The 72,089-nt window shown below is 35.8% G+C and overlaps 2 protein-coding genes across 2 annotated transcripts; both read right to left on the bottom strand.

Moving 5' to 3' along the window:
* Nucleotides 1-26,982: 26,982 nt before the first annotated feature.
* On the bottom strand, nucleotides 26,983-32,090 carry LOC136205696 (uncharacterized). Its single transcript, XM_065996413.1, has 7 exons — nucleotides 31,621-32,090; nucleotides 30,411-30,465; nucleotides 29,912-29,986; nucleotides 29,650-29,741; nucleotides 28,100-28,181; nucleotides 27,547-27,630; nucleotides 26,983-27,376 (listed from the first exon to the last, which is right to left on the bottom strand). Exons 1-7 carry the CDS (start codon nucleotides 31,923-31,925, stop codon nucleotides 27,251-27,253), a joined length of 819 nt encoding a protein of 272 aa, XP_065852485.1. The 5' UTR covers nucleotides 31,926-32,090; the 3' UTR covers nucleotides 26,983-27,250.
* A 1,352-nt stretch (nucleotides 32,091-33,442) lies between these two features.
* LOC136205697 (TATA-box-binding protein 2) lies at nucleotides 33,443-40,436 on the bottom strand. The gene is made up of 9 exons (XM_065996414.1): nucleotides 39,901-40,436; nucleotides 38,130-38,217; nucleotides 37,957-38,028; nucleotides 34,714-34,764; nucleotides 34,593-34,637; nucleotides 34,337-34,429; nucleotides 34,158-34,259; nucleotides 33,998-34,071; nucleotides 33,443-33,916 (listed from the first exon to the last, which is right to left on the bottom strand). Coding segments are annotated over exons 1-9 (606 nt in total). The 5' UTR covers nucleotides 39,981-40,436; the 3' UTR covers nucleotides 33,443-33,915.
* Between the last annotated feature and the right edge of the window lie 31,653 nt (nucleotides 40,437-72,089).

Genomic DNA, 72,089 nt, shown 5'->3' with positions numbered 1-72,089 from the left:
AAAAACGATAGATAAAGGGTGTTGTTAAACATAGCCTTCATTTCCCACCTCTAGCCCCGTGAAATGACGAAAATACCCTTAGAATTTTTGGGGTGGGAAATTGAGGCTTTTTTCCTTTCCTGACACGCGGACGTGAGGTAATCACGCCTCACCGTGTGGTGAGGCGTGAGGCTATCACGCCTCACCATAGGTGTGGACGTGATAGCCTCACGCCCGCGTGGCTGGGTGGGGAAATTTTTTTTTACGGAACGGATGGTTTATTACGGATTACTCGAATTAACCTTTTACAAATAAGCTTTTACTCGGATTAACCTTTTAGAAATAAAAATTAACAACATAAACATTAAAAGAAATTAATAAACATAAAATAGTACATATAATCTCAAAAGTGTTAAAATGTGAGGCTATATAATAAGTTCTAGTAGATAAAAACAGATATCAGTTCGTCTGGCGCCACGCGTCCATAAACTCATCCATCTCGCTCCTAATAAGTGGAGCCTCCTCATCATTTCGACCGGCAGCCGGTCGCTGAGTGATACGCCACAACCAGCTAACCCACTGTAGAAAAATAAATATTAAAAAACAAACACATGTAAATTAAACAAAATTAAATTTACAACAACTAAAATTAACTATAATTAAACAAAATAAATTTTACATACATACAAATTAAATTAACAATTATAACATACAAATTATAATCAAATTAATGTAAACAAATAACAAACAATTAAATTATATTAAATTTATTTTAAAAAATAAAAAAAGCCCCCAAATAGCCTCAGACGTATGAACATCACAGATTCAAAAACGAAGCACAAATCGATAAAATAAAACCGTAAATCGTACCATTTGTGCTTTCCTCTTACCGCCCCTCTCACGATCCATGCTTTGGTTGAGAAATTAGTCCGGATTTGATCGAAATTTGATTGAATCTTTATTTGTAATTGTTTAGTTAATTTTCTATGTCTAATAGTTTATGATTTTATATGTTACTGGAATAGTAGTTTATGACTTTTAAAAAAATTATATACTACAAATTAATAGTTTACAAGAAAAAAGTAAAAAAACTTAAAACTTAACGGGGATAGGGATTTCCGTAGGAATGGAGATTCCCTACAGGGTGGAGATGGTAGCCAAAAAATTTCCATTTTTAATTCGGGGACGGAGAATTCCCAATAAACCAATGGTCGGAAATGGTTAATACAATCTCCGTCCCACCCCGTTTACCGTCATAGTAATAAGAGAATAATACTAATTGAACTAATTATTACACAGGTGTAGTTTCCGGAAATAATATATAATTATGACATCTACTGCCCAATGTGTGAACTCTAATATTAATTTCTATACTTTATATTAGAATAAGAATACAAAATTTAAGAATATATTTCAAGGGATTCTAACTTCAAACCCTCCATTTATCTATCTTGCATTGGTCATTTAATTTGATAGTTGATTAATTATTTAATTTAAATTATAACACAAAATCCAACTCAAGTCGAAGTTTTTAAAAATATGTTTTTTCTTTCTTCAATTCCTAATATATTCTAACTTCAAACCCTCCATTTCCCTCCATTTATCTATCTTGAAAAATGGGAAAACGTGAAGAAAAAGACATAAAAACGTGAAAAACTGAAAAAATAGAAAAATGTAAAGAAAAAGACATGAAAACGTGAGAAGAGGAAATTGAAAAAAAAAGGAAAACAGGAAAATTGTGAAACCAAAAAATGTAAAAAACAAAAAAAACATGAAAACATTAAAAAAAATAGAGAAAACATAAAAATGAAACAATGTGAAAAAATGGAGATAGAAATGTGGAAAAAAAGTGAAAAGGAAACAATGAAAAATAAAAAGAAATGAGAAAAACATGAAAAAAATAGAAAACTTGAAAAATACAAAAAAAAAGGAAAGAATGATAACGAAAAGCAAAAAAAATATGAAAAAAAAATCGTGAAAAAAATGAAAATAGAAAAAATAGAAAAATATAAAAAATGGTAAAAGACATGAAAACGAAAAACATCCAAAAATAAATCATTTGTTCGTTTTCTTTGTATTTCATATTTTTCTGTTTCTCTTGTCTTTGCTTTTATTTTCATTTTCCATGATTTTTTCTGTTTTGCACTATTTTTTTCTCTCGCTTTTCACGGTTTTCTCATTTTACGTTTATTACAATATCACTTAAGTCGAAAATTAAAATAAATAAATATAACATTGTATATATTAAGGTAGTAATGGGAAAATATTTTTCTACCATATAAATCGGTTTTGATATAAGCATTAAATACAATAAGATATTCTTTTGTATTTTCAAGATGTATATTTAGAATGCATTGAACTTCTAAATATACCAAAAATCATTTAATGTAATCATAAATTCTTTTATATTTTCTATAACTGCATTAATTTTTTATTTTTTCAAAAAGATATCTGTGTTAGTAACAGAATAAAAGTTACAAATAACCTGTCGAAATAACACAATTACAAATAACCTGTCGAAATAACACAATTACAAATAACCTGTCGAAATAACACAATTACAAATAAACTGTCGAAATAATAAATGCAGATATCTTTTGAAAAAATAAAAAATTAATGCAGATATATCAAAATATAAAAGAATTTATGATTGCATTAAATGGTTTTTGGTGTATTTAGAAGTTCAATACATAATAAATATACATCTTAAAAATACAAAAGAATATTCCATTGTATTTAATGCTTATATGCAGCCCTAAGGGCTGCATATATCAAAACCGATATTTATATTTATACTTATATATATTTTTTTTTGATAGAAATTGGGACGAGACAGAACTTGGACGGGGTGAGCACCCATGGCCTAAGAACTGACAAACTCACAATATATTAATAAAAGAAAAAAGTGAGTGTTTGAACAAAAGAAGAGGAATGAGAACAAACAAAAAGAAAGGGGAGGAGAAAAGATAGGAAAAGTCAAGAAAAACGCAAGTGTGAAATACTACAAATATCATCATTGATAAACCTGTGGCAAAAAGTAGGAGCTGAAGGCCACCAATTGATCACTGAGGAAGAGACTCCAAACTTTGCCAATGCATCAGCAACTCTATTTCTTTCCCTGAAGATGTGTGAAAAGAGAATGTTCATCCTAGAACAAATGTTAAAACAATGCAACCACTCTTATCGAATACTCCAAGGAACATCCATGGAACGATGTCTAAGCAGATTAACTACGTACATTGAGTCTGACTCAACCCAAAACTGATGCTAATTTTTCTCAATTGCGAAAATAGCGGCTCTCAATTCAGCCATATAAGCAAAAGAAGGAGGGATAGAAAAAGCAAAACAACATTTGGGAAAGTCTCGATAGTTGCGAAAAATACCTCTCGCTTCTGTCTCGCCAGGAGTGCCAAAAGCAGAGCCGTCCACATTGACTTTAACCCAGTCCGGAGGAGGATATTTATACTTATATATAATTATATATTATCCAACTATAGTAATTAGTAGAATGGACTTAAAATCATATTTCTTTTGAAGGCGATGACCTAGTGCGATTCCGATCTCCATCATGTCGGCCGCCGGAGTTGAATCGGCGTTTGCTATCGCGCACTTATTTGACAGAAAGTCCTACGCTATGTCTGCTAAATCTGATATTGGGAAATCTGCCGCTGTTTCCTTTGCGGATGTGGTCAAGAACTCCATCTCCTCAACGGCAATTCCATCGCCGATGTTGGCTGCTCCCAATTCTTCTCCGACTATGGTTACAGAAGAGGGAGGCTTCAAATCGATCAAAATTTCGCAGAAAATATATGAAGAACGCATCAAAGAAGTTCAGCACTCCGTCATTGGACGGGTTTCGCTAAACAAGGGGGAGAAACCCTGGAAGCACGTTGACCTTAAGCAGAGGCTGAATCAAGTTTGGAAGCGAAGTATGGACTGGAAATTAATATCTCTGGGCAAGGGATTTTATCAAATTGTTATGCCAGATGAAAGGGCTCTTCAGGATATTTGGAGTCAAGGGGCGATCTCTCTGAAACCTGGAATCATCAGATTCTCACCCTGGAATCCAGGCTTCAATCCGGATCTTCACAAATCCACGTCTGCACAAGTTTGGGTAAGATTTTATAATTTGCCGTGGGAATTCTGGGATACCAGAATCATTGCTAGCATTGCTAGAGCCGTTGGCGTGCCTATTAGATTCGATAAAAACACTGTCAATGGGGAATTTGGGCACTATGCTAGAGTCCTAATTGATGTTGAGCTATCTTTGGAGATTCAGGATAGGCTGAGAATTGATACTGATAATCAGAAGCAATGGGTTTTCCTCGAATATGAAAATTTACCATCACTGTGTGGAACTTGCTCCTCTGTAGGACATTCGTCTTCGGTTTGCCGAAGGAACACCAACTCGCAGGCTAAAAAGGATACGCAGGCCAAAACTAATAAAAATGGTCTGGCAAAAATCTCAAACGGAAGCTGCTGCTATGCAACCTGAGCCGTCTAATACTTTGCATAAGGAGGAAGAAGAAGCAGGTTCAGACAGAAATGACAAATTGCTGCAGATGGTGCTGCATAATTCTATGATAGATGAGCAAAACACAGAACAGGGCGGGAAAGATGCGTGGGGAGATTACAGCGAAGGTGAAAGAGGACCTGCGGTTGGTTCAAATGTTGAGATTCACTTGCCTGAGGGAATTCCTAAACAGGTAAACTTCTTATCCGAATCTCATGAATGGACTCAACACATGCTTAGAACAAAAAACAGAGAAATTTGCACAACCAATGAATTTGCTACCGAAGGAAGCGATTGGATAACATCCCGCAGGAAACTAAAGAGAACTACCAAGGACTCTCGTACTCGTCCCTATACAAAATCCATATGAATCTTTTATTCTGGAACTGCAGGGGAATCTTGAATGACGGAACGTAGAGGGCTCTTAAATTGCTTTGTAGAACCAATCATCCTGATTTTTTGTGCTTGGCTGAGCCCATGGTTGAATTTGACAGAATTCATTCTAGTTTCTAGACCTCAATTGGAATGCAACGCATTGATCACAATGGCAATAACTCTATCTGGGTGTTCTGCAAGATTGGTATCAGTACTCGATGCTCCACTGTGATCAGACATGATCAACAGATCACTATCAGGTACAGTCTGAATCTTAATGACTACCAAATTACTTTTGTTTATGGAGATAATACTGCTAGCAGGAGAAGGTTGCTCTGGAATTCGATCCTTGAAAATTCAGATTGTGAAAAACGGATAGTCCTAGGAGATTTTAATGCCATTACCGGAGCTCACGAGAAAACAGGAAGGAGCCCGTCTAAGAGCAGCTGTCGAGAATTTAGAAATTTCATCAATATTGGGGGTCTGCATGAGGTTGAAAGTTCTGGTCTCTATTATACTTGGTCGAATGGAAGACGGGGCAACGACCATGTTGAATGCAAGCTTGACAGAGTACTGGTTAATGATAATTTTATGGACTGCTGGGATAAGATATCTTGCTCGGTTCTCCCTCGAAACAAGTCTGATCACTGTCTGATTGTCCTCTCTTGTGCTAGTGGGAGTGCCAAGAGAAATAGGTTTCGTTTTCTTTCCATGTGGACTACACATGATTCCCTGCGCAATCTTGTGGCTGATCACTGGTCCTCTTGCAACGTTTCTCTCCCTCCAGCTCAGCTGTTATGTCACAAACTTAAAACTCTCAGGCACAAGATCCGAACTTGGAATAAAGAAGTTTTTGGATGTGTCGAAAGCAACATTGCCGCGGTCCTGACAAGGCTAGAGGAAATTTAAGGAACTATTTCCAGAGAGGGTCTCAATGATGAACGGTTTGATGAAGAGATTGTGGCACAGCGTGATCTTGATCTGCAGCTATACAGACAAGAACTCTTATACAGGGACAAGAGCAGGGAAAAATGGCTTGCCGCCGGGGACAGGAACTCATCATTCTTCCATCGATCAGCCAAAATCCATAAGGTTCAGTCCTCCCTTGACAACATTCTTATTGATAACACTATTGTTAGTGATGAAAATGTGGTTGCCCAGCACGTTGTCGACTATTATGCTTCTCTTTTCACTGGCAGAGTGAGACACATTAATTATGAATCAGTGAGAGAGGCCATCCCTCAATACGTCACTGAAACTGATGATGTTAGCTTAACACAGAGACCCTCATGTGAAGAAATCCGCAACAGTGTGTTTAGCATGAACAAAGACAGCTCACCTGGGCCTGACGGGTTTGGAGGTACCTTCTATCAGCATTATTGGGATATTGTTTGCTATGATGTCTGTCAAATGGTTTTAAGTTTCTTTGATTCGGGATACATGTTGCCTGGTTTGAATTCAAGCATTATTGCTCTGATTCCCAAAGTTGAAGGCGCCAATGAAATTCATCAATTTCGCCCGATAGCTATGGGAAACTTCAGCTACAAGATCATATCGAAAATTTTAGCGGACAAACTTGCTCAAATTGCCTCCAGGATCATTTCTGACAACCAATTTGGTTTCATAGCAGGAAGAAGCATTCATCATTGTATTGTTGCTGCTTCTGAAGGTATCAACATGCTCAAAAAAAAGTGCTTTGGGGGCAACATGGCTCTCAAGATTGATATTAAAAAGGCTTTTGACACTCTTGACTGGAATTTCCTTTTAGCCGTCCTTGAATCGTTTGGATTTTCCCTGCAATTTAGGAACTGGATTTTGGAAATTCTGAGATCGGCCAAAATTTCAATTGCTCTTGGAGGAGGAATAAAGGGTTTCTTTGGATGTTCCTGTGGAGTCAGACAGGGTGATCCTCTCTCTTCTATTCTGTTTGGATTTGCCGAAGACTTTCTGGGCAGGTGGATCTCAAAATTAGTGGCAGAGGGCAGATTTGACCCAATGAATTACACTTGCACTGAAGCTTTCCCTTCTCACCTGCTATACGCTGATGATATGATGATTTTTGCAAGAGCTTCGACAAAAAACATGAAGTGTATTAAAGACCTTTTTAGCATGTATGAAGCCTTCTCTGGGCAGGCTGTCAACTGGAGCAAATCACAAGCTTTATTTGGCAATTACATTACTGCTGTGCGTAAAAGCAGACTCTCTAACATCCTGGGAATCTCGCAGACCAGCCTCCCGATAATCTATCTAGGTGTTCTGCTATTTCAAGGAGCTCCTAGATCTCGATTTTTGCGCCCTATGATTGACAAATTTCTCAGTAAGTTCAGCCTTTGGAAAGGGAACTCACTATCCTTTACAGGTAGGCTCACCCTGGTCAAATCTGCTTTAACTGGTGCACTAGTTCACTCTTTTCTGTTGTACAGATGGCCGGCTTCTCTTATTGCGCGTATTAACAGAGCAGTCCGTAATTTTCTTTGGACGGGGGACAAAGACCGAAGAAAGCTTATTACGGTTCCCTGGAAAATGTGTTGTCAGCAGATTGCAAACGGCGGCTTGGGTATCAAAGATTTCAGAATTTTTAACACTGCCTTGCTTGCTAAATTCAACTGGGATCTGTTACAGGGAAACAGCTTTATCATCAATTTGATCAGATGCCGATTTCTTGAGAGTTCTGGCATACCTAAACGATACATTGCAAATTCCTCGATCTGGTCTTCGATAAGAGCTAATTTTGATTTAATTAGAGAGGAATCGGTCTGGTGGTTTAGAGAAGGCTCAACCTTAAACTTTTGGACTGACAAATGGATTGTTCCAACAGTTGCGGATCAGATCGGTATACCAAGAAAATCTCAAGCAAAGCTTCTTGAACCAATTCGGAGCTTCAGGCTTAATGGAGATTGGAATGAATTGCTTGACGTTCCTGCGCAGGTGCAGGCCAACATCAGACAAATTGCAGCTTTTGATGGCAATGACCTTTGTATCTGGATGCCTTCTGATTCGGGAAAGCTAACAGCTTGAGTAGCCTACTCGCACTGTCTTCAAGGTGAGCCGGTCGCGTGGAGCAAGTTCATCTGGAACTCTTTTGTTCCTCCTTACCGCGCTGCCACCTGCTGGAAGCTAATCCACGGTAAGCTCCCTCTCCAATCTCTGCTGCAAAAACATGGTTTCCATATGGCTCAACGCTGTGAGTTATGCAAAAGTAATGATGAAAATGCTGCTCACTTATTTGTTATGTGTGATGTTGCAAAAGCACTGTGGAATTTGGTTTTTGATGTTTTTAATGTCCGCTGCAATCTCAATACCTCTTTTGCTGATTTCTTCTCCATGATTCGAGAACTACGTGTCAGACGAAGTCGGAGAAAGAATTGGATATTTGCTGTCATAACCTGCACCTGGTTCATATGGTTTACTCGAAACCGTGCTATATTCGACGGCGAGCTTCCTTCAATCCAAATGCTAAAGTACAGGCTTCTTCTTTTGATTAATGAGAGTTGCGCGGCCTCTGTTGCTGGTACCTGTCCGCCACCTGATCCAGATTTTGTGGTGGTTAGATGGACTGCTCCGCCGATAAACTGGCTAAAGGTCAATACAGATGGAGCGTCTGGAATTTCTGGCAATGCCGGGGCAGGAGGTATTTTTCAGAATTGCAGGGGTTTTGCTCTAGGATGCTTCGCCTTTCCTATTCGAAACTCTCCAGCACACATTGCCGAGCTTAAGGCAATCATCTTTGCAGTCAAAGCTGCGTGGGAAAGGAAGTGGCGCAATTTATGGATTGAATCAGATTCCGTTTATGCTGTTCAATTACTGAATAATAAGCAAGATGAAGTCCCTTGGAGGATAAGAAGAGATTGGAAAGCTTGTCTTCACCGTCTGTCGGTAATGAACCGGAAAGCTAGTCACATTTTCAGAGAAGGGAATCAAGTTGCAGACAAGCTTGCGAGCCATGGGCAGTCCGCCACTTCGAGCTACTGGTGGCATTCGGCTCCTCACTTCTGTCAGGACTTGGTGTTTAATGACATTTGCAATGTACCGCATATTCGTGTGATGTAACTTTTTGCTCTTTTCTTTTTCCTTTCTCCTCTCCTCCTTTTGCTGTACTATTTTCATTTTTTTTAATAATAGGGTTGTTGGCTGTGCTGGAGGTGCCAACCTAGTTGGGATGTCCAGCCTTCCTTCGCGTCCCAACCTTCATTCAAAAAAAACTATAGTAATTAGTAATTTATTTAGTTACATTTATCCAATTAAGTAGTTATCTAAATAAAAACAAGATTTAATTTGTGCTAAAATTTATTTATACGAATTAAAATATAGGTTGAGTATTCAATATTTTACTGATAAATAAAAATAAATATTTTTTATTCATATAATCCATCAACGAATTATTTTTTCATGTTTTGAATCCTAATTTAATTCATCATTTTTAGTTTTTCTCCTCCCTCCTTTTCTCTCCTTAATTCTCCAGTCCATAGTCCATACAAAATCTCCACTTCCGTCATCAATCTCTTTAACCCGTTATTGATCCGTCGTCTCACTCACAATAAAAAATAAAAATTAGAATTCGTTTATTATTTTTATTTTTATTTACTAATGTTTAAAAACCGAAAAAAAAGGTTAACCGAATTTAATGGACTAATATATAATTGGAGTTTTTAAAAAACCAATTAAATGGTTAAATGACCGAATTAACCTTAATGAATTGGTTCACCGAGTATGTACACCTGTATAAAAACTAGTGAATATGATAAATGAAAATTTGATAGCAGCAATAATAGAGAATACCGACAGAAGATAATTAGTAAACATACATAAGCATCAAGGGTGTGGCAACCGATAGATGAGCATTTATTTCCAATATGGAAAGAAAATAATTAGAGGGCGAGCCTTGGCGCAACGGTAAAACGTTGTTGCCGTGTGACCAGAGGTGACGGGTTCGAGTCTTAGGAGCGGCCTCTTGCCAATTAAATTAGCAAGAGAAGGCTTGCCCCCAATACACCCTTGTGGTGGGACCCCTTCTCGGACCCTCGCTCAGCGGGACGCGTAATGCGACTGGGCCGTTTTTTTTTTTTTATGGAAAGAAAATAATTCTACTCCAATAATTCAACATCATTTCAATAAAAATAAATAAAAAGTTATAGTTTTTGATCCATAATAAGGAGGGGAGCCATTACTTATTTTTTACTAAAAACTAATCACAACCGTACATAGAGTAGACCCCACATCTGCATGGATGATCAATTTTTCCATGGCTTCCAAATGTACCAAAATAAGTTCATTCCCTCTTTATTTATGGATTGAGTTTTTACATGTATCCAAATCCACTCAAACCTAGGAAGAGAAGAGTAATGGGTTGAAAAAAACGGATATCTGAACTCACGGAGATATGAAATTGATAACCGAGTATCTGATCTTGTCTACATATAGTAACCTGTCAAACAAAAACGTAGATTAGACGGGGTCGAAGTTCATAGAATCCGCTTTGATGTCTAAGTCAGTTTGTGATTTAGATCGGATTGAAGGGTATGGCCGAGTTATGAGATAGTAGTTAACGTATTGTATCTTGTGTCTATACCTGTTTATATAGGTTTTTTAGGTTAAACCTTTCACTGATTAGAACTCCTTATGAGTTGAGGATATTCATGTCCCTCAAGGAATCTAGGTCCTGGGAGGAATCCTTTATCATGTAAGATTCTTGAAAGTTCATCCGTGTGAGGAGGCTGGAGCCTTCATCGCGGCCCTTGAGCAGGCTCCTTTGCACATGCCTTAAAGGGGGTGGAGCTAACGTTATCCATGTGATGTCATTTTCCATGGTATCAGATATCCTCCTCCTTGATTTTTAGACATTCTTTTAGGATTTATATTTGCAAAGGATATTTAAAGAGGACCTTTTTATAATTGTCCTTCTTGAATTGTATGCGAAACTATGTCATAATGATTTCACCTGGTTTTGGCCCGCGTGTTGTTGATGTGTTTGCTCTCCCTATTTGATCGAGAATTTTGTGCTTTTGCGGCTCATTTATGGGGAAAGGTTTTAATGATGAGAAACTTTTAACTTACTCAGGTCTCTTCATTTTTCTCTTACGATTTCCTCTTTTACATAAAATTTACTTGTCTTTTCTTCTTCATTTCTCTTTGTCGATTTCATTCTTTCTTTTCGTCCGTTTTGGAGATTGATTTTGGCTTTTTGATTCCTCGGTATCCTTTTATTTCCAGAAGTTGTTGAGATCTTGCCTAAGTAAGTTGTTACTTTTTTTTATGTCCATTTCCTTCTTTTTTCCCGTGATGGTCTGTGCGAGCTCATTGGGTGGGTAAGGTAAGAAATCCCAAACTGGTAAAAAAAAAAGGTCTCGAACGAAGAAGGATGATGATGTCTTCTACTCTTAAATCCCAGAATCCCACATCTTCGAAATCATGAGCAACTTTTTACTCTTTATGATCTCTCCCTAACCAAGCTGGTGTCTAGATATCCTGAGTTCACCCATTTAGGGGTTAGGGTTCCAACCCCTAACCAGGTGTAACAAAGGCACCTAAGGGATACTTTGGTTTTTTTTATGAGATTTTCCTGAAAAATGGGGTTCATCTCCCCTTCTCTGATAGCATCCTGAACGTTCTAGAGGAACTCAAAATTTGCCCTACGCAACTATCGTCGAACGGCTAGCTGTATCTTCTAAGTTTGATTAAAGTATGCGAAGACTTGAGTTTTATGTTGACTAGCCCTTCGTTTCAACACATATGGACTCTTACCATGAGGGATAGTGATGATTCCTTGTAGATTTCTAAACCTCCCACCAATCTGCCAACTTTTGTTTCGGATAAACCCTCTAGCAACAAAAACTTCAAGCTGCGTTGGTTCTGGATATGCTTACCACATGATGAAAGAGGCAAAATTTTGGAGACCTCTCTCTACCCCATTGTTTTCTGTTGAAACACCTTTCCACAGGATTTTGATTTGACAAAATTAATTAAGTGAAAGTAAATATTCTATAACACACTAAGTTTAAATGCTTTGATTTAGTGTTACTAATGTGTTTGTTCAATGTTGAGTTTATAATTTATCATAAGACATAAAGATCATAAGGCTCAAGCCCTATATGGAAATCAAGGCCCAAGTCAAACAAGCCAAAGATCACTCAGCCCGCGTATCTTCAAAACGTCGCCGTTAAAGTGATGAAACGCATGCTGAGTAAAGAAGGATCGAGAAGATCCACGTAGACAACTTCGGTATGAAGCTGCTGAGCTGTCTCGACAAAACGTGCAGGACAGCTACTGACCATAAGACAGCTTCCAGACAAAGTATTTCCTCATTAGGTAAAGGTCAGAAGACACAACAAGCTGTCTGGTTGACATTACCCAAAATGGTGGAACATACTGACTCACTGACCGAAGAACAGAAGACGCTGGAATCTGATTGGCTAACGAGAACTGCTGGCAGACTCAGTGAAAGCGACCTGTAGCCGTTTGTCTCCAACGGTTATTTCGAAATTCGAAATAACCAGAAGCTCTCACAGCTCTCTATAAATAGTCCATTCAGAATCCACATTCTGTAGAGAACTTTGAGCAAGAGCCGCTACGCTGACCAAACGTATACAAAAGTTCTCCATCAAAAGAAAAGCAAAGTTCTTACACTACAAAGTCTATTCATTTGTGTAAAAGTCTAGAGTGATTGTTTTTCAATCATCTAAGGTGTTCTAGCAATTGTTGTTTAGGACAAAATCTTTATCATTTCTAGAAGTAGAAATGAGAGGCTGGGTACTCGGTTTTAAGTACTCAACGGAGAGATTAGGATTGAGTAGAAGTATAGAGGAAGGTACTCTTGTCATACTCAATTGCTGATATTGTAAAAGGTTTGAGGCTCTACCTTTAAAGAGCTCAGTAGAGGATTTGAAATCTCGGAGGTGTTCCGGGGACAGGACGTAGGCTTAGAAGAAGCCGAACCTGGATAAATCTGCTGAGTGAAGTATTTCTAAACCTTAACTCCTTATTCATATTGCTTGCTTAAAACAAACTAAAACTGACCAAGTAAAAGAGGTCAAGCTGAGTTGTGCGCTACAAACGAGCAGGTTCAGGAATAGACTCTAAGTGCTATTTCCTGACCTAAGCAACGAAGCTGTCCTAGTCACTAGTTGACTAAGCCAGTGTCTTGCTGAGTGTTAAGTGCCGCTGTTTTATAAACTTTTCTTAAAGAAAAGAAATCTGCCCAAATTATTTTAAAAAGGTAAAATAGTTCCTAACCCCCCCTTGGAACTATATTTGCAACCTCACAAGGGACCAACAAGTGGTATCAGAGCCTAAAAGCTCATTAATAAAGGTCTAACAACCTTGAGTTGATCCATACCATGGGCGAAAACAGCACTCGGTTTCTCCCTGGAAACCAGACAACTCAGATATTACCTGAGGGGCTGTCCATTACCAGGCCTCCCCTATTCTTCGGGTTAAACTATACCTTTTGGAAGAATAGGATGAAAAACTTCATTCAAGCTACAAACATGAGTGCCTGGCTATCTATAGTCCAAGGCCCGTTTGTACCTGTGAAAGTTGTTGATGACCAGTCAGTTGTTAAAGCTGAGGTTGAATGGACAGAGGATGATCTTAAGAAGCTTCAAAACCATGCTTCGGCTATCAATATGCTTCATTGTGCGCTCGATGCTGCAGAATATAACAAAATCTCAGGTTGTGAGTCGGCACAAGAGATCTGGAAAAAGCTGGAAGTCACCTACGAGGGAACAAACAAAGTAAAAGAATCCAAGGTGAATCAGCAGATGAGACTGTACGAGCTGTTCGAGATAAATAATGATGAGGGCATTTCAGACATGAACGCAAGGTTCACCAACATCATTAATGAGCTCAAGAGACTTGGGAAAATCTTCACTGAGGAAGAACAAGTCAAAAAGATACTCAGGAGTCTTCCAAAAGACTGGCAAGCAAAAAAGACAGCAGTTGAGGAAGCTCAGGATTTAACCACCTACAAATATGACGAACTCATCGGTTCATTGCTGACCCATGAGATATCAATGAAGAACTTTGAGGTGAAGGAAAAATCTGATGACAAGAAGCAGAAGTCACTTGTCATGAAGGCTGACTCCACTGACGGGAGTTCAACTGATGATGAGGAGATGGCTATGTTCACAAGAAAGATGAAGAGGCTGTTCAGGAAGAACGACAAATATTCCAAAAAGCCTTACAAAAAGTTTGATAAGTATAAGGCTGACTCAAGCGACAGCAAATACAGAAAGGACAGCTTAAAGCCCATTACATGCTTTGAGTGCCACCAAGATGGCCATATTAAGTCAAACTGCCCCACGCTGAGGAAAGACAAGAAAATTGGGAAGAAGGCAATGGTGGCCACTTGGAGTAACAGTGATGAATCTTCATCAACAGAAACTGAGGCCACCGAGTCAGCGAAGATATGCTTCATGGCTGACGAACTTGCTGAGCCATGCATTTCTGAGCATGCTGACCAATCTGATAAGTCAGACAATGAAGAGCAATCCAATAAGGTAATCTCACTCTCTCAACTCAGAAATGAAATGGGTAATGCCCTGAGTGATCTTTACACACTTGTCAAAAAGTGTAACAAAAAGATTAAAACACTCAGCCGGCGATGTGATGAGGTGGAAGAGGTCAAACTGAGTGACCTCAGATACCTTCTTCAAGACAACTCAGTTTTGCATGAAAATATGAAAACCATTCATGAGTCTGTAGTTGAAGTCCAGTCAGTCTCCAAGAAACTGAGGAAGGATGTCACAACCATTCAGAACCAACTAAAGGTTCCAAACAAAAATAATTTTCCTCTGAGAACTAAGTATCAAGGTACTCAGTACCAAGGTACTCAGCAGAGACGAAATCCCCAGCGAAGAGTTCAGTGTGACTTTTGTGGGAAGTTAGGACACACCACTAAGGTGTGCTGACACGCTCAGCACTGGGGTGCTGACAAGTCAGTAAAGAGTCCTAAACAGAAAGTCAGTTGTGACTTCTGTGGAAAAAGTGGCCACACTATTAATGTATGTCGCCACAAAATAAAATATGATGCTTTACCTGTTGAACCTAACAAGTCAGGACCCAAAAAGAATTGGGTACCTAAAGGAAACTGATTACAATGCAGGTAAGCCTGAGATGTGCCGAGAAGTCAAAAATGTGGTATATTGACAGCGCATGCTCAAGGCATATGACGGGTGATGAAACTCAATTCATCACGTTCGAACGTAAACGAGGAGGAAGCGTAAGTTTTGGAGACAACAAAAAGGGTAAAATAGTAGGATCAGGCACCGTTGGAGGTAATCCCACTATTGAATCTGTCTCCCTAGTCAGCGGACTCAAATATAACTTACTCAGCGTAGCTCAGCTATGTGATAATGGAAGAAAAGTTATATTTGACGAAACTGGATGTAAAATATATGAGGGAAAATCAAATGAGTTAATTTTAACTGCCCCTCGGATAGACAATGTCTTTATGCTAAACCTCGAAAAGAAGTTTTCAAAAACTGTATGCTTAGTCACAAAGGAAGAAAATTCCTGGCTATGGCACAGGAGACTTGGTCATGTAAGCATGGACCTCCTGGCCAAATTAGCAAGAAAGCAATTGGTTGAGGGACTGCCTGAACTTAAATTTCAAAAAGATCAATTATGCCATGCCTGCCAAGCTGGAAAACAAACCAAGCAATCTTTTCAAAGTAAAAATATTGTCTCAACTAAGCGTCCGTTAGAAATGCTACACTTGGATCTCTTTGGTCCAGTCCAGCCGCTGAGTCTGGGTGGAAGAAGGTTTTCCTTGGTTATTGTAGATGATTTCTCTCGGTACACATGGGTTATCCTGCTGACCAGTAAGGATGAGACTTTTGAGACATTTTCAAACTTGGTTAGAAAAATTGAAAATGAGAAAGACCTAAAATTAGCTCATATCCGTAGTGATAATGGTGGAGAATTCAAGAACCAAAAGTTTGTTGAATTCTGTGAAGCCAGCGGCATTGACCATAATTTCTCTGCTCCTAGAACGCCTCAGCAAAATGGGGTTGTTGAAAGGAAGAACAGAACTCTGGTTGAGATTGCCAGGACAATGCTGGATGAGCATAGGCTTCCAAAGTATTTTTGGGGAGAAGCTGTCAACACAGCATGCTATATTCTGAATAGGGCTTTAGTTAGACCTATACTTAAGAAAACCCCATATGAACTTTGGAAAGGACGAAAGCCCAACATTGGATACTTTCGTGCCTTTGGCTGTAGGTGTTTTATTTTAAATACCAAAGATAGCTTAGCCAAATTTGATTCAAAAGCTGATGAGGCTATCTTTCTGGGCTACTCAACAAACAGTAAAGCATACAGAGTTTTTAATAAGAGAACTCAAGTATTAGAAGAATCTATACATGTGCAATTCGATGAAACTAACCCTGCAGGAAGATACCAGCCGCTGACAGAAGATGAACCAAACTCAGCACCTGCTGATCAAGAACCAGCTACTGAGTCCTTCATAAAACGGCTGACCAAGAGTAAGAGTGAACCTAAAATTACTTTCACTGACCTATCTACTTCTGCAGAGAATGTTGAAACACAGATAGAACAAGACACAAGTCTACCAAAGGAGATAAGAGTCCCAAGAGGGCATTCAGAAAATGCAATTCTTGACTCAGCTGGAAATACGCTGATGACAAGAAATCAACTAAGGAAGTATCTCGGCAATGTAGCTTTTGTCTCAGTACCTGAGCCGAAGAACTTTGCCGAAGCTGAGGATGACGAATTCTGGATGAATGCCATGCAAAAGGAACTCAATCAATTCAGGAGAAATAATGTATGGGAGCTAGTGCCACATCCTAGGAGCCAAAAGACCGTTGGAACGAGATGGGTCTTCAGGAACAAGCTAGATGAGCAAGGAAACGTAGTCAGAAACAAGGCAAGACTTGTAGCTCAAGGCTACAGTCAGCAAGAAGGTATTGACTACGGTGAGACCTTTGCCCTAGTGGCAAGGCTAGAAGCTATTAGGATTTTATGTGCATATGCATCTTACATGAACTTTAAACTGTTTCAAATGGATGTCAAAAGTGCCTTTCTTAATGGAATAATAGACGAGGAGGTCTATGTAAATCAGCCTCCAGGGTTTGAGGATTCTAAGTTCCCAAACCACGTTTACAAACTCAAAAAGGCTCTGTATGGACTCAAGCAAGCACCACGTGCTTGGTATGAGAGGCTGACCAACTTTTTACTGACTAGAGGTTACGTCAGGGGTCAAGCTGATACAACCTTATTCATTAAGAGAAAGGGTAAAGATACCCTGCTGGCTCAAATATATGTAGATGATATTATATTTGGTGCTACTAATGAATCTATGTGCAAGGAATTTAGCAAACAAATGCAGACTGAATTCGAAATGTCAATGATGGGAGAACTCAACTTCTTCCTCGGACTTCAAATCAAGCAAGGAAAGAATGGCATATTCATAAGTCAAGCTAAATATGCCAAGGAGATATTGAAGAAATATGAACTAGAACATTGTAAGCCAATATCCACTCCTATGGGCACTGACACTGTCCTTTGTGCTGATGAGAATGGTAAGTCAGTAGACAGCAAGTTATACCGAGGTATGATTGGCTCTTTACTTTACTTAACAGCAAGTAGACCGGGCATTCAGTTCTCAATATGTTATTATGCTAGATATCAAGCTAACCCTAAGGAATCCCATTACATAGCCGTAAAAAGGATCCTTAGATATTTGCAAAGCTCAGTAAATGCAGGTCTGTGGTATCCAAACACTCATGACTTTACACTCATCGGATACACTGACGCTGACTATGGACGAGACAAGCTGGAAAGAAAAAGCACCTCTGGAGGATGCCAATTCCTAGGAAGCTGTCTTGTATCTTGGTTCAGCAAGAAGTAGGCGTCAGTAGCCCTGTCCACAACTGAAGCTGAGTACATTGCTGCTGGAAGCTGTGTTGCTCAGGTCCTTTGGATTAAGCAACAGCTTGAAGATTATGGTGTTCAAACAAAGACAATTGAAGTCAAACGCGACAACAAAAGTGCAATTGACCTCTCAAAGAACCCAATTCAACACAGCAGGATGAAACATGTCAGTATACGACATCACTTCATCAGAGATCATGTACTCAAGAAAGAAATCAAGCTGACGTATGTACCAACAGACGAGCAGCTTGCTGATATCTTTACAAAGCCTCTAGCACGAGAGCAATTTAGCATACTGAGAGAAGCAATTGGTATGTTTAATCCTCTTCAGTAAATTCCTGTGCTAAATGAATATTGAATGCTGAATGAATTACATGCTGAATGATTTACTGTTTGCTGAGTATGTCATTGAAACTGACTGAATATACAATACTGAGTAATCTTGCACACTGAGTAAATTAGTTTTCGAACTTGAACTAAAAACCATCCTTAAAGAATGCACTGACTACTTAGAATATGAAACGTTTATATCAACAAACGCTAAGTAAAAGCACTTATTAGCATTTAATGTCACTACACGCGAAGTGACACCTGTACTGCGCATGCACCGAATAACGTCTTAATAGTGTCATAAGTGTCAGGGGTTCTGCCGATTGGACAACCCAGAGCAAAACTGGATAAAATTCAAACGGAACCCTAAACCATAAAATCTATAAATAGTAAATACTAACCCACTACCCTCGTCACATATACATTGAACCCTAAGAAAGCTTCTAAATTTTCCAAAGAGCGTCAAAACTTCAAAAATGTCTTATAACGAAAGTTATTTCTCTCCAACTCTCAAATCCTCTGACCAGGCTGGTCCTTCAACTAGCCTAATGAGAAAAATGATCAAAGTACACTCTTGGGCCAAGAATCAAGAGGTACTAAGGAGTCGATTCTTCCATCCTGATTTCATCTCTTCAGAGACTCCATTCTGTGAATGGATCAAAAACAACAAATGGACAGGTCTCTTCTCTCTTTCCGGTCAAACCTATCCCACAATGGTGAGAGAGTTATACTCCAACCTGCATGTTGATGCAGATAACTCTGACTACCTAGAGACCACAGTCAAGGGTCAAAAGATAGTGATAAACCCTGAATATCTAGCCACATTGCTAGAGATACCAAATACAGGGATTCAGTTCAGGACAACAAAGGAGCCGATACCAAAAGCCATCGCAGAAAAGATGAAGGGGTTCTGTAAACCCAGAAACTACAAGGGAGAAGTACCCAGCACCTGCATGGGCAAAAATCAGAAGATGGCCCACTTCTTGCTGACCAACTTTATCTTCCCTAAACTCAGCTCTCCCTCATCTGCCTCTAACTTTGAACAGTGTTTCATCTGGCATATGCTGACCAGCACTCCATTCAATCTACCTGTATTTCTGGTAGGAGCCTTTCAACGAAGTGGAAGAAAGCTCCGTTTAGGTTCTCTCATCACCCGGATAATACAAGACCAGAACATAGAAACTGTTGATGAAATAAGTTCAACAAGAACTGCTATCACAGCACGTCTGCTGAATGGACTATCACACAGCCAACCCCTGAAAGGGTATGATGAGAATGAAACCTCTGAGGAGGAGGATCCTATGGCTGAGGGTGAGCAACCCATTGGAGAAATGGAAAATCTGACAAACCTGGATGCCGCCATTATAGATGATGTTATGGCTGAAGCTGCACACACTGCTGAGGGTACAGAAACAACCAATGAACCTCAAACTGAGAATCCTTCTACTGTGCCATCTGAGATTGCTGAAGCTGAGAAGAAGAAGAAAAATGGAGCCTGCTCGAAGGATATTCGTACTGTCCCGAGAAAGGTAAGGCTGATGGAAAGAAACAAGAGGAAAGCTGATCAGGACCCAGCTGAGTCAGCTGAGAAGAAACTGAGAACAGAAGCAGAATCTGTTCTTGAGCCCCACATTACCCAAGAGGGGTCTCCACAAAAACAAGCCTCTGTTCCTCCAAGTAAGAAACAAGCGAAAACCCCTGCGAGTCCAAAAGAAGCTCCACTCCCACCTCAAGCTCAAAGCAACTCAGCACCTGAGGTCAACACGCCTTGTAGTCCTGTCACTACACAAGGCACTCAGTGTGAGCCCTCTCCTGCCAAATATGCAAATCTAGGTGCCACTGAGTCAGGACGGTGTGTCATCGCCTCAGCTAACACTCTGCTTCAAAAACAAGCCCATCCTCCACCAACTCATGCTCAGTCCTCTCATCCACCTGTCACTCACCATATTCTGCGTGAAATCCATGATTTGATCAATCACTTCTCCTCTGTCCAGCCGCAGCCAGCACCACATGCTCAACTGACCAAAATGACCGAACTCATGCTGACTATGGTCAGTCACATGAATTCCTTGGAGGGTCAAATACGTGTGCTGCAGGATCAGGCCAATTCTCCTGCCCCTACCGTTGATTTGCCTACTGCTGATGCTGGCAAAACGGGGGAGAAAAGTGGCAACTAAGGAGAAGGAACTCTAAGTGAAAGAAACTAGAGACTCTAAGTGAAAGAAACTAGAGTGTTAGAAGTTAGGAAGAAGAAGTTTATTTCGTTATCTTGTTTTGTAATGTTTTCCTTGTTTGTTGTTTTGTTTTAAACAATATGCCTAACTTCTGAAATACTTGCATTCGAATTTAAATTATTGATTATTCATCCATCAAATGCCAATTATTATATAAATGCATGCTGCATATAAATGTTTGAACTTGTCAAATATAAACCATTGAACAAATGATTTACTCAGCGCTCCGTCACTATACATCACTTCCGCTGAATACCGAGTAAAATAGAATATGACCCATAAGCTGACCTATAACTAAAAACTGATCTTAGGCTTATTCAGTCAAACCTTAGAATGTTTAGAATAAAACTAAGTCAGTAGTTCTATCCTTACGGGGGAGTTCACTTAATTAAAAAAGTCAACTATCATGGGGGAGCTCATACTGAGTTCCTTGCTGATTAGTTTTGCCAACATCAAAATGGGGGAGTTTGTTGAAACACCTTTCCACAGGATTTTGATTTGACAAAATTAATTAAGTGAAAGTAAATATTCTATAACACACTAAGTTTAAATGCTTTGATTTAGTGTTACTAATGTGTTTGTTCAATGTTGAGTTTATAATTTATCATAAGACATAAAGATCATAAGGCTCAAGCCCTATATGGAAATCAAGGCCCAAGTCAAACAAGCCAAAGATCACTCAGCCCGCGTATCTCCAAAACGTCGCCGTTAAAGTGATGAAACGCATGCTGAGTAAAGAAGGATCGAGAAGATCCACGTAGACAACTTCGGTATGAAGCTGCTGAGCTGTCTCGACAAAACGTGCAGGACAGCTACTGACCATAAGACAGCTTCCAGACAAAGTATTTCCTCATTAGGTAAAGGTCAGAAGACACAACAAGCTGTCTGGTTGACATTACCCAAAATGGTGGAACATACTGACTCACTGACCGAAGAACAGAAGACGCTGGAATCTGATTGGCTAACGAGAACTGCTGGCAGACTCAGTGAAAGCGACCTGTAGCCGTTTGTCTCCAACGGTTATTTCGAAATTCGAAATAACCAGAAGCTCTCACAGCTCTCTATAAATAGTCCATTCAGAATCCACATTCTGTAGAGAACTTTGAGCAATAGCCGCTACGCTGACCAAACGTATACAAAAGTTCTCCATCAAAAGAAAAGCAAAGTTCTTACACTACAAAGTCTATTCATTTGTGTAAAAGTCTAGAGTGATTGTTTTTCAATCATCTAAGGTGTTCTAGCAATTGTTGTTTAGGACAAAATCTTTATCATTTCTAGAAGTAGAAAGGAGAGGCTGGGTACTCGGTTTTAAGTACTCAGCGGAGAGATTAGGATTGAGTAGAAGTATAGAGGAAGGTACTCTTGTCATACTCAATTGCTGATATTGTAAAAGGTTTGAGCCTCTACCTTTAAAGAGCTCAGTAGAGGATTTGAAATCTCGGAGGTGTTCCGGGGACATGACGTAGGCTTAGAAGAAGCCGAACCTGGATAAATCTGCTGAGTGAAGTATTTCTAAACCTTAACTCCTTATTCATATTGCTTGCTTAAAACAAACTAAAACTGACCAAGTAAAAGAGGTCAAGCTGAGTTGTGCGCTACAAACGAGCAGGTTCAGGAATAGACTCTAAGTGCTATTTCCTGACCTAAGCAACGAAGCTGTCCTAGTCACTAGTTGACTAAGCCAGTGTCTTGCTGAGTGTTAAGTGCCGCTGTTTTATAAACTTTTCTTAAAGAAAAGAAATCTGCCCAAATTATTTTAAAAAGGTAAAATAGTTCCTAACCCCCCCTTGGAACTATATTTGCAACCTCACAAGGGACCACCATTTTCCCCTTTTAGGTTAACATACCGTATATTGACGAGTTGTGTGATAGTAGTTAACGTACCGTATCTTGTGTCTATATCTGTTTCTATAGGGGTTTTTTAGGTTAAGTCTTTCATTGATTAGAAATCCTTATGAGTTGAGGATATTCGTATCCCTCAAGGAATCTAAGTCCTGAGAGGAATCATTTATCATGTAGGATCCTTGAAAGTTCCTTCGTGTGAGGAGGTCGGAGCCTTCATCCCTGCCCTTGAGCAAGCTCCTTTGCACGTACCTTTTAATCTTAATGGGGTAGAGCTGACGTCATCTCCGTGATGTCATTTTGCATGGTATCAGGAATCATCGAGAAAATTGGAAACAGCCCCAAAGTCAAAATGAGGATGAAGATGATACTACTATATCCGACATGTAGAGATCCATATTCTGTTCCTATATAATTTTCCGTGAGGATTCCTGTGAAGACAGAGACATATCTACGGTGAGAGCAATGGGTACACTTGTCTCCACTAAAATCTAGATGCAATATTCAAGTTCCCAAATTTCCTCCATTTCTTCCGGCTTTGATAAAAAAAAAACCCTACTAATCATCTCTAAGTCAACATTAATGTTCTAATTAATTATCAATATCACATTGATTTTGATATTTGATATTGGCTCATGAAGTAGATGATAATAATAAGCTTGTGCTGGCTGAAAATAATCTTATTTCCGCAGTTGAAAATGTTAGTTTTGATAGAAAATTTCTAATTTTGAAATCCTCTACATCTTGAAGATAATTTTTCCAATATTTAGTATACATAAAGTATAAAAATTATTATGTACAAGAAATTTTATTCTTTTATTTTAGAATAAAGATAATTGTTTTATTCATGGAAAAAATAGTTTAGCTCGATATAATTATTTAAAAAATTACAATTAAGAAATATATAAGGGAAGCTTGAATTCTCTAGTTACTATCATGAGGTAGGAGATTTTGTTCTTAATTGAATTCTTAAAAAAAAAAAAAAAAAAAAAAAAAGAGTTCTTAATTGTTAACGTTTTAGGTCATGATTCCTTTTCAATTGTGTTATTGTGATTGTTAATAAAGTTGTGTGAATTGTATTATTAATAATTGAAATTTCTGGGATTATTATTGAAATTGAAATTCAATTTGAATTTCTTTGATGCCATGATTTCTCATTTGGGTTTTCTTTTGTTTTTTTGTATTATTAATAATTGAAATTCAATAAGTTAGCTGTGTAAGTTGTATTTTTGTGTAAGTTGTTGGGTAAGTTTGTGTTATTTGTAATTGAAACATTCATTAAGTTGTGTAAAACTTGTGTTTTTATGTAAGTTTGTGTATTCGTAAATTACAAATTGTTATTGTAATTTTGGAAGTTAATTGTAATTTCCTTTCTAACTTATTTTTCTTTGTAATTGTAATTGTATTTCGAAAGTTAGTTCTAATTTTAATTTTCATTCTAACTTATTTTACACTACATATGTAGTTTACTTCCAATATTCAAATTTCTGGATCCGCTTCTGATGTAGAAATTTCCGAATAATAAAATATTTATATATTTTTTATTATATTTAATATATCCATTACTCAATGATAATATATTAATACAGTATAAAAACTAACTCAGGAGGACATTTTTTTCAAATAAATGTCATGTGGTTTAATATTTTTTTTATAATAATAACCTCAAAACATATTTTTTTATAAATTAAAGTTGTTTAGGATCGTATTACTATAGAACCACATTTTTTAGTTTTCAAAATCATCATTTTTGGAATTGTCTATCTCTGAACTTTAACTAGGGGTGGCAATTTCTGACACGAAAACACGATTTACAGAGACAACCCGACTGACACGACACGATTGACACAAAAATCATTTTTCTAGCATTTATAACATATAAAACAATATGGAACATATATATGAGATACCACGATTTTGACACGAAAAACGAAATTGCCACCTCTAACTTTAACTTTCTCTCTCATAAAAAACACTTTAATGACCTCAAACCTAAAAGGTTGAAGAAATAAAGTTGCTTAAAATATCATTTAATTTTTGAAATTTTTTATTTTGAGATCGTTATCAGTCAAATTTAAAAAATTAAAATTTTCACCAACTATGGATACCGATCTGAAAAAATATAAAACCATATGATTTTATTTGAAATTAACCTAATATTCAAAATTAAAAATAATTACTACATTTAAGATACCTAATTTTGCCGCACTATATCTGATGGTTTAGGAGCTGCACAATTCTTAAACTCAGTTGGGGAGCATATGCTTTACGGATTCAAATTTGACTCTAACGTTTTCGAAGTGTAATTTTAGCTTTAACGTATGAAATGGTTTACATTTAATTCTAACGTTTTCAAGTTATATCAATTTTAGTCTTATATTATCGAAAATTTGAAAAGACCGATTTAATTGTCACATTAGACATTCCAAACATCAATTTCGTTTAAGATATTTTAAGGGGTCATTAACATAGTTACAGAAAAAACTTATTAAAATACTATGGTGCCGTTTGGTTTACGGAATGGAATATAATAGTTATTCTTTAGAAATAGTATATGAGAGAGTAAAATAGTTATTCCTTGAAAATAGTTATGTTTGGTTCAAATAATGAAATAAGTTGAAATAACTAGTTTTGTAAATCAAAAGACATCCGTATCCTCAAGTGTAATTTCTTAATTATTTTAGAATTTTAATAATGATAATAATTATTCAAATATATATTAGTTCAAAGTAAATATGAAAAACAGTAAAAAATACGAAAAATTCAAAGAACGTGAAAACGCAAAAAAAAAAAAAAAAAGTGGAAAATGATGAAAACGCGAAAAGCATATAAATCAGTTAACACACAAATAAACACGCAAAAAAATATGCAAACCGATGTCGCAAAAAAAACGTAGAGACATGAAAAACTGTAAAAACACGAAAAACAGTAAAAATTTGATAAACATGAAAAACTATAAAAATACAAAAAATGTAGAAAAACCCATGAAAACACAAAAATACAAAAAAAAACGCAAAAAACATTTTGAAAAAATGTGAAAAGCACGAAAACGTAAAAAAAACATTAAAACACACAAAAACCAGAAAAAATGTGGAAAACAGGGGAACGTGAAAAAACGGAAAATACATACAAAAAAACACGTGAAAAATTGTTAAAAACACGAAAATATGTAAATACGCTAAAAACACAAAAATGTTAAAAACACAAAAAGAGAAAAACAAAAGCGAAAAACATGAAAAAAAATCGAAAAAAACAAAAACGTGAAAAAACGTTAAAAACACGAAAAGTGAAAAACATTTTTAATGTTAAAAACACAAAAACATTAAAAACAATTTTCACGTTTTCTTGTTTTTCACATTTGTTCATGTTTTCGTATTTTTCACATTTTGTCACATTTCTGTGTTATTCACGTTTTTGTGTTTTTTCCATTTTTTGCGGTTTCGCAGATTCGCGGTTTTCACGTTTTTTAGTTTTTTCTTGTTTTTTCATGTTTTTCATGTTTTTCTAATTTTCGCATTTTGTCCTTTTTTGTGTGTTTTTCATATTTTTTGCATTTTCTCGTGTTTTCACGTTTTGTTTTGCGTTTTTTGCATTTTCATGTTTATCGCGTTTTCAAGTCTTTCATATGAAAAAATGTGAAAAAAGTAAATGTAAAAAAGACAAAAAGGCACAAAAAAACGTTAAAACATAGAAAGAACACGTAAAAACATGAAAATTATGGGAAAACACAGAAATGTGAAAAACGTGAAAAATGCGAAAATGTAAAAAATTTTGTTTTTAACGTGTTTTTTATATTTCTGTGTTTTTGGTGTTTCTGTGTTTTTCATTTTTTTTGCGTTTTTTATGTTTATCGCGTTTTCACGTTTTGTTAAGTTTTCGGGTGTTTGTGTTTTTCGCATTTTTTCATGTTTTTGTAGTTTTCGCGTTTTGTCACTTTTTTTTGTGTTTGTGCATTTTCTTGTTTTTTTTTTTTTTTTTTTTTGCGTTATTTACGTTTTTCGTTTTTTATATATTTTAACATTTTCTCCTTTTTTCCGTTTTCATATTTTTTTTAGAATAAAAATTATGAATTTGTCAAAATTTATAGGATTTAAGAAATCGGTTTGGGGTAATTTTGGAAAATGACCTTATTATTTGCTTTAAGCTTTTGGGCTAGACATTATTTTTAAAAGTGGATTTGTAAGTAAATTTCCCTGATACCGGCCCGGTCGATTTTGCCTGGACGAGCCTACAAAATTTTGCTAAGAAGTCTACAACAACATTAGCAGAATGTCAAATAATCACAGCTTAGGAAAAGATTCGAATTTCCAGATTTTCATTAGTATTATTACTGTTGGAATTCAAGCTTACAGCCCAGCTATACACAAACTATTTTCAAATTATAATTTGCGGCATAAAGATAAAATCAACGGATAATATCCAAATTTGCTTATATTATTTTTCGGTAACCACAGTAAAATTTACCCTAACATTTTCAATCAATTTTATCCGTGCCTAACACAAATTTGAATGAAAGAAAAGGAGATAGTTTGAACATTATTTAACTATCACATCAAACTTATCAAACTTTCTAAATACGTGTCTCTAAATTAAAACAGTTTCATACATTCCGAAAAATTGTTTTTGATTATGCTAATAACATAATAAATATTTTAGAAAGATAGCCCAAATCAGTTTGTTTAAATTTTCTATTAGATAGGATAAGATTGATTTTGTTTAGAAACCTTATCCCCAAAACAAAGGATAAAAGCTTTTGTTTTGAACTTGTCTACATTCTACATTCTACCTTCAACAGTTCAAGTCTTGAATTTGCTAGCTCTATAAGAGAATGCCACAGACAATAATTGCATTATGAATTTAAGCACTTCAAAAAAGACATTAAAACACAAAGAACCTAATTTGATGCAAAGATGTTAATACTAGCTATACTTTCGCTGATCCTTAATTAGGGGAAATGTACAATGGTTGCTTTGAATCTTCAAATCATTACATCTTTAACATGCTTCCGAAAGAACTGCACTGCGGCAGACAAGTTACAAGGCAGCAGACCAGAACCACAACCAGAATGTACAAGTACCATGGATTGATGTCATGGCTCCAAGGGTGATTTCGACAAATATTGACGCCACTCCTCAGGCATCCCTTTTCTCACCCTCAGCATCCTTATCGCTGCACTTGTAAGTGGTATGGCGAGTATGTCATACTCTTTTGGGGCCTGTAAGAACAAAAAAAATTGTGAAACATGGTCTTCTGGTAGGCTGCTGTTCGCATTCTCAAGTAGCAGTATACGTCCGGCTTCTAGTTAACAATAATGATCTCAACTACTAGTGAGAAATGATTTTTGGGTTAATGTTCTAAAGAGAAAAACGAGAGCCATAAAGGTACCTTTGGAACCTTAAGCAGCTTCATATTTGCTTCTTCTACAGTTTTTGGGCCTTTCTTTGAGTTGCATTTGGAACAGGCAGCTACCTGTTAAAAGGAGCACCACCATATAAACTCTGAGGATTTCTAAAGTACATCTGGATCAGGTAGCAGAAGCCTTCCTCTTATCAAGAACTGGCTTTCCGTTTCAGATGTTCGATAACTTCGCAGAACATAGCATCTTCCCAAATTATAAATTTATGACACATTGATGATATCATCATTTAAATATAATCTTATGATATATCAATGTGGAATGAAGGACATATTACACATTTTATGACAGTTGACACCAACTTGTTCAAAAATAATTCTGCAGAGGTTTTGAGTACTTTTTTTGTCAATATCTAATGATTGTTTGTCAACATCCTTCTTTCTGGAACTCATTAAATTTAAATGGACTAAAGTGAAATTTTGAGCCTTTTTCTTGAGCAGTTCTGTCTCAACCCAGAACTTAACTGGCTATGCACTACGTCTACTAACGAATCTGTCATAAAAGAAAATAGTTAAAATTTACCAGATTTTCCCATGTCCATTTTCCTCCTTTTGCAGTTGGTACAACATGGTCAATTGTCAAGTTTTCACGTGACGAGCAATACCTGTTGAAAAGAAAAAACAAATCGATTACAATCATACACATGCATCTTCTTAGCAAGCAAAGCGAGAAAAGTCTGAAATCATATTAACGTCCCTCCATTATGTGACTAGATGATGAAATTGCTGTTTGTTCTCCAACTTATCAGAACATAATATATTAGATTGAAGAACCAGGAACAGGTGTAGGAGAACAAAATTCATTAATGACACATCATATATTCATGCACCTATGGATCTTCATACTACCAACTAATCATGCCATGAGGAGCTTATAAAAAAATATCCATGCTTATTCATTCCCTAACATCTGAAGGACTTGGAAATCTTCGAGGAAGAAACCTATCTCCAACTTCAGAAGTTATTACTTCAAGGACTTTGGATATCCTTGGCATGGTTTTAAGTTTTCAACCAAAGTCTAGGCCCTTGGAAAGATCAAGGTTCTAAGTACACTAAGATTAAAGTGGTTGCAAAATGCAAACATATCTGCTGTAGGTAGCAAAACACATTTTGTTTTCCAAAAGAAAGACAACTTAGTGGAAGAAGGGGAGACATAAACATGCTTGACAACACTAGCCACTACACATTATCACCCTGTAATTTTGACTCCATGATTTCATGGGCCAGAAGGACGTTCCACATATATATGCTTAAAACACGTGGGAAAAAAATGCTTAATAAGCCTGGAAATAGCACTCATGTTATCAAGCGTATTGATTCAATTAGGTAGCTCTAGAAGAATAAAGATCTTGCCATGAGATGGATAGGCCTATTTCCTCAATGTGCAGTAGAGTTTCTGATAAACTAGATCCTATGTTGCACGGACACGGAAACGGACACCCGAACATTATTTCTAAAACATAACCTTCATAAAAATAGCTATGAAAACAGACACAGACACGGCACGAAACATTGAACGATACTAAAGAGGAGTGTTCGTGCAACACATACTAGAACAAGCAATGGAATTGCCGGTCTTATAGAAACATATGTTGAATCTTCATTTCTAAGCAGGGACTACAAGTGACTAGAAGAGCAGAATGGCTGCACACACAGAAAAAAAAAAGATTGCGAAGGAGAACCATGTGCGTCATCCTGAAAGAAAACCTTAGGCAGATCTGTAACAAGCTTTAGGAGGATAAAAAACCATTAAGCATCCATTTCATAGGGATCTATGTATATTGAATCACAATATTCATAACATCCGAGAGTATATTCTCATAACACAATGGTCATCTCCCCATGGCTCAAAATTGGCATTAAAACAACCTAAGACGATTTGTTTGATGCAATAAAATCATCTCTAGGTTACTACAGAAATCATATGATCATCTAACTAAGCATATATATATATATATATAATAAATTAAATTAAATAAAAAAAATAAACTAAATGTCCTCCAATACGACATGTTAGTGATTTCTTCCAAAATCAACACACTACACTTGAACCAAATGTCACAGACTACTTACTGACAAGTAAAATGGTCTCGGAACAATATATTCTTACGACTGAGGTTAGAGTTGACTCTTCTTCTCTTAACAACCTGCAGGAGATGTGGAACCTGAAAGTAGGAAAAATGAAGTAAAAATCCAAAAGAGACTCGGATTTGAAGAAAATATTTAAAATCTCAGTCAGAAATATAGTTAAAGCTTCGAACAAATAAAAAAGACAAGGTTTATATGATCACCATATGGCAAAATAATTGATCAAAGATGCTCCTTTAGTTCATACCCTTAACACAGCCGGTATGTAGAAAGATCCACTTGGGGAATTTACGGCCTGATCATAGTACTCTAGCACGTCAGCCTGGCCATAAAGAAGGACAATAACTTAGCTAAAGGATGAAAGGAGAGAAATGATTACTAGTATATGCAGGTTCACTGTCTCCACTGCCGCACTGGCGATGCAGCTGGGAGGGCATTGATATGTAAATTTGTTAAGAGAGATAAAACTCAATATGTGTGTCTACCTTGAAATTCATGCAAAAAGTAAAAATACATAGAAATAGTAAATAGGTTATCATTAAAGCTATGAGTTCATGTACCAGAGTGTTCTTCCAATTAGTCACAGGATCATCATTTTCTACACTAAACATGTAATTTTGTTTCTCCAGATATGTCATGGGAGAAGCAAAACTCCCATGAGAAAGTGATAGACTACGCCAGCCTAAAACTACACATAACTACTGTTCAAACATCTTTAACAGAATAGTGAGGCACATAGATTCCACCTTTTCCATGAATTCCAAACATATAGCACGCTTCCAGCAGACAACATTGACTGGCCTGGTGCAGGACAACAGCAATCAGATTCATATGAGTCTTTCTAAAAATAAGTACACCAAGAGCTATACCCACTACAGAAAATTTCTTGGCAATTGCCAAAAGTATGAAACACATAAAATAAACACCAAAAAGATACCATTGCTTCCTATCATCTTACATCCGGTGATAGTTAAAAGTGAAGTTCAAGAGTAACTTGAATGTAAGGATTAAGCATGTCAGTGGACAAATCAGGTAGTAGGAAAATAATCAACTATCAAGCATCTGCAGACATTTCTAATAACAGTTTTCATACTCAAGGGAGGCTTGAAAAGAGAAGGAATCTTACTGAGGTGCTAGTATGCACATGATCACATTAGGATCAACGTTTCAACTATGATGTTATTTGGAAAGTCAAGGATAATGTATGTGAATGTTGAAAAAGTATAAGGGTAAAAAGCATACACGTGATCTAATTTGATGAATTCAATAGAGGAATGTGAACATCCATTTGTCAACTTTGAAGTGATTCTGCCGACTGAGGATAATGAAGCACTCCAATTCAAACTTATCAGAATTAATCACACTGAAATACTAAATGCAAGATTGCAAATATTTTCTTATGTCATTGAATCATACTCTTATCAGACTTTAAGAAGCAATTGCTAGAACACAACTTTAGTCTTCTCCTTTAGGTAGACCTATTCCACCTTACACAGTCAAAACATAATCAAAGAATTCCTGTTTCCAATATCCCTTCTGAAACTAACCGTAGGCTGTAAAAACAATAAAACTTAAGCTAGTGACCTGGCTATCATTTATCTAATTAATGAACTTAGCTTCAGTCCATTATAAGAATAATTTGAAGAAAAGCTTTCCTAAAAGACATGAATTTCTAAACTAAGATTGAAGTCCTAATACAACTTAGAATACCGCCATGCATCAGGTTAATCGTCAATTTATCCACGAAAAATCAATTAAAACAAAAATCAGTTTGACAGAAGCTAAAATTAGGGAATCTAACATAACATACCAAATACCCATACTCTAAGTAAGGATACCATTAAACAAAAACGATTAGAAACTAGGATGTATGTATAAACACTTCTAAAAAAAAGCAGCATCGATAGATATGCAAATGGAAAAAATAACAGAATTAAAGGAATAGGGAGTAGGAACCTGTAAGAAATATCCAAGACAAGACCTCTAAAGCAAGCCAAATTATCATCCTCAAACTCACTGTCATAATCGTCACTCTCATCACTGTCACTCTCCTCCATGGCAGAGAGACTATCCTCAGCATTGAAATGCCTGGATTTGTTGCTCACAAATAATCTGGAACCAATATATTTGAATCTGAGTTTTTCCCTGTGGAGCTGAAATGATCTAGAGCCGCCTACAAAACCTTTGCCAAGAAGCTTACAGTGAACTCCGTCGCTATTAAACAGCCATTTCAAGCGCCCTTGTGGTGTTAATTGAGCCATAAGTGGGAAACCCAAGTGCTTTTCCTGCTAGTTTTGATTTGGGTTGATTATTTGTCTTTTTGAATTTTGAATTGGAAAAGAGTATGGGACACTATTGCTTTCTTGGAAGCAAACGAATATCACAGACACGGAAAAAACCGTTGCCACATATTTGTTGTTCTTCGACTATGAATATCTTCTTCGGTTGCACTTAAATTACAAGCTTGCCATTTTTCTTTTTATTAGGTAAATTCAAGGAATTTCAATATTTAGTTGCACGTTTTTCAATTTCATCCATCGATTCATCCTCAAATTTCAACAAGGAAAATTACAAGCTTGTCCATTTGCCACTTATGGGTAATTTTCTTTTTCTTAGGAAATATGCTTGTTTTTAATTTGTGCTAGTTACATTAGCCCATTTGAAGGTCCGTTAACATATTTTACACAATTTTCTTTTATTTTACCAAATTAGACACTTTCATCTATCCGGATAAAAATTCATAATCTCCCAACATCCTTCTCCTTTTACAACAAAATTCAATAATTCAACTCAAGATATAAGTATATTCATACAATGTTAACACAATTTTCTTTTATTTTACCAAATTAGACACTTTCATCTATCCGGATAAAAATTCATAATCTCCCAACATCCTTCTCCTTTTACAACAAAATTCAATAATTCAACTCAAGATATAAGTATATTCATACATTACTCAAGTTCATTTAGGTATTCTTTCTTCATTTTACATACACATTATTCAAGTACCCAATTGGTAGTTGAATGTTCAACCCGTCATTTCTGATTTCCTCCATCGATAGTTGCTGATGTTGCATTTGCGACAAGAGCAACTGTTATCGCAGATGGGACATGAGCGATTTTGTGGCAAATGCGACAGGAGCAATTATCGATTCGATAGAAGAGAGGGCGAAAAGACGTTTGAAAGAAGGTGAATTGAAATAATAATATTCTTATTCAAAGTGGATAAAAATGTTTATATTTGTAAGGGGTTAAATGCACCATTGGTCATTGAACTTACATGGTTGTCTCAAAATGGTCACTCAACTTTGAGTTTTATCTCAATTAGGCCATTATGTCGATTTCAATGGTTAAAAGGTATCGAAATAATGACATTGGTGACACGTCAACTCAGATCCCTAACCAAAACGACATATGACATCAAATGTGACATCTATCACGTGTCGGGTTTTTTATGAAAAAGAACAAAATTTAGTTTTTTTCATAAAAATAAACAACACGTGGCTGTCACGTTTCGTTTCGGTCAAATATCTAAATTGACAGCCACGTTTCGTTTCGGTCAAATATCTAAATTGGCTCATGTTGACATGTCACCCATGTCATTATTTCGATGTCTTTTAACCACTGAAATCGGCGGAATGACCTAATTAAAACAAAACTCAAAGTTGTGTGATTGTAAAGGAAGAAAGTGTGTCAAATATATTAATGAACTCGAGACTAGATTAGCAATTAACCCTTTTAATTTCTCATGACGCTCAATTGATAAGACATTACATAATTGAAGAACTCCAACAAAATAAATTAGGTGAATATGCGTATTAAAGAACAATAAAGTGTGTGGATCCCTGTCGATTTATCTTTGGAATTTTTACATGTACAAACCTATGGCTTAAATGGTGAAAATCCATAAATAATAACACTCGAACACATTTCCAGCCAAAATTGGGAGATAAGCTAAGGTTTGTAAGATTAAAATTGTCCCAAGAATCTCACATCAAATTAAAACAAGAAAATGTTTTTATAGCATTTCCTCTGTGTAACACTCCCTAATCCCAATGACTAATTACAGTTACAGAGCATTGATTAACACTAACACTCTGTCATGAGAATCCACACTGGGAGTTAGTTGAAGACTGCTAAACTTATCCAGACCCACAGGCTTAGCGACTCCCAAAGACCCTTCTTCGCGTTTGTATACGCGGAAACCACCTCAATCCGAAACCATCCCCGGTCCCCTTTCAAATTCTTATTTCTGCAATAAGTGGAAGTATTTCATTTTTAACTGAATTGTAGCATAAACAAATTTATAAGAGTTCTAAAAGGAGGCGCATACCATTGTTGGACCTTCCTGAATTCAGTAAGCACAGGGTATATATTCTCAAAGGCTGTATATGTCTCTTCTCTTACCTATGTGTTGAAAAAACAAAACTTGGTTACCAAGAAGACAAGAAAGCAGCACGCATATATAGATTCAAAAGGGCTCATGGATTCACCTTGGCTCCTGTTATCACAATTTTTCCAGAGACAAAAATAAGGAGGACAATTTTTGGCTGTTTCATACGATAAATTAGGCCCGGAAAGAGTTCAGGTTCATACTGCACAAATGGCAACAATCTGTTGAGTACACGAGGACTACATGGAGTAAGCTCAACAGCTAACAGTATTCACTTACACTTGAGAAAGCACCATGAGAGTATGCTAAACCTTCAAGTCTAATGGGAAACTTAACATCACAGGAACCAACAATATTCTGGATCTTGAAATCCTGCCAATTGAAATGAATATATGTGAGCGTCGAGAAGTTTCAAAAGGTAACAGAAGAGAACCGTTAAACAGCAACAAGTATGTGGTTGCATATGGCCCCACCCCAGATGCATGCATGTGTTAAGAGATGAGAGAGATGCACGGACGAGAGAATGTCAGTATACCTTAAACTTAGCCGAAAATCCAAGCTTCTGAATGATTCGGGCATACTGGGGAAAAAAGATCTCAGATTTAATAACTCCATAATCAAGATAGACTAAAAGAAACTTAAGGAGTGACATATACCTTCCTTGCTGCCAATTTTGACTGCTGTTCACTTTTTGCACCTGTGCACACCTGAAACAACATGGACAAAGTCTCAGAGAAAAGAGAAGGACGGGATAAGGAACATGTAATTTCATGTATTAGTAAATAACAGTAATGCACTCTGTAATACAAATAAATGTCAAGCTCCTAATATCCCAATGAATTGAAGTAATACATCACGTCAATTGTTAATTTGAATCTCACTCTTTTAACTCATATATGCAGGGTGCAATAAATATAGTGCAATTTATTAGAAGTAGAGAAAGCTCAAATTTGTTTTTACAATTTAGCACACAACTCAGAACCAGAAGTACTATTAGTAATACAATAATGGTTTATACACCCCTATTTGGTGTTAGGATTATTCGAATTATTAGAGAAAGTAAAAGGGGAATTATTAGCTATTAATTAGGAGGGTGATTGTTTTACATTTAAGTGTTAATTAGTTGTTATTTAGGACTGTTTACAGCAGTAACAGTTGTTTTATTTACAGCTGTAGATTTCTATAACTGCTGCCACATCAGCAGTAAGTTTGTCTGTATAGAGTCATGCCTTGTATGGAAAAGGTATCAGATTAATATTGAATGAAAACTCTCTCTTCCTTTCTCTCATATTGAATGAAAACTCTCTCTCTTCCTTTCTCTCTTCTCTCTACTGCGATTCTTTCTCTGATTCTCTGTTCTCTCTTCTCTTCTTATTCTTCTCCTACCTCTAACCCTAATTCTTCTCTAATCACTATTTCCAAAGATCCCTAATCGTTACATTTGGCCCCTGTGGCTAGAATCAATCTCAGCCGCTCATCAAAATCATGATGTGCGTCTGAGATTGAAATCGAATTAGGGTGATAAATGAACCCCTCATTTAAAATGCCATAATCAATCACATCCAGCTGCCTCAACCTCGCTAGATGTGAAGAACCTCAATTTTCCTATATGGGAAGAACTCTGATAATCTCAACCTAGATGCGAATAACCATCTGTACAGATGTGGAGAAGAAGAACAATGAAATATATGTTATCAATCTAAGAGCATCAATATGGAACCTCCTTCTTTTTGTCTTCTTCTTTCTGCATTTTTTTTCAATCTTTTTCGTTCTTTTTTTTTTTCAATTAACCCAGGTCAGGCCGGTTCACCCTGATTCTGATCGATCAATATTGTTAACCCCAAAGGCATATAATCGGACCGGTTACCATAGGAGCGACTTAGGCACGCCTATGGCGCATGGCGCACCAGGCACAGGCCTTAGCGCCATGACAACCCCATGGCGTGGCGCAACCGCCATGGCACGCGCCTGGTGCGCCAAGGGGCAGTTGCCAAAGGCGCACTTGGTGCGCCAAGGGGCAGTTTTATGGGTTTTTTTGACAGTTGTATATATGGAACAGTGTTCTGAAGGGCCCAAAATGAGAAAAAAAAAAAATATATTAAAATGGAAGAGAGAGATTATACATTTGAACATAGTTTTAAAAGGCGATCACCTCTGTCGCCTCAGGCGAGAGGCGATCACCCCACCGCCTTCCAGAATGGAAGGCGGTTGACCTGCAAAGGCGATCGCCTCTTGCAAGTAAGGCGTTAAGTGCCTTTTATTTAAAAAAAACAAAAAAAAAAACCCTAATCTATTTAAAAACTTTAAAAAAGAACAGACAACAGCCCGATAAAAATAAACAGAGAGACTCACAGACACCCCCAAAACTCCAACGGCTATCTCTTCTTCTCCTCCAACACCGAGTCTCAGCTTCCCAGTTCGCCGGCGGCCGGTCATCAATCACCGGTATGTTTTTTCTCTCCTTTCCTCTTTAATTATCTTTATTTTATCTTTCTTTTTCTGTTTAGGGTTAGGGTTTCTGATTCTTCCCTCTTGATTTCTTCTTATATTTTCTTTCTTTCCATGTAATTGTGCCGTTATGCTGCCGAATTTTTGTGGGAATTTCTAGTTTTGAGATATGCTTTGAATTGATTATATTTTTTCTGTTTTGTAGGTGTTTGGAAATGAGGAGTTGGATTTGGGGGATGATGATGCTTGATATTATGTTATTTTGATTTAAGAATTAGCACTTTATTATTAGACTTTAAGTTATTTTGGTTTACAAGTTTAGAAATTAAACTATCCTTAAATACTACTAGTTTTTATTGAGTTAATTTTATTTTATTTGATTTTCTAATTTTTTGTCGCCTCACGTGCGAGAGGCCGTCGCCTTGCCTCAAGGCGATATTTTGCCCTTGTTGCCTTGAGTCACCTTTCGCTTAGCTTTTTAAAACTATGCATTTGAATTAATTAGAAGAGGCAACGACAAAATCTTATTATAAGAGGAAGAAGTTTAGTAGAACAAAACACAGAAAACAAATTCAAACAGAAACAATGCAGTCAAGGAAATTCAAATTCAACATGAGTGATTAATTTGGAGAGTTTTGATGAGGAGTAGAACTTAGGATTTAGTATTCAACTTTAGCTTTCTAACATGGGGTTTATTTTGCATTTTAAAACTTATTTATGCTTAATATTGTCATGATTTAGTATTCATTATATTTTTATGTTAGTTTTATAGTTTTATAATTTTTGTTTTTATAAGCGCGCCTTGTCTCACTATGGCGCGCGCCATGGCCGTGCGCCATGCGCCAAGGCTCCAGGACCCCTAGTGCCTTAGTGCGCCATGCGCCTTTAATAACTATGCCGGTTACAATGGCCAGTTCACAATTTAAGCAGTCGGTCTGGTCTGGTCCGGTTTTAAAAACATTTGTAAATATAACAATACAGGGTCTGAAAATACAAGGTCTGGTTTTGCAAATTAACTAAACCACAAGTATTATTTCACCAAAAAATTAACTCACATATGCTTTAACTGCAAATTTCACAAAGTACAGACCCTATTTGAAAACTTTTAAAAACTTAAATCAATTGTCATGTGTCTATGTCACTTGTCAAAAATTGTTTATGTGGCAAAATTTTTAACAAATCGGTTATTTTTCCATCCAAAATGGGTTAAATGTAACCTATGGAAATAGGTCAAGGGACAAATGTTACTAAATAAGAACACAAGGGGCAAATGACAAAATTTTGGATACCACATGGGGCAAAGATGGGTTTAATCCTACAATAATCCCACCAAAAAACAATAAATAAACAAAAACAAATCTAGTTGGTAGCACAAACAAATCAATCTGAAAATAACAACTAAAACATAGCTATATACAAGAACCACCTTTGGAGGGTACTGAATGACTTACCATCTTGCCAGAAGCAAAAATCAAGGCAGTTGTTTTTGGTTCCCTAATTCTCATAATGACAGCAGCAAAACGCTGCATGGAAGTGATTAAGGTTATTAATCGAAATTTCCACCAAGGGCTGAATTACCTTAAATGGTATCTATCAGTCGTAAAAACCAGCCTGACCATCCTACCTTTGGATTGTATTCTGCATTTCGAGCTTGCAACGCAATTTGCTTAAGATCCAGCTTACAATCTAAGTTCACTGTTGATACAATGTTTCTGGAACATACAGCATGGATTAGGAAATATGACTGGTATTTCACAATGCAAAGCATAATTTTCAATGTTGAATGTGCTATTGATATTTATCAAAAGACTCAAAACCATAGTAATCTATGAAGCACCTATAGGGGTACACATACAGGTACAGGTACGGCAAACAGCATTTCTTAAAAATGTGAGACAAAAAAAAAAAAAAAGATATACAACCATAAATCACATTCATAAGTCATTAATAAACCATAAATAACACTCATAATAATTAACAAGACATTAATAAACCATAAATAACACTAATAATAATTAATAAGTCATTAATTCATAAAAAAATAACATTTAATACTTCAAACTATTAGAACCACCAAGTCTAAAAACTATCCTAAGACATTTTCATGATCTTCATCTGCAAACATTTAATAATGATTAGCTTTTAGTTATTTATTTTTTTTTTTGCAAATAAAAGGGTGGATGCAGGCTGGTTTGATTGATTATTTACATATTAATTTTTTATAATATATATTAACCCCTATTTTCGTAAAGTTACTTAAAAAAACCCTAAATTTTACCTAATTAACTTTGAAACGTATCCCCAAAATATCCCCGCGTATCCCATACGTATCCCCAGCATATCCATATTCCCGGAGTACCCGATAAGCATCAACCTTTTAGAAGTATCGAGTTTCATAGATAGTAATAGAACGACCTACATAAGTTATATTTAACAAATTTTACCATGCCAACTGTTTGTCTAGGATGCGGGCATATTGCTGCAAGCCACTTTAGGAAACCTCTATCTTTGCGGCCTACGTTTAATCATCTTAATATAAAAGCCAAGGCACACATAAGTTATATTAACACATTTAATGCGGCATATTGCTGCAAGCCACTTTAGGAAACATTTTCTTGGCAGTTTATGTTTAGTCATCTTACTGTAGAAGCCAAGGCACACACAAGTTATATTAACACATTTAACTATTCTAAATGTTAGTCTAGGATGCGGCATATTGCTTATGTTTAATCATCTTACTATAAAAACCTCTTTCTTGGCGGCTTACGTTTAATCATCTTACTATAAAAACACATAAGACACCACGAACACAGGATTCATCACATCAATCAAATTGTTGAGCCATTGTGTAGCTCAAAGGGTAAGGGAAGAGTAGATTTACTTTTCTGCTGAAGTTTGTTAAAGAAGCACAATCAATTCATGCATTGGAAAGGGATGAGACGTTCAGATGAACTTATAGATTAGCTATTCATTAAAAATTTATCGGGAATAAAACATGCAACCACAACATGAACACTTTCAATAAGATTTTATTTTCTTCAAAAATAAAACAAATTATTCACAATTTTTTGATGTTCCATAAACTCATACATTTTTTTTTCAACCAACACCATCCAATAGCCACTTCAACAGATCAACATGCTAAGAAACATTAATCATCAACAGACACCCAACTTCAATTTTCGACTCACTACCTCCTTCCTCCTTTGAAGGAACTAAAACAAACCCAGCTTCAACAGTCAAACGTCTATAAAAAAAATTGACCCCATGAACCCTTTTGTACACTTCAAATCTTCAAAATCAGATCCATAGGACAATTCACTAAGGCAAACCAACATATGTGAAAACGGAAGGGATATTCGGATTACAAGATGCAAGAGGTGAAAGAAACTTACTGAAGAGTGGGAACAATGCCAGAAGGGTGCTTGGAAAGATCCACAGGCTGGCTACCTTCCAAGACTCCTTGTTCTGTCATTTCCTTTTCTGTTCCTCACCGCCCTAATAATCCCAATATAGGAAAACCCCCTTACTTTTCTTACAGATCTTAACCCTAAATTTTAATCAAATATGTCTTTTGACAAATCAATTATTTGCTTTGTGTTTTAACTAAACAGATCTATTAAAACCCAGATCTATACAAAAGAAACTCCGATCTTCGACCGATTATAAAAGCTAGGGTTCATTAGCAATCAAAATTGACGTGAAAAAAGTCCGAAATACTTATAAAGAAGGACAAATTAGAGGGAAAATTAAGGAACAGAGAAGGAGGGAAGATTTCGAAAACAGGTTTCTTTTATAGGTTTTGATACTAGGAGAAGATATATGAGGGAGAAGAGAGGAGATGAGAAGAGAGATTTGAAGGGAGCGTTTGGATGCTTTGAAGGATGAGGTCTCTGATTTTGAGAGAGAGGGAGATAAGGAGAGAGACGGTTGGTGAAACGTGAATTAGCTTATGTACCCTTCCTTCCCTATATATATAGGCGACTGGGTAAGGAGGTCGAAAGCCGGTTGTCATTTGGGATTTACCTGTTTTTGCCGGTTGAAAGGGTATTGATGGAAGTTCGTGTTTTTTTGTGTTGATTTACTGTTTTGTACACCATTCTCCCCCGTGTAAAATGGCATTCTTGTCTTTTTCATTTATATTAACACGTGGGTAGTGAAACTGTGGTTTGACTTATGTAGGCTGACGACTGTATTTCCCCTACCTAGAAGCTGCTATTAATCTATTTTAGGAGTATATATTAGTGAAAAACAATCTAAATTTAGCCTTATTATTTTTTGTAAACACAAATTTATCCTTCACGTACCAAATCATACCATTTTATTTCTAACATCTATATATCTATTTATACTATGTATCTATATCTATGTTATATATAATAACGGAAGCAGGAAGAATTTACAAGAAGTGTTTTAGAGTCTTTTTTATTTAGTTGGCATCATAGGAACAAAAACAATAAATAAGTTTTTAAAAAATAAAAATAAAATAAATGAGTTAATAAGTTTTTATTATCTCTATATTACAAGTACTTTATTAACACATTATTTATTGTCAATTATTAGCCCATTAATTAAAGTAATAAAAGAAAGTGTGAGTTACAAGAAGATGAAAAAACACTGAGCGAATGAAATCCAAAAGTTACAAATAAACCTATATATAAAGCATAATATATAGTGTTCCATCATTATATTCATTGACCAACGAAAATCAAATGCCTACTTTAATTTTGGTTATGTATTAGTTTTTTTTTTCATTTTATAATTTTGTTCTTACTTCAAATAATATAGTTTTATAATTTTGTTCTTACTTTATTAAGAGATTCTGATTTATTTAATAGCGGTTTCCATTGATAAACCGTATTAATAGCATTTTTTTCAAGAATTTAGAGAATTTAGACTTTGATATCTCCAATTGAAGAAATTAGATGGAAATAGAAGAGGCATAAGCAACTAAAATCGGAAAAAGCAAATGTGTCTGAAATTACAGGAAATCGTTATATTTCCGAATGTAATTATTCGATTTTTTTCATTTGTAGTAGTTATTTTGTTCCCAATTGTGTTGTTCCACATCTCTCGCTGCCTTATCTATGTTTTCTTTTTTATTTGTCTTTTTTTTCAAAATGACTAAATAAATATTTGTAATCGTTTCGATTGTTAACTCTAACTAAAATATGGATTTTCGGCTTTATATGAACTCAATTGTTAAGCTTAATTGGAGTTATATTAATTTTTCAAATTCAGAACCGGGTGAAGTCCACTGATTTTTTTAATTTAAATTTATCTAACTCATATGGATTGAATTTTTTATTTTTATGCATTTTTTGTACCAACGAATATAAACTTTCACATAATAGTTGTTTATTGAAGTTGGAGACATATTAAAGAAAATAATTGAAGATGTATTGAAACATTATACTTATAATGAAATTTATTTCAATTATAAATCATGTTTTGTCATGATTACCATTCTAAATTTCTTTGTCAATTTCAGTGATGGATTCTATATCTATAGTATATATAATAATGGAAGCACAGAGAAATTAATTAGTAGAGTTTTAGAGGTCTTTTTGATTAATTGTCAAAATAGTAATAAAGGAAAATTATAAATATTATATCTAACCTAATATATATTTAATAGATATAATAATTCTTTTGCTTATATGGTTGAATTAAGAGCCGCTATTTTTGCAATTGAACTTGCTTGAGAGAAAAATTGGCATCAGCTTTAGGTTGAGTCAGACTCAATGTACGTAGTTAATCTGCTTAGACACCGCTCTATGGATGTCCCTTGGAGTATTCGGCAAGAGTGGTTGCATTGTCTCAGCATTTGCTCTAGGATGAACATTATCTTTCACACATCTTTAGGGAAGGAAATAGAGTTGCTGATGCACTGCCAAAGTTTGGAGTCTCTTTCTCCGTGATCAATTGGTGGCCTTCAGCTCCTGCTTTTTGCCACAGGTTTATCAATGATGACATTTGTAATATTTCACAATTGCGTTTTTCTTGACTTTTCTTATCTTTTCTCCTTCCCCCTTCTTTTGTTTGTTCTCCTTCCTCTTCTCTTGTTCAAACACTTACTTTTCTTTTATTTATATATTGTGGGTTTGTCAGTTCTTGGGCCATGGGTGCTCACCCCGCCCAAGTTCTGTCTCGTCCCAATTTCTATCAAAAAATAAATATAATAAAAAAACTTACAAAATATCTCAATGAAAAAAATTATATGACGATAAAAAAATATGTAAGGATGTCACACCCGACCCAAAACGGTATCGGGTATGAACGAAAAATAGGTTAACGAACTTCTAACGGTCTAAAAGTCGAACTTATTTTCTAATAGATAAAAATTTATTTGAACTACCTAATGTTTTATTTATTATTTGGCTTGGACTCGATAATTCTATCAAGCTTCCTACGTATCCCGAACATCTTTTGATCTTTAAATCGGGAATCAAAGCCACGTAGTTCTACCTATTTTAGGTAGTTCTCTTAACTTGTTAACTCGTTTTAACTTATTGACACGTTGAATGACACGCTAATACTTTAATTGTATATTCCACTTTGTTATCATCTTTATATATATAAATCATTTTATCAAAACGAATCAAATTAAATAACCATTTTATCAAACTAAATCAAAACAAATAAACCGCTTTATCAAACCAATTCGTAATCAAAGAAACGTTTTATCAAACCAACTCGTAATCAAATAAACATTTTATCAAACAAACTCGTAATCAAATAAATTACTTTAACGAACCTACTCATAATCAATCAAACGTAAAACATTATAATTCAAATCATCAAGCATTTCCAAAACGTAATATAAAATTTGTATGTGTCCATCCTCGAATTCCACCCGTGTAGCTTATCATAACATCAATCATATCAATAATCGAGATATCTCATTTATATCTCGCCTTGCCTAACGTTAGGACTACCAGCCGTGCACTCTGGCCATACCGCCCTTAGGTATGGTCTTACAATTACAACCCCTACCCCGGGCAATCCTAGATGGACAAAACCATTTTATCTATCTTTCAAAATATCACAACATAAAAATCAAATTTGGACTTTAATCCAAATCACATAAATAGTAATAACAATAACCGCAACAGCTTCCTCAATCCAAAAACAATTCAAAATACCACGAAAATAATTATTCTTCAAATAATCAAAATCCATAGTATTCAATTATTTCAAATAATCGAAATCCAAAGTATATAATATTTTGAAATCTAAAATATATAATATTTTAAACAATTTAATCAAAGTATTCAAAGTAAGTCAAATATTATATAAATAATTTTAAACGAAACACTTTTATCAGACCATTTATGTTTGTTACAGAAATTGTAACGCGTAACGCTAACTGAGTATCGTTATTTTAGACCGGATATATCGTTAGAGTCATTATATTTTCATAAGTCTATTCATACTAATTTTTATCCTCAAATTCACCGTGATTGTCTGAATCTATAAACATTTGAATTTTGACCATTTAAACTGACATTGTTAATTCCGACCGAAGGTTCAGTTAGACTCGTTATATTAGGATAAGTTACTTGGACTAATTTCATATTCAAATTGTGGTTGTACAAATTTTATATTCGACTTTATACCGACTCTACTTGATAAATATTAGTATTATTTTATTTATTTACTTTAACTTTAACTTTTGCTTCCAATATTTTATTCATAAGATTTAGAATAATAGAAATATTTTTATTGGATTATTTTCGGTCACTAAGATAATAATTTTAAACCGACATAATATTAATCCTTCTATTTTAACTCGACAAACTAAGATTCAAAATATTTTACTAATAAGATTTAAAATAATTAAAATATTCTCACTAGTCTCTTTTAGTCTATGAGATAATAATTTTAAGCTGGCGTTGTTAATTTGGACCGATTATACCCTTAAACTCGAGACGCTGCTGAAAGTCTATTAATACCGAATTAAGTTTCACTTTGATAAATCTAAAGGACAGTTGTCTAAATTTCATATTTTTATTAGTGACCTATAGACTTGATAAATCACTATGTATAAACCTGTTAAAATTTGACGAAACTATCAAAACTAAACTTACTCAAACTCATGCCTAAAACACTTTATAACACTTTATAAATAATTTAGATATAAAACACAGTTACCGAAATATCGTCGTCAGTCACCGAAAAATAATCGGTGTGATCCACTAACTGTTGATCCAAAACGTCGTCGCCAAATACCAAAATTAATCGGTACGGTACGATGATAGTTGACTCGTCCCCAAAATTTTAAGAATTCACTCACCTCCAAAAACATGTCTACCTCTTCCCATAATAATCCCCACATATCCTTTTAAAATGAAATATATATATTCTTAATTTTTTTTACACCTGTTATATTCCTAATCATAGTATACCATGGTGCATGCTGTTTGCAGATGATATTGTGTTGGTTGATGAGACGAAAGAAGGAGTTGAGATGAAGTTGGAACTATGGAGGCAAACTCTAGAATCTAGAGGCTTTAAGTTGAGTCGAAGTAAGACAGAATATTTGGAGTGTAAGTTTAGCGGCCGTAGGAGTAGGGAGGCAGGGACAATCACCCTGGATGGGAGAGTTGTTCAAGCCTCGGATTGCTTCCGGTATTTAGGATCTATTATCCAAACGGATGGAGAAGTAGATGGAGATGTTGCTCATAGGATTAAAGCTGGTTGGTCGAAGTGGAAGAGTGCTACGGGTTTCCTTTGTGATCCCGGCATGCCTAATAGATTGAAGGGAAAATTCTACCGGACGGCAATTAGACCAGCATTGTTATATGGTACGGAGTGTTGGGCAGTGAAACACTGCCACATCCATAAGATGTCGGTGGCGGAGATGCGTATGTTGAGATGGATGTGTGGTCACACGAGAAAGGACCGGGTGCGTAATGAAATAATTAGGACAAAAGTAGGGGTCACATCTATTGAGAATAAAATGAGAGAAAACCGACTAAGGTGGTTTGGCCATGTGAGACGTAGAGCGCTTGACGCGCCGGTTAGGAGAACCGAAGAGTGGCAAAGGGATGTAGTGGTGAGGGGTAGGGGAAGACCTAAGCAAACTTGGAGGAGGGTGATCGAGAGTGATATGAGTTTATTGGAAATTGAGGAAAATATGGTAGTGGATAGGACGGAGTGGAGGGAGCGAATCTGTGTCGCTGACACGACTTGATTTTCACGGTTTTATATGATGATTCATGTTAGCCGACCCCGAATCATTTCGGGACTAAGGCTTTGTTGTTGTTGTTATATTCCTAATCATAATTTACATGCTAAATGACACATATTAGCTTACTCATATGCACATTACACGTGGATGACTAATTTTAATTCATATCACTAACTCCTCCACTTTAAACAACTCTCTTATTATTACTATTTCTTTTTTATTTTATTAAATAGATAAAGTGAATTATTTATAAATTTAAATATATTATCAGGTTGAATTTAATGTTTTTAGGTGTAAATTAAAAATTTTGGATAAATTTTAAAAAATTATAAATTAGAAGGATCTTAATTAATATTTTATCATTAATTCATTTGTATTTAACAACTCATTTTACGATTACTATACTACATTATTATTAAGTTATTAAGAAATAATTACTTTTTAATAAAAAAAATCGTAATTAAGAAATTGTAACGATTAATTGTATTGAGTAAAAATCGGTATGAATTTTGAGGACGAAATTCTTTAAGGTGGGTAGAATTAGGGGTGTTTAAAAACCGAACCGGACCGAAATAACCGACCGAACCGATGAATTTCGGTTTTTTTGTTCGGTTTTTGGTCTATTTGGTTCGGTTTCGATTTTATTTTTATAATATTTTGGTAATTTCGGTCGGTTCGATTTTTAAATCAAAATTACCGAATTAACCGAACAGACCGAAATAAATTAAATATAATTAAAAATTAGATTTATTATATAATTAGTATATGTCATTTATTGTTCTAAGTTATATTTGATTTAAAATTATATTATTAGAATCTTTGTTAAGCATGATACTTTTTGGATTGCCCGTAAGTGATTATATTATTGGTCTATTTAATGTTTGTCTACCAATTTAGTACAATTATACACTAATTCATATTTGGAATTAAGATTGATTTCATTTCTATATAAAATTTCTATGTTTTTTCTTTCTATTCTTTTTTTTTCTTTCAATCCAAAAAGAAAAAGAAAAATAAAAATTGTTGTATATATAAGTAAATACCCAACAATATCATTAACAATGTAATATTAACCTTACATAAAAATAATTGTTAATGAAGTTTTTTAATATAAGGAAACCGAATAACCGAACCGAACTAACCAAACTAATTCGGTCGGTTCGGTTCGGTTATTTATTATTATTTGGTTAGGTTCGGTTTTTATTTTTGAGGCTATTAGGTTTTTGGTTATTTTGGTTCGATTCGGTTTTCAGACCGAACCGACTGATGAACACCCCTATAGGGATGGCAACGGGTAGTGTATCCGTGGGTACCCGGTATTATCCGACCCTAATGGGACTACCCGTACCCTGTATAAAAGGGTATGGGAAGGGTATGAGATTAAAATAATTACCCGTTAGGGTAATGGAACGGGTATGGGAATACCCCCTAGGGTACCCGGTACCCGTTACCCGTCATAATTCTTTTATATATTAAAAAAATTATTATTTTTTAGATGTAATATTTGAGATTTTAAACCCCAACCTTTTATTTTTCAACCATTGAGTGATACCACTAAGCTACTTATTCTTATTGATTAAGGTTCAATTTGTTCAATTTTTAGATAAATGGTTTATTAAATTTATACTTTGTTAAATTTGTAATATTTTTTATTTTATTTATTGATTTTTAATGGGTAAGGTACCCGTGGGTACCCGCGAATTAAATGGGAAGGGTATGGGATGCAAAAATATACCCGTTAGGGTAATGGGACGGGTACGGGTAATTAAAAAATAAACGGGTAAGGGTTTGGGATTGGCACTACCCGCGGGTACCCTACCCGTTGCCATCCCTACACCCCTAGGTAGAATTGTAACATCCGTGTCTAAAAATTTTATTTTTCAAAATAAATAGCGTTAATTATTTATGAATTTAAATATATTATATGGTTCAATTTAATGTTTTTAAGTTTAAATTAAAAGTTTTGGGTAATTTTTATAAAAATTTATAAATTAAGATGATTAAATTAAATATTTTTCAAATTCATAAAATAATATATAACGTATTTTACAATTTAATTATATATTATTTTATTAAAATAATATTATGCATAAAGTAAGAAAACTTATAATTAATAGGGAATTTTTCATTATAGTTAAAATAATATAATAATTACTTTTATGGTGTTAGATGTAATTTGATATATTATTTTACTTAGGAAGCATATGTTGTTTAATTTAGTAAAATGTGTCATTATTTCAATTCTTATATTTTAATGTATTCAAAACACCATATTTTGATTAAAAAAGAAATAGTAATAATAAGAAAGTTGTTTAAAGTGGAGGAGTTAGTGACATGAATTAAAATTAGTCATCCACGTGTAATGTGCATATGAGTAAGCTAATATGTGTCATTTAGCGTGTAAATTGTAATTAGGAATATAACATGTGTAAAAAAAAAATTAAGAATATATATATTTCATTTTAAAAGGATATGTGGGGATTATTATGGGAAGAGGTAGACATGTTGTTGGAGGTGAGTGAATTCTTAAAATTTTGGAGATGAGTCAACTATCATCATACAGTACCGATTAATTTTCGGTATTTGACGATGACGTTTTGGATCAACAGTTAGCGGATCACGCCGATTATTTTTCGGTGACTGACGACGATATTTCGGTAACTGTGTTTTATATCTAAATTATTTATAAAATGTTATAAAGTGTTTTAGGCATCAGTTTGAGTAAGTTTAGTTTCGATAGTTTCGTTAAATTTTAACAGGTTTATACCTAGTGATTTATCAAGTCTATAGGTCACTAATAAAAATATGAAATTTAGACAATTGTCCTTTAGATTTATCAAAGTGAAACTTAATTCGGTATTAATAGACTTTCAGCAGCGTCTCGAGTTTAAGGGTATAATCGGTCCAAATTAACAACGCCAGCTTAAAATTATTATCTCATGGACTAAAAGAGACTAATGAGAATATTTTAATTATTTTAAATCTTATTAGTAAAATATTTCGAAGTGACTTTAACAGTTAGAGTTAAAATAAGTTGAAAATGGAAGGACTAATATGAATATTTTCTTAATAGATTCGTGTTTCAGACCGATAGACGTTTGTTATTCTGTTCTCTATTCATACCCGATGCCGTTTTGGGTCGGGTGTGACAAAGGATCCGTTCAAATTCCTCTCAATAAACTTTAATAAATAACATTAAAACCAATATTACTAAAAAAATTATATTTATATTTAATAGATATAATAAAATAACTTATAAAATATTACAACGAAAAAAAAAATAAGTAACGACAAAAAATATGTGAGGATCCATTCAAATTCCCTTTATTTAACTTTAATAAATAGCATTAAAACCAATGTAACCGAATTTTTTTTTATAACGCATTGACAAAAAAATATGTAAGATCCATTCAAATTTCATTCATTTAACTTTAATAAATATCATTAAAAGTAATTGAAAAAAATTATATTTATATTTAAGAGATATAATAAAATCTTCTCTAAAAAGCTCCTTACCATTACGGGGAGCTTCAAAGGGGACCCCCTTGCCAATTCTACCCAAAATAAAGAGGTTCAACTCGTTGGGTGGTGTAGGCCGAAGGATGGGGTGGTTAAGTTGAACACGGATGGCTCCTGTCTCAACAATGAAAAGATCGCGGCTGGAGGCGTGCTCAGGGACGCGGGAGGTGCCTGGTTGTCTGGATTCACCCATAACCTGGGTTTGGGCTCATCCTTTTCAGCGGAACTTTGGGGTATTCTTTCTGGAGTCAAGCTTGCCAGAAATCTGGGTATTAAAAGGCTTGCTGTGGAGTCTGATAATATGGAGGCTATTAGTATGATCTCTAATAATCATGCTTTTTGTCTTAGTAGCCAGAACCTTATCAAAGCAATAAGAAGTCTTGGCTCCTCCTTTGAGTCCTTAGAGTTCATCCACATCTACAGAGAACAAAATCGAATTGCGGATCGCTTGGCGGCGGCTGGGCACGAGGGGATGTTAGGTGTTTCCACCCTTTCTGATCCTCCTATCTATCTTTCTTCTTTCCTTTTAGAGGACAGAGTTGGGGTTAGCTTTCCTAGGCTGATCTCAGGTTAGCTTTTGTCTCGGTGTTGGTTTGTTTTCTTTCCTGTTTCTACCAAAAAAAAAAGAGATATAATAAAATAACTTACAAAATATTTTAACAAAAATAAATTATATAATGATAAAAAAATATGTAAGGATCTATTTAAATTTCATTCATTTAACTTTAATAAATAGCATTATGGCCCTGTTTGGTAAAGAGCGTTTTGGGATAAAAAGAGCGGTTTTGACCAACTTTAGAGGTTTGACCACTGAAACCGCTAATTGGAGTGTTTGGTGGAGAGAGGTTTGAGAGAGTTTTGGAATGAAAACACTAATTTAGAAAAAACTCTTAAAAGGAGCTTTTTCAATTAGCGTTTTGCAATATTAAAATTAATGAACTTCTTTAACCCTAATAGATAGACTCCCTCTTCTCCTGCGCCAAAATTAATACCCTTATTCGTCTTTTTGCACAAACCGTTATTATCAATCAGTTAATTTTTACCAAACAGGTCTACACAAACAGTTAATCAAATCAGCTAATGTAATCAGCTAACAGCTAACAGCTAATGTAATCAGCTAACAGCTAATTCCCAAACACGGCCTATAACCAATAGAACTAAAAAAAATTATAACACATTTAATTTTTTGTTGTAATAATTAACACAATATTTAAACCTCCAAACTAATATATAAACTAAATAAAATTTAAAAAGAAGGACATGCTTATTTCAAATTCATGGATTTATCAAAGATTCTTGAAAGCACGAGAAAAATAATTTTGAGGAGAGCTAAAATTTGATTGAAAAAACATCGCCACAAAGTGTAGTAAATATTTAAAAATTGCAAGATTATATAGAAAAAGTATTATACAAGAACGAAGAGCAAGGACCCTTGCAAATATATCAACATGACCAATAGATTATGACTTCAACAACTTCCACAACCTGAGACCGGATAATGTTGAGATTTATCATACTGTTATGGGAATGGACTCATCAAGCGCACCTGGTCCAGATGGATTCACATGTAGAGGGGGCTCTGCGGATTGATCAATATAGGCCCATTGTCATGAGTAATTTTTGTTACAAGCTGATTGCCAAGATTCTTGTCGACCGTCTAGCTCCTATTGCCAGTCGTATTGTTACGCCAAATCAATTTGGTTTTGTGAAGGGTCGGAATATTGATAGCGCGGCGCCTAGTGGTAGAGTTTTCACGACGAAATGTATATATTATGAGTGCGGACTCTATATCTATGGATGTGATCTTTATAAATTGCTCTTAACTCTACTAGACGCTACGACTACTTAGGGGCAAGTGTACCCCGTCGTATCAAGTAATAATCCGGTTAAGACCGGGTATCGAATCCACGGGATTTATAACTGCAAGTATTAGACGACTCGGTTTTATACGTTATCTAAGCGGTGAATACTTTGAGTTGGTGTGAGACACCACTACAAACTACTCCTAACCTATTGGTGACACCGATTAATGTAATGGAAAACTCCACGAAGTGATATGGGTGACGATAAGTTATAAATATAATATGCAATAACTCCGAATATATTCGGTTGACGATTTACTCTTGCAAAGACGACTACGTGTAGTTCGACCGACCCGTGAAGTACTTAGACTATGTGGTTCCTAGTCAAGGCGTGTCTAATGCTGGGGATCAGAAACTAGGGCCCGTAAGTTCCGTGGCTTGTCAATTCCTACGGTTTCCGGAGCGTCACTTCCGGTAAGGCAACACCTATATGACTCCCTAAAGATAGCCCGAATGGCGTCGAAAATCGCGTTCCCATACACAATAATCAATTAAGAGTATCAAAACAAGCAATAAACATCAACACGTATATAGAACGGAAATTGCAAATCATATATTATAAATATGGAAAGCGTAAATGTGGAATACAACCAAGCCTAGTACATAGGAAGAGTGCAAGCTAATTAGCAAGTAAAGAGGGAGAATTCGGCCCTCGGAACTAGCTAACCGGACTCAAGGCCTTCTCTTAGGACTTGGAGGTGGAACTCTCAAGCTTGGTGAACGAATGTGGAACGGAACTTCGAGGAAATGACGGATCAAATGAACAAGCTCTCGAGGTGGTAGAGTTTTATTACATAAAACTCAATCTAAAACAACAAGAATTCTATCAAAAGAAATAAGATGTAGCTATGTACAAGGTTTCAAGAGATGTCTAAATGAGTGCTAGTCACTCTTATTTATACATCAAGCTAGGGGTAGGATTGTAACTTCACAAGGTACAAGTATAGAGCAACATTATTTGGTGCAGAAAACCCATGATACGCCCCGCGTAAGGTGGTCTACGCCCCGCGTAAGTGCCCATTCCGTCAGAAATCTCCTGCATGTGGACCAATTCTATGTCTTGTTGTCTCAAACACGCCCTGCGTAGCTGAAATACGCCCCGCGTAAATGAGTTTCTGAGATTTTATCATTAAGGAATTGCCTGGTACGCCCCGCGTATGGAGAGTTGACTCGGGGAGACAGTGCAGTCTGACTTTCAGGATTAGGCCAATTATTTCCGACATGTGTCATACGCCCCGTGTAGGGTGGCATACGCCCCGCGTATGCTGAGTCAATTCCACATGGCGTCTGCGGATAAGGCAATTATTGCTAACACCATGTTTTACGCCCCGCGTAAGGGATGATACGCCCCGCGTAAACGATGATACGCCCCGCGTATTTGAGTAGATTTTTGCTCCTTGCTCGTACCTGAAATACAAATCTTAAGAGTCGAGTTAGCTTGATGTTTTTATTTCCTAAACTAATAAAAAACACGAAAAATTAACTGAAGGTACGAAATTTATTCTTATTTCTTTATTTTATCAAAACGCTTTATTTTTGTAATTAAACTTATTTATTTCTTCTAAAATTAAACCGTAAATCACGCTAAAAGATAGGGACGAAACGCCCCTATCAAACCTCCTCGGACTTTAAAGTTTTACTTGTCCTCAAGTAAAAGAAATCGAAAGACAAGGAATTGAGATAATTGAGAAACAAATCGAAGGTTGGTTTTACCAAGTGCGTGATTTCAAAGTTACGGTTTTATGCGAAGGTTTCGGTAAGTACCTACGCAAGCAATTGAGTACAAAAACTTATTTGAGACCTCCATGATTAGGTTTAATAGGCGATATTAACGGGAGCCGATCATCTTTTGAGAACTCGGTAGTACCTCACCAAGGAATTTCACTCTTACGCTCAATTTTTGGTGGATCGGTGTTTTCGCACTTTTCCTTGCACTTACTCAAGATCATGTTGAATTTGCATTTTCATCCGGGTTTTTCCTCATATAGCATGGTTAGGCAACATTAAAAATGAACCCGGAGGGGGGTTGTAATGTGGGTGGCTTTTTAGTGGTTAGTTTAAAGAGACTCAAGTTCCAAAATACCGACTTATGATCTCACCGTATTTTGCTTCGGCCTTAGCGAATTTTACAAGATATACTTCAAAATTGCTCGGGTGGAGCTTGAGAATGCCTTTTTACTTTTATTGTATCCTTTGTTTTGATAGAGGCACAAAAACAATATTTTGAAAGCTTATGGTGCTCATTTGCTAAGGTCGTGACTTATTTCGGGTAATTCGGGTGCAAATTGATTTTGTCGGTATTTGAACAAGAGGAAAAAGGGTTAAATGTTAAAAGGGTATTAACAAAAAAGTTGGTTAATAGGCTCGAAGGGGTTTCCTAATGTTTAATGAAAACGAGAAAAATAAATTAAGAAAAATTAGCCTAAGTAGGTTCAGTTTATCATCTATTGCCTTTTTACCAAAAATAAGTGTACTTAACCCGGAATTGGATGCAATTCTATGAGTCGAGTGAAGTCAAAGCTCTCGAAAAATTGTGAAAGAATTAGAGTTCTCGTACGAACTCTTTTAGGATCAAAAATACCTCACAAAGATTCGGGTTTAAATTGTGTAATATCAAGTCTTCGCTAAATTCTCAACTATCCCGTTTTTATTGCCTTTTTAAAGTTTATTATGGAGATAACATTTGGGTTAAGACTCAATGTCTTAGTTTAGTACTAACTTAAGTTTTTCATAAATTCCCTAACTTCAAAACCAAGACTAAAATTTCTCAATTAAACCATCCTTTGTGTTCCGATGTTTTTATTTTTAACGATAAATAACGGAACTTTAATAATTTCCGGGGGAGGTGTAGCGTGTCGGAAGAATTTCAAGAGTTAATAAATTTGTTTAATTATTTTGATAATTATTTGATTTTTATTTTTGTTTTTGTTAGTGCAAACCAAACTAAAAGTGCGGGGTTGCACGTCCCTCCGCGTTATTAAAATGACGCCTATTCCAAGGGCGTCGCAAAAAGAAAACAAAACAAAAACAAAAATAAAGAATGAGCTGGAAAAGGGACCCTTAAGGTCAGATCCTACGCGAGGCGTATCCCTGGGGACGCCCCGCGTAGAAGAGGCTTTTTAAGTGCACCGGGGCCAGAGACTCAGATACGCGGGGCGCACCTAGAGGGACGCCCCGCGTGTTCCGAGCTCTGAGCCATCTTATTATGGAAAAGGTGGAGCACGCGGGACGTAACAGGGATACGCCCCGCGTGAATGTTATTAACTCACGCAAAAACAGAAATAACAAGCATGGTGCGCGGGGTGTATAGGTGTGTACGCCCCGCGTGGCTTATTCTCCTTTGGATAAAGTGGGATTTTTTTTTAATTTTATTTTAAAAGAAATGACATGCGGAAAATAAAAGTTGGGAAAGAAAACTCCCTTATTCGAGCTTGGGTTGCCTCCCAAGAAGCGCTACGTTATAGTCGGTGAGCTCGACTTAGCATTTCCTCCTAGGTGTATGCTTCCATTCGCGTTAGAAATGCAAATTCTTGAATAAACAATCCGTACCTACAAAACGGATTGTTAGCTTCAAAAGAATTTAGCAAAAACCAAAAACTATATTTACAGAAATTATTGAAGAGTTTCATTTGCTCCCTTTTTGACTTCTTTGGTAGTTCAAAAAGAGTGAAATATTCTGAGGTAGAAGGAACCTCAAACTCTTCTAGCTTTGGATTTATTTCCATGGGCCCGCACACAACCGGCTTATCGATTAGGATTTCCGGCTCCTCGCAGTTGAGACATCCTACATGACGTGAGGACTCCTCTTGAGAGGGCTCAATTAACTCGACCCCTACAACTTGACCACCCGGATTGGCGTCTCGAATTGATTCGTCCGCGGTTGAATCAATACGAGACGTCAATCTAGTGATTTGATTTCCCAAATCCCTGCAATATGCCTCATTGTTAGATAATCTCACTTGAATATCTTTAAGGATAGAGATTACCACATCAAATTGCGATAGAGATTGTTGGTGCGAACATTCGTCATCCATGAGGTCGTCCCACAGATGACAATTATAAGACATCATACCATGGAAAGAAAGTTATTAGTAACATCAAGAAACAAAATAAATTATTCACAAAAAGAAAATAATATTTACAAATGCTTAGACTAACAATAAAACGTTTTTGTCTAATATTGCAAGAAATTATTAATCCCCGGCAACGGTGCCAAAAACTTGATAGCGCGGCGCCTAGTGGTAGAGTTTTCACGACGAAATGTATATATTATGAGTGCGGACTCTATATCTATGGATGTGATCTTTATAAATTGCTCTTAACTCTACTAGACGCGACGACTACTTAGGGGCAAGTGTACCCCGTCGTATCAAGTAATAATCCGGTTAAGACCGGGTATCGAATCCACAGGATTTATAACTGCAAGTATTAGACGACTCGGTTTTATACGTTATCTAAGCGGTGAATACTTTGAGTTGGTGTGAGACACAACTACAAACTACTCCTAACCTATTGGTGACACAGATTTATGTAATGGAAAACTCCACGGAGTGATATGGGTGACGATAAGTTATAAATATAATATGCAATAACTCCGAATATATTCGGTTGACGATTACTCTTGCAAAGACGACTACGTGTAGTTCGACCGACCCGTGAAGTACTTAGACTACGTGGTTCCTAGTCAAGGCGTGTCTAATGCTGGGGATCAGAAACTAGGGCCCGTAAGTTCCGTGGCTTGTCAATTCCTACGGTTTCCGGAGCGTCACTTCTGGTAAGGCAACACCTATATGACTCCCTAAAGATAGCCCGAATGGCGTCGAAAATCGCGTTCCCCTACACAATAATCAATTAAGAGTATCAAAACAAGCAATAAACATCAACAAGTATATAGAACGGAAATTGCAAATCATATATTATAAATATGGAAAGCGTAAATGTGGAATACAACCAAGCCTAGTACATAGGAAGAGTGCAAGCTAATTAGCAAGTAAAGAGGGAGAATTCGGCCCTCGGGACTAGCTAACCGGACTCAAGGCCGTCTCTTAGGACTTGGAGGTGGAACTCTCAAGCTTGGTGAACGAAGGTGGAACGAAACTTCGAGGAAATGACGGATCAAATGAATAAGCTCTCGAGGTGGTAGAGTTTTATTACATAAAACTGAATCTAAAACAACAAGAATTCTATCAAAAGAAATAAGATGTAGCTATGTACAAGGTTTCAAGAGATGTCTAAATGAGTGCTAGTCACTCTTATTTATACATCAAGCTAGGGGTAGGATTGTAACTTCACAAGGTACAAGTATGGAGCAACATTATTTGGTGCAGAAAACCCATGATACGCCCCGCGTAAGTGCCCATTCCGTCAGAAATCTCCTGCATGTGGACCAATTCTATGTCTTATTGTCTCAAACACGCCATGCGTAGCTGAAGTACGCCCCGCGTAAATGAGTTTTTGAGATTTTATCATTGAGGAATTGCCTGGTACGCCCCGCGTATATGGTGGTACGCCCCGCGTATGGAGAGTTGACTCGGGGAGACAGTGCAGTCTGACTTTCAGGATTAGGCCAATTATTTCCGACATGTGTCATACGCCCCGTGTAGGGTGGAATACGCCCCGCGTATGCTGAGTCAATTCCACATGGCGTCTGCGGATAAGGCAATTATTGCTAACACCATGTTTTACGCCCCGCGTAAGGGATGATACGCCCCGCGTAAACGATGATACGCCCCGCGTGTTTGAGTAGATTTTTGCTCCTTGCTCGTACCTGAAATACAAATCTTAAGAACCGAGTTAGCTTGATGTTTTTATTTCCTAAACTAATCAAAAACACGGAAAATTAACTGAAGGTACGAAATTTATTCTTATTTCTTTATTTTATCAAAACGCTTTATTTTTGTAATTAAACTTATTTATTTCTTCTAAAATTAAATCGTAAATCACGCTAAAAGATAGGGACGAAAAGCCCTTATCAAATATTCATCATTGTATTGCACTTGCTTCTGAGGGGGTTAACTGTATCAATAAGAAGTGTTTCGGGGGAACATGGCTCTAAAAATCGACATAAGGAAAGCATTTCATACGTTTGATTGGAACTTTCTGTTGCATGTGCTTGAATCCTTTGGCTTCTCTCTAAAGTTTAGGGACTACCTATTGAATATGTTCTCTTCGGCTCGGCTTTCTATTCTAACACCTCATGGTGTCAAAGGCTACTTCTCTTGCTCTAGAGGGGTTCGACAGGGTGACCCCCTCTCCACAATTCTGTTTGGCATTACGGAGGACTACCTAAGCAGACTCCTCTCTCAGGCGGTTTCCAATGGATCGCTCTCTCCTGTGGGTTACACTCGTCTTTGTGATTTTCCATCACACCTTCTTTATACGGATGATGTAATCGTCTTCTGTAAAGCTTCAATCTCTAATGCAGAAACTATTAAAGCAATCTTCACACAATACAGATTGATCTCGGGATAGTTTGTCAATTGGAATAAATCATAATCTTATTTTGGGGACTCGGTTTCGGCTGCCAGAAGAGCTCGCCTCACAAGCATCACTGGGGTTCGTTTTGGAAGCATTCCGTTTAATTACCTGGGAGTTCCACTATTCAAAGATGGCCACAAAGCTTGTTAAAGCGTCTGAGATCTCATATTCGGAATTTCATCTGGAATGGGAATGTTTTTGAAAAGAAGTTGATAACGGTATCATAGAATATTTGTGTGAAGCCGGTTTCTAGAGGGGGGCTTGCCATCAAAGATCTGAACAGATTTAATATGGCGCTTTGCGGTAAATTATCTTGGGGCATACTTGCCGGGGACTCAATATGGCTATCCCTTCTTCAATCTCGGTTTCTTGACCCTGCTGGTCTCCCAAGGTTGACCCTTTCCAACTCGTCGGTTTGGAGCTCCATACGGGCGGCTTACCTGCTGATGCGCTGTAACTGTCACTGGTTTATTGGAGGTTCTTCAAGTCTAAACTTTTGGTCTGCTAACTGGATTCGGCCCACAATTGCGGATCGACTGGGTCAGACAATGACGGAACAACGCCAATTGCTTGATACTGTGGACGATTTCAAATCTGAGGGCGAGTGGATGAATCTTTTGCCACTGCCGGAGGATATATTACAGGCAATTAATGGGATCAGATTTAATGAAGAGGTTCCAAACATGTGCGTTTGGATGCCTGTGGTTAACAGTACATTCTCCTCTAAACTCTTTTATCACTAGATGGGCTCTGAGGCTCCCCCGGAGTGGATATACAAATTCATATGGCGGAAATACATACCTCCGGCTCACTCTTTTGTGTGTTGGAGATCTTTTTGGGGCGCGCTTCCGACTCATTGGGACCTCAGGAAACGTGGCCTTTACATTGTCTCGTGGTGTTGCCTGTGTCAAAAGGAAACTGAATCATTGGATCATTTGATGATACACTGTAGTTTTGCGAAAGCGGTTTGGTCGAGTATTTCTTCTTTGTTCGGAAGATGGTTCCTTGACAGTGACACTCTAAGAAATCGGCTTTGCTGGGCAGTAACTCAATATTTCAGCTCTCAAATTTATGCCCTGTGGAATAGCGCTATTTTACACGCAATTTGGATCATCTGGCTCATTCAGAATGACTGTATATTCAACGATAAACCCCCTGACATACATCATGCGCTCCATCTCATTTGGTTTCACATTAGACGGACGGATCATTTTCAAAATGGTCACGTCTGGAACTCGACCACGGAACTGGGAATTCTTCACAACTTGGGCCTTAACCCTCGCCTCTCCAAAGCTCCCAAAATTATACATGTTCCTTGGATGCCGCCGCCTACTGGCTGGGTAAAAGTGAACTCAGACGCCTCCTTGATGAACGGTGCAGCGGGATGTGGAGGTATATTCAGAAATAATGCAAGCATTAGCTTTGGCGCGTTCTCTTTCCCGGCTACGGACAACCTCGTGCACCTTGCGGAGCTGCGAGCTGCTCTCTTTGCACTTAATCAAGCGCACAGTCGAGGGTGGGACTCGGTCTGGCTTGAATCCAATTCGACTTATGTGGTGGCTATCTTTCGGAACCATTGTATTACTGTTCCTTGGACTCTGAGATCAGAATGGGCAGACTATCAGCGGAAAATGGCTATGATGAGGGTGGTTGTCACGCATTTGTATCGCGAGGGTAACCAGGTGGCGGATGCTTTGGCTAGCTATGCTCGCTCTTCCAATGAGGTAACTTGGTGGGACTCACCCCCTATATTCTATAATAGCTTATTAGCTTTCAATTATTCTGGCCGAGCGACATTTCGCTTTGCTTGAACTTGGCTTTGGACTCTTTTGTATTCTTTTATTTTTTATTCATTTATTCCATTTCGGGTTCTGGGGACAGTTCTTTAGGGGTGCCAACATAGTTGGGATGTCTGAAATCCGCCTCTAGTCCTCCGCTTTTAATAAAAAAAACCTATGATCAAGCAATTATAAAGATATGTATGTTAATTTATTTACAATTTGTAAATTTAAATTATTTTAAAACAAAATATTAATATCACTAAATGTAAATGATATAAATTTAAAAAATATTAAAATGTTGTACAAAAAATTATCCACCCGCGCAACGCGCGGGCAAAATACTAGTAATAGTGGAAGTAGAGAGAAATTAGAAGAAGTATTTCAGAGACTTTTTAGCCTAGTTGGCATCGTAGGAGCAAAAAAATAAACGAGTTAATGAGTTTTAATTATCTCTATATCATTAATACTATATTAACACATTATTTATTGTAAATTACTAGCTTATTAATTAAGATAATAAAAGATGAAAAAAACTCAAAGGGAATGAAATCCAAAAGTCACAAATAAACCTATATATAAACCATGATATATAGTATTTTATCATTATATTCAATGGCCATCGAAAATTTAAGGCCTCCTCGGCCTTTAATTTTGATTATGTATTAGTTTTGTTGTTAATTTTATAATTTTGTTCTTACTTCAAATAATATAGTTTTATAATTTTGTTCTTACTTCATTAAGAAATTCAGATTTATTTAGGAGCCGTTTTCATTAATAAACTGTTTACTAGCATTTTTTTCAAGAATTTGTAGAATTTGGACTTTGATATCTCCAATTGAAGTAATCTAATGGAAATAGAAGGCGCATAACCAACTGAAATTGGGAAAAGCAAATGTGTCAAAAATTATAGGAAATCGTTATGTTTCAAAAGGTAATTATTCTATTTTTTTCAAATGTAATAGTTATTTTGTTCTCAATTGTGTTGTTCCCCATCTCTCACTGTCTTATCTATATTATCTTTTTTAGTTGTTTTTTTTTTCAAAATGACTAAATAAGGATTTTGTATATTTTGATTCTTTTTAAGTATAAGTTGTTAGGTGTAATCGTTTCGATTGTAAACTCTAACTAAAATTTGGATTTTCGGCTTTATATGACCTCAATTGTTAGGTTAAATTGGAGTTAGATTAATTTTCCAAATTCAGAATCTGGTGAAATCCATTGATTTTTTTAATTTGGGTTTATCTAACTCATATAAATTGAACTTTTCATTTTTATGCATTTTTTGTAAGAATAGATTTAAAGATTCACACAATAGTTATTATTGAAGTATGAGACATATTGAAGAAAATAATTAAATATGTATTGAAACTTATACTTACAATGAAATTTATTTCAATTATAAATCATGTTTTGTCATGATTATCATTCTAAGTTTTTTTCTCATTTTTAGTGATGAATTCTATATCTATATCTATACTATCTATATAATAGTGGAAGCAAAGAGAAATTAATGAGGAGAGTTTTAGATGCTTTTTTTTATGAGTGTCAAAATATAATAAAAGAAAGTATATTATATTATATTATATTATATTATATCTAATTTAATTTATATTTAATAGATAGAATAAAATAACTTACAAATATCCCAAAAAAAAAATATAACAACAAAAAATATGTAAGGACTCATTCTAATTTCATTTATTTAACTTTAATAATAGCATAAAACCAATATTGCTGAAAAAAATTATATTTATATTTAATAGATATAATAAAATTACTTACAAAATACCTTAAAAAAAATTTATATAACGACAAAAAAATATTTAAAGATCCATTCAAATTCTCTTTATTTAATTTTAGTAAATAATATTAAAACTAATATAACTGAAAAAATATATAACACATTGACAAAAAATATGCAAGGATTCATTCAAATTCTATTAATTTAACTTTAATAAATAGCATCCTCTCCCATTTGAATCATATGCAAGTCGTAATTTCACATGTCTACCGTGAGGGTAATAAGGTTGCTGATAGCCTGGCTGCTTTCGGTCGACAAAACGACATAAAAATTTAGTGGGACTCGCCACCACAGTTTTGTATTCCTCTCTTGTTTGAGAACGCATGTGACCGTGCTATGTTTCGGTTCACTTAACTTTCTTTCTTGTTGATGTAACTATTACATTTTTCATTTTTTCATTAATAATATCGGGTCTCGGGTTCCGATTTGCAGGGGGTGCCAGCCTAGCTGGGATGTCCTGCGTCGCGTTTCCTGCTTCCTCAGTTTTAATTAAATAAAACTTTAATAAATAGCATTAAAACCAATATAATTGAAAAAAAATTATATTTATATTGAATAGATATAATAAAATAACTTGCAAAATATCAGAACGAAACAAAAATTATATAACGATAAAATATATGTAAATAACATTAAAACCACACATTTAATTTTTTGTTGTAATAATTAACATAATATTTAAACATCCAAACTACTATATAAACCAAATAAAATTTAAAAAGAAAGACATGTTTATTTCAATTTCATAAATTTATCAAATATTTTAGAAAGCAAGAGATTTTTTTTTTTGAGGAGAGCTGAAATTTGATTGAAAAAATATCGGCGCAAAGTGTTTTAAATATTTTAAAATTGTAAGATTATATAGAAAAAATATTATACAAAAACGGAAAGGAAAGATCCTTTGCAAACATGTCAATATGGATAATAGATTATGACTTCAACAACTTCCAAACATTATTATCAAGCAATTTGTAAATTTAAATTATTTATAATTTGTAAATTTATTATTTCAAAACAAAATATTTTTTTTTAAAAAAATTTGCGCAATGCGCTTACATTAAAGAAGAAAGAAAAATCCCCACCAGACCCGGATGTGATTCGAACCCATGACCTCCCAAGGCATAGGTAAGCTCTCAACCACTAGGCTAAGAGCTTCAAAACAAAATATTAATATCACTATATGTAAATGATATAAAATTTTAAAAATATTAAAATGTTAAATTTTTGTACAAAAAATTTATCTACCCGTGCAATGCGCGGGCACAATACTAATTGTTAAAAAAATCAATTTTACATTTACCTAATAAAAAATTTGAATATAATAGATAATTCACATCGTTTTCTAAATAAATTAGTTCGTGAACAAAATTTTATATATATATATATATTAGCATAAAATTTAAATACTGTAATAAATAATTTAAATAGTTTTTTTTGTGATTAATTTGTAACTAATAGACTTAAATAGTGACATTTTATTAGGTTATTTATAACTATATCAGTAACAGAATAAATATTTTATACATAATTTAAGTTTGAAATGTCTGATGTAATAATTAATAATTAACTAACGGATAAAATAGCAGCAAACCAGTATGTTTAAATTTTCTATAAGATATTAGTAAAATTGACTTTATTTGTTTAAGGATATAATTGTACCATTTCGTAGGTTTGAGGAAAATATACACTTTGCAAAAAGAATGATAGAACAAGTTAGGACTTTATCCATGTACTATAATGAATGATGGGACGTGTAGAAAGGCTTCAATTCGCAACTTAATTCGGGACTGGAAGGGTATTTGGCTCGTTAGTTACACTTAACATTGGAATTTTCTCGACTTAGTGGAGTTGTGGAGTCTTAATTTTGGTATGAAATTTGCTTGGAATTACTACAAAGTTCTCATGGTTGTAATTGGTTACATGTTAGGCTATATGGGTCCTAATCATCCATTTTCTTGACTAACTGTTAGATAGCAAAATTACAGGAGATTAGGTTTATCCGCACCTATAAAAGGGGAAATCGTGCAACAGATAGTATGACAAATTTTGTGGAGAGTCTTTCTTTGTGTCATTCTGAGTATGGTGTGTCTCGTGTACGCATCTAGAGAATTTTATTTGAAGATCCACGTGGAGTGTGCGGTGATATATTAATCCAGGGGCCGAGGCAGGGGGCTTAAAGGGCTTTGGCCTATCCGTCTCCCCGAAAGATTGATGTTGAGAGTGTCAAAATAGTGTGGAATTTTTTTTTTATATATGCAAGTGTAAAATTGGCCCCCCAACATAGCAATCTTGTATTTGTCACTGGATTAATCTACTTATAGGGTGAAAAAAATATATATATATATGCAAATGTGAAATTGGCCTCCCAACATAGCAATCTTGTATTCGCCATTGGATTAATCTACTTATAGCAAATCCCCTTTCTTTTCTTTTTTTTTCTTTTTGTTTTGAGGGCGTTCCTTAAATCTTTATAAAAATATCTATTTATATTATATTCCCTCTCATCTTAAATCTTTTAAGGCAATTAGTTGCATGCCCATGCATCACAAGTAAACATAATATTTATAATTATTTTAAATAATAATCCATTTTTATAATTGATAATATATTTTATTAATAAATAATGTGTGATATTATGAAAAGTTATATTTTAGTTGTAAAAACAAAAACTAATCATACGATGGAGAAATTCTAATATGGTTTCGGTATATTGGATCTTATCAATAAAAACATGATATTTATACACTTTATTTTTTTACACTAACCATTTTCTAATAATGTGATATATTTCTCTTTTTTTCACTGGTCGTATTCATTACACCGGATCCAGTATAGAAGTTCTCCTATATAAACGCTCGCTTGGTTCAACTGTTGTTATTTATTGTTAGCTGTTTACTATTTGATTATTAGTATTTGATAAAATTGTGATTAATTATTATCATTAGTATGTAAAATGACCAATATGTGCATATTTTAAATCAATCATATATGTCGAATCAAAAATTGTGATTACACATATAGACGTAGGCAACATTGTGGGAAGAGGGTTGTTTTTACGTGACTCATATGACTTTCTTCAAATGCCAAACCTTCGTTTATGTATATGTATTACTAATTCATGAATATAAAATAACATGTGTCAATACATATATAATTTATGTTTTGGTGACAAATGATTTTTTTAATTTTGAAATAATTTGACAAGAAAAAAAGATTATACCAAAATTACATTTAGGCAAATTAATATTTGGCTGTGTCAAATTGAGCTTTCTATTCATTAATAGGTTGCTGTTAATAATAATACAAGGTTTATGAAGATAATAATCATTAACTTAGTAAATATTATTAATATATAAGAGTTAATTGGATATTAATCATTAATTTGGGTGGAGCTGAAACAGGAGAGAAAAAGGCTATTTCAAACATAATGCCCGTACTACGGCTTGTTGATTCTATGTAGACTTTTATCATTAAGACAAATGTTTCCAATGTGGGAATCCACGTTGTTTTCCTTCAAAATGGTCACCCATTAGCATATTATAGCAAGAAATTGGGCGTACGAATGCAAGGAAGTTCGACTTGCCTTAAAGATCTGTATGCACTCACATAAGTAGTAAAAAATGGTGTCAATATCTAATCGAGCATTTCTTTATTATCCGAACCAATCACAAAAGCCTCGAGGAATTATACCATCAAGTGATATAGGTCCCAGATTAATAATTCTATGTTTGGAAATTATTAGGATATGATTTTCGAATTGAGTATAAAGTAGGGCATACTAATTTTGTGACTAACGCTCTTTCAAAGGTCTGAGAAACTGAAAATACGGAAATTATTGATAGTCTTCTACAACTATTGAGTCAACCTCTCTCATAATTTCTTAAAAATCTATGCCTAGAAAACAAGACATTAGGCGACTTGCAATTGTTTCACGATAAATTTAATTGGCGAAACTTACTTCAGGGGTACACAGTCAACAACAACATACTTTGTTTTAAAGGACGGATGTATATCAGTCCCAACTCCTCACGGCGTATACCTCTTTTCGAGGAATTTCATTTAACTAAATCAACATGCCATATAGCCCAAAAACGTACCGTGGTTCGCCTAACGTCTTTATTCTACTAGCACCATCTTAAAATCGATGTTCTTTCGTCTATTGAGAATTGTGTAGTGCCAGAAAAACAAATTCTCGACTCAAGCTACAAATGGACTTCTTCAACCCATTCTAATTCCCAATTTGGTTTGGTAAGACATAATGATGGATTTTACTATTGGCATCCCAAATTCACGAGGTTACACATCCCCTTAGTTGTGGTAGATCGACTGAACAAATACGCACAGTTTGGCACTTTAAATGCAATTTTTTAGCCATCGAAGTCACTCAACTCTTTGCGGATATAGTGGTTTGGCATTATGGGTTCCCCTCCTTAATTGAAGGAAATCCAATAAAAGCTTCCATTCCAATACCATCCATTGTTTCCAATTAAGACCCTATTTTTATGAGCAAATTTTGAAAGAATTTATTTGAATAAGCGGCACTAAGATAAAGCTATTATCATCTTGAAATCAATGGGCGAATTGAGGTCGTTAATTGGGCCTCAAATAGTATTTACGAGCCTTTTCTTCCGCGAAACCAATCACTTGGTATACCTTCTTAAGCTTGGCAGAATTCAGTTACAATTCTAATTATAACCATAATTCCAAGATCCGTCCTTTCTAAGCATGATATGGTCACCTCCCTTTGGTAGTTCCAACATACACTCATCACGCTTCTTCAGTACAAGCCGTGGATGAGTTACTAATCGATCGGGACAAGATTCTTCAGGAATTAAAAGAATTTTATGCTCCGCTCAACACCAAATCAAATAGCTCGCTAATAATAATCCTCATGGAGTCATTTTTAACATTAGGGATCTAGTCCTCGTTAAACTCCAGATGTATAAACAAAAGTAGTTGGCACTTGGCGAGAGTCACAAGTTAGCTCATTTTTAACATCGGGGTCGTTGCTTACCGTTTAGAATTACTCGTTCAATCCAAAGTTCATAATGTTTTCCATGTCTCCCACCTTAAAAAATTTTGAGGTGAACTAGTTGCTCCTTCGGCATCTTTGGACCAACTTCGTGCAGTGACGAACTTGGCGAGAGTCACAAGTTAGCTCATCAATACTTTAGGCCTTACAAAATATTAGAGAAAATCGGGATTATTGCTTGCCGTTTAGAATTACTCGTTCAAAGTTTATAATGTTTTCCATGTCTCCTACCTTAAAAAGTTTCGAGGTGAACTAGTTGCTCCTCCGGTATCTTTGGACCAACTTCGTGCAGTCACGAACTCCCTAAACGTTCCTTTGGCTATTTGTGCAATTCACACTCAGTGTGTTGATGGTATTCCTGAAAAGCAACTCTTAGTTCAATGAGTTGGAGACACTTTGGAAGATACATCTTGAGTTCGTTGTTCCATTTTTGTTCGAGACTATCCTGACTTCCACCTTAAGGACAAAGTGCTTCTTGAAGCAAAGACGTGTGATATAGTTCGAACTAGTAGATTTGTTGCAAGCGATTCGAATTAGGAAGCTTCCTAAATGGCACGAATCCTATATAGATTAAGAAGACTTATTTATATTAACTATTTATTGCACTTAAAATAATAATACGAAAACTTATCTAGATGTAAAGAGATTTGCCATGTCGTGGGAAGGCCACTATCCTAAAAGACGATTTCGCTCTACCCCTGGTGCAGTAGAAATCAAAGGACCGTCCTCCAGGATTAGCATGGCTTCGAGTGTTGTGTGCATTCATAAATCATGAATGAACATTATAATATATGCACAAACTAAGAACTTTGTATTTTTTGTTTAGAAAAGATGAACGAGAAGAATAGTTTTTTGTGTGCTCAAACTGATGTTACAATTCCTAAATAAATAGGGAAGGAAAATGAATTGTAATGGTTGGGAAGTAAATCCGGAGGGAATTAAAATGGCAAATATGAATTCTAACGGTTACACAAGGGAATTAAAATGGCAAATATGAATTCTAACGGTTACACAAGGGAATTAAAATGGCAAATATAAATTCCAATGGTTACACAATCTCATTAATAACGACAAGTCAATATTCCTATAATAATTGAGTTTATCAAAATATTAGTATTTGACACACACCCACACGTGAATGTCCACTAGGATTGAAGCGCGCACCACACAGGTCTATATTACCATGCCCTGCAATTAAATCAACAAATGGGGCTGCCAAGAATTGAACCCTAAAACCACTTAGCCACACTGGCTCTGATACAATGTTATGGAACCGTTTGAACTAAAAGCTCAAGCTGATAGTTAAAGGTCCACTTCATATTAATATTTGACAAAAGGCTTTAACGTTCTTTGTTTTTGGCATACAGAATTTTAAATAAAAACTCAGCAAACACTTGGTAAAAAAGTGTAAAGGTGTTTTTGATTATTTTCATCCGAAGATAATTCTTATTGTGCAATTCCTAAGAAGGGTTGTATCATAAACGCTATGATTAATAAACTATAGTTCATAAAGCCACAAAGAATTTAAAATTTGGGGTAAATTACATACGTGGTGTACAATCTTTACCCTAAATCACACTTTGATGTACAACCAAAATTTTGTCACACTAAACCGTACGAACTTCAGGTGACCTCCCACTAAAGTGTACATCCGGTTTTTATGACCGGTCAACACTGGTCAAAGCTGCCACATCATCATTTTTTATTATAACATTAAAAAAAGTGAGGCCCACTCTTTATAGAATTACTAAAATAGTCTTATCTCTTGTAAATTTACTAAATTACCCTTATCTTCTTCCTTCGACCCCTCTCTCTCTCTACTATTTCCCTCTCTCAGTCCTCTCTCTCCCGTTAAACAAAAATGAACTTTTACTCAATAAATTGTAAATTTAATTTATATATAATAATAAAAAAGGTTGATGATGGTTCAAAAATGAACCTAGGTGGAATTCCCATTTCCTCAGGAACTCTGCTGCCTTTCTCACCTGGGTTCTTCTGAACTCACTTCTTCCATAGTTTTATTTCCATTTGTTTCTGATTTAAAGGGATAAAGTTAAAAATGGAGATTTGGAAGTGGGCTTTTGTTGGAATTCTATGGTATGCTGTTGTTAGACGAGGTGCCGCGGCCTAATCTCCCGGGCGGACCGGGGGGTGGACACCTCATGGCGACGTAAGCGGTGATTGGCGCCGAAAGCAACCAATCGTGGAATCAAGCTGCTCGGCAGGACCGGAGCTCGGAGATATGGAAGAGTCGCCACCCACGAATGGGAAAATGAACACCAATCCCTTGCGGGAGACCGGTGTGGGTTCGAGAAACTTAGGTACGAGCCGAGAAGGCTAGCTCCTTTCCGGAGAAAGGCTACTAGGCACCCCGACATCGCCCGGTTATGAACCACCGGCCTCCTACTCAGCATGTTAGGCGATAACGGACTAATCGTATACTTCTTTAAGTTTAAAATTCATTTGAAACCTTTTCTTTCTCTTTTTAGAAACCGTTTTGAGCATATATTATTGAAAAGCCACTTTAGTAAAGAATCACCCATTTACATCAATTTGATATACATACAAAGAGAGGGGAGGCAGAAAGAAGTGGTTTATTTACCACGGGATTTATATGTCGTGTTGCGTGTTAATTCTATACTAACTCATTTCCCCAAAACGAGTTTATTTACATGGTTCGTACCTTAATCGCCGTTGGAACGATTTAGGTACGTTTCAAAACCCCGTTTGATGGAGTTCACCCGAATCGCCGTTGGAACGACTCAAGTGTTTGAAAACGTTAAGGTAAAAAAACCTTTAATAAGAAAACGTGGTTAAGCATACAAGTCAATTTATTTTGTATAAATCATTAAGAAAACGATCCGAAAACTCTATCATTCACCATGAAAATGATTTTAATTACAAGGTTCGCTTAATCCGTCGTTGGAACGGACTAAGGTTTTAAAACGTGGTGTTTTGAGAAACAATTTGAAATGTCAAGAAAACACTATTTATTTACATTAGGAACCTCTAAAAATCTATTAGTTTAAATAATTAAATTGAAAATCCTTTTTGTGATTTATTTTCCCCTTTTTACTTAATGGATTCTTTACTTGTCATAATTACAACAATAAACATATTAAATCCAAACTCACTCCCAAATAAAGCCCATTTGAAACATGGACCCATGAATGACCAAAAGAATAAAGAAAATAATATAGGCATATATATATATACATTTTAGCCAAAAAGAAACATGAAATAAAGGTTAATGAAAAGATACTATATAATACATATATGAAAATACTAAATATAATACATTTTTACTTTAAACATGTGAAAATAATAAATAAAACCCCTAAATAAGAAAATATCATTTGTCTCCTAAATAGTTTCATCTAATAATAACTAATATAATCCAAATAGCCCAAAACTATATATATACATACCTACAAATGTCAAAATAATATCCATTTATCCACAAAATGTCTACTAATTAATCACTCCCCAAAATACCCAAGTAAATATCATTTTAAAATAAAATTCATTACCATTTAAGTAAAGGAAAAAGAAAAGAAAAGATATATATACATATACTTATATTTAAAATAAAATAAAAAAATGATATATAAACATTCTAAATAACTATATGTATCAAATGTCTAAAAATAGTTTGAAAATCTATATTACATAAATACACATATATATACAAAGGACCAAAAGCTTAAAAGTTAAGAAACAGGGACCAAAACATCATTTTTTTACATTCCAGCAGATTTACCGACGGAAAATCCGTCGGTAAACAGCAGTTAGTGACAGAAACGGAAAATTACAGCAGCACTCCAATTGTTTCCAGATTTATTCAAAAGCTTTAAATTAAGTCTAATTCAATCGTTTTGGATTTCCGAACTACCAAAAATGGGTCATAGTCAATAACGGAAGTTCCTAAAACGACGTTTTTATTTTAAAACATTATTTGGAAATTTCTTTAAATTAAAAACTTATAATTACAACGTTTTCAATACCCGAACTACCTTTTTATCGGATCACGGTTCGTATTGGGATATCAAAACGAGGTTTTTTATTTTAAAACAAAACCCAATTTTATTCAACACGAGATGAAAATTAAATAAATACCCAAAATTAAATAAAAAGTGATAAAATAAATGAATAACTAAATAAATAAAAACATAACATAAAAATAAATAGAAGAAGGAAATAAATTAAATAAAATAAAAGAGTCTAGTCCTCGGATAATACCTTAAGTTCGGTATTGACGGTTGACGTCGATTGATTCCACGAATCGTGCTTCCCGATGTTTTTGATAAAATTTTAACTTTTAGGAGATTTGGAATTTTTAGGAAAAAAAATGTTTTTTCCCAAAAAATAAATTTTCTCTCTCTAAAAATGTCTAGAGTGAGAAAATCCTTCCAAAAAAAGCTCCCCCCTTCTCAAATGCATGGGGATCCGTGCCTTTTATAGGAAATCGGATCCTCGGAAGAATGGGCGACGCCCGAGCAAAATCGGGCGTCGCCCAAGAGGGTTGGGCGGCCGCCCAAGGCATGTTGGACGGCCGCCCAACATTGTTGGGCGATCGCCCAACAATAGTTGGGCGGCCGCCCAACAGCGTTGGGCGAGCGCCCAACGAAAGGTTGGGCGCGTGCCCAACTGCCGTTGGGCGTTCGCCCAACGATCGTTGGGCGTTCGCCCGACGTTGTTGGGCGCTCGCCCGACGGCTGCCGGGGCGCGTCTCGCACCGTCGGGCGCGCACGTCCCGTGGCCGTCGAGCGCGCGTTTCGTGCCGTCGGGCGCCCACGCGTCGTGGCCGCTGAACGCGCGTTCCGCGCTGCCGGGCGCACACGCCTCGTGGCCGACGAGCGTGCGCTCCGCGCCGCCGGGCCCGTGCATCGCTCGGACATCGAGCGCGTGCCATTCGTGGTTGGACGCGTGCGTCCGACGGACGTCGAGCGCGCGCTTCGTGCTGTCGAGCGGGCGTCCGACTGTCATCGAACGCGCGTCGGTTGCCGCTAAGCACTCGCACCATGCCGCTAAGCATTCGCGAGCCATCCGATCGACAACAGCGACCCGTCGTAACTTTTTCTTCCTTATTATGTACTTATTTTTTTTTTAAACTTCCGAAATCAACCGCTTCAACCGTCTTGTTTTCAGGTTTTCGTCACAGGTCCTCTGACTCGGTGTCTACAGTTGCCCCTACTTTGCTATTTTGACAGTGATGTGTGTGTTTTGAAAACGTTTTTTTGCTAACGCAACACATGTAATGTGAAACATATAAAAGTAAAAGACACATAAAGAGTAGGAGGAAGAATACCTGACCTTCGCGTTGCGCGTTCCGGTGTCGTTCTCCGATTCTTTCCAGCCTCACCTCTGAATCGGCCGTCGGTGGATGTTCTTCTTACGGACCCTAGCCTGAGTTGACTGTGGGTAAAATTGGTCCGAAAGCAACCTCGGTCGTGGACCGTAGGTAAGATGGCTAAAAAGCTACCTCGGTCGTGAACCGTAGGTAAGATGGCTAAAAAGCTACCTCGGTCGTGAACCGTAGGTAAGATGGCTAAAAAGCTACCTCGGTCGTGAACCGCAGGTAATATGGCTGAAAAGCTACCTCGGTCGTGAACCGTAGGTAAGATGGCTAAAAAGCTACCTCGGTCGTGAACCGTAGGTAAGATGGCTAAAAAGCTACCTCGGTCGTGAACCGTAGGTAAGATGGCTGAAAAGCTACCTCGGTCGTGAACCGTAGGTAAGGTGGCTCAAGGGCAAAAAGGTTCTTTTTAACGATTCTGAATTCTTTCAAAACACCGTTGTCTGTATTTTCTCACTGGATCTAGTGTCCTGGAGGTTCGAATGGTTTGGTAGGAATGTCTTTTTGGTTCGGAATGATTCACATTGTCGATTATTTTTTTATTGACTGTCGTCTGTATTTTG

This window comes from Euphorbia lathyris, chromosome 9 (assembly GCF_963576675.1).
Source record: "Euphorbia lathyris chromosome 9, ddEupLath1.1, whole genome shotgun sequence".
Taxonomy (NCBI): Eukaryota; Viridiplantae; Streptophyta; class Magnoliopsida; order Malpighiales; family Euphorbiaceae; genus Euphorbia; species Euphorbia lathyris.
The sequence above is the reverse complement of the archived record's forward strand: the minus strand, read 5'-3'. Positions and strand labels throughout refer to the sequence as shown.

Coding starts and splice junctions, on each gene's coding strand:
- LOC136205696 (XM_065996413.1), bottom strand. CDS start 31,925: ATGGCTCAATTAACACCACAAGGGCGCTTGAAATGGCTGTTTAATAGC. Junction 30,466..31,620: donor GTCTTGGATATTTCTTACAG/GTTCCTACTCCC, acceptor GTCCTGCACCAG/GCCAGTCAATGTTGTCTGCT. Junction 27,377..27,546: donor AGCTGCTTAAGGTTCCAAAG/GTACCTTTATGG, acceptor TTGTTCTTACAG/GCCCCAAAAGAGTATGACAT.
- LOC136205697 (XM_065996414.1), bottom strand. CDS start 39,980: ATGACAGAACAAGGAGTCTTGGAAGGTAGCCAGCCTGTGGATCTTTCC. Junction 34,765..37,956: donor TTTTTGCTTCTGGCAAGATG/GTAAGTCATTCA, acceptor ATGTTGTTTCAG/GTGTGCACAGGTGCAAAAAG. Junction 34,430..34,592: donor GATTTTCGGCTAAGTTTAAG/GTATACTGACAT, acceptor TTCAATTGGCAG/GATTTCAAGATCCAGAATAT.